The 70,828-nt window shown below is 51.1% G+C and overlaps 3 protein-coding genes across 6 annotated transcripts in view; 1 reads left to right on the top strand and 2 right to left on the bottom strand.

Annotated features, from left to right (window-relative positions):
• The window catches only part of zbtb1 (zinc finger and BTB domain containing 1), a 19,304-nt gene extending 17,765 nt beyond the window's left edge, over positions 1–1,539 (bottom strand). The window contains exon 1 of one of the 2 annotated variants that reach the window (XM_087989566.1): positions 1,400–1,539. The gene's annotated coding sequence lies outside the window, so the exon portion shown is untranslated. The remainder of the gene's footprint in view (positions 1–1,399) is intronic. The other variant, XM_043696893.2, reaches the window with a different exon arrangement.
• Positions 1,540–27,081: 25,542 nt separating this feature from the next.
• LOC122553331 (uncharacterized) lies at positions 27,082–53,832 on the top strand. Of its 3 annotated transcripts, XM_087989563.1 has the most exons (5): positions 36,043–36,334; positions 36,436–36,715; positions 40,172–40,353; positions 41,749–42,620; positions 50,570–53,832. In XM_087989563.1, exons 3-5 carry the CDS (start codon positions 40,181–40,183, stop codon positions 53,083–53,085), a joined length of 3,561 nt encoding a protein of 1,186 aa, XP_087845689.1. In that variant the 5' UTR covers positions 36,043–36,334; positions 36,436–36,715; positions 40,172–40,180; the 3' UTR covers positions 53,086–53,832. The 3 variants fall into 3 exon arrangements, with proteins under 3 accessions (XP_087845690.1, XP_087845689.1, XP_043552827.1); XM_087989564.1 differs by lacking the exons at positions 36,043–36,334; positions 36,436–36,715 and adding an exon at positions 27,082–27,121; XM_043696892.2 differs by having other exon boundaries at positions 36,043–36,715.
• Positions 53,833–62,275: 8,443 nt separating this feature from the next.
• LOC122553942 (uncharacterized) overlaps positions 62,276–70,828 on the bottom strand; it is a 16,829-nt gene continuing 8,276 nt past the window's right edge. The window contains exon 2 of the mRNA XM_087989562.1: positions 62,276–70,679. Within this exon, the coding sequence (XP_087845688.1) occupies positions 68,410–70,524 (2,115 nt within the window). The 5' untranslated portion in view covers positions 70,525–70,679 and the 3' untranslated portion in view covers positions 62,276–68,409. The remainder of the gene's footprint in view (positions 70,680–70,828) is intronic.

The following is a 70,828-nucleotide window of genomic DNA, read 5'->3' as shown; positions in this document are numbered from 1 at the left end:
GGACCCTGCAGCCTTTAGGACTCAGCATCAAGTTCATTAACTTTAGAACCTGAATCCAGCGTTCCATTTTTTAAAAAAATCCATCCCCACACCCAGTTCTGTAATGACGTTGTGCTAAAAGCAACCAGTCACTTGTTCTATCCTATTCTTAACTCCTATCTTTTATTCAGATTTTCTTCTCTCCTGGAACGCTACCCATTATCTCCATGATTAACAACCCTTCCATATACCCCCCGCCTTCGTCTTCAGCATAAATGCCACTTTTTCCTAGTTGCTAACAGTCATGATGAGGTACGCTGGACTGGAGGCATTATCTCTTCCCACAGATGTTGCCAGATCTGCAGAGTTTCGCCAACAATTTCTGTTTTTGTATAAATGGTGTTTTCCTTGAATTGGAGTTGGTATTAGCAAATTGTCCCGAGGAGTCAAGATGAAATGCATTGACAACAACATTCTTATTTTATCAGCCAATAAAGTCATAAATTGTGTTTGTGACCATGCACCATAAATATTTCATGCTGAGTTTATGTTCCCGGACTAGGACCCCTCCCAGTTGCAATGCTCCTGCCCAGGGCTATAACGTACAACTCTCTCCTGCTCTCATTTCCCTTGACTCAGGCTCAGTTACAACTCTCCCTTCCTGGTTGCAATGCCATAGACTCTGGGCTCGGTTACAGCTCTGCCTCCGGTTGTATTACTACGGGCTCGGTTAAAGCTCTCTCCCCAGTTGCAGTGCTGTAGTCCCCGGGCTCGGTTGCAATTCCCCAGACCCTGGGCTTAGCTGCAGCTCTGTCCTCGGTTTGCAATGCCCCGGGCTCGGTTACAGCTCTCTCCCCGGTTGCAATGCCCTAGACCCCGGGCTCGGTTACAGCTCTCTCCCCGGTTGCAATGCCCTAGACCCCGGGCTCGGTTACAGCTCTCTCCCCGGTTGCAATGCCCTAGACCCCGGGCTCGGTTACAGCTCTCTCCCCGGTTGCAATGCCCTAGACCCCGGGCTCGGTTACAGCTCTCTCCCCGGTTGCAATGCCCTAGACCCCGGGCTCGGTTACAGCTCTCTCCCCGGTTGCAATGCCCTAGACCCCGGGCTCGGTTACAGCTCTCTCCCCGGTTGCAATGCCCTAGACCCCGGGCTCGGTTACAGCTCTCTCCCCGGTTGCAATGCCCTAGACCCCGGGCTCGGTTACAGCTCTCTCCCCGGTTGCAATGCCCTAGACCCCGGGCTCGGTTACAGCTCTCTCCCCGGTTGCAATGCCCTAGACCCCGGGCTCGGTTACAGCTCTCTCCCCGGTTGCAATGCCCTAGACCCCGGACTCGGTTACAGCGCTCTCCCCGGTTGCAATGCCCTAGACCCCGGGCTCGGTTACAGCGCTCTCCCCGGTTTGCAATGTCCCTTTCTTACCCTGTCCTGCTGTGGACGCCCTAGCTGCTGCTGCTGCTGCTGGAAGCCGGCCTCGATGCCGCTTTGGCTCGGGACAGGGCCTCAATCAAATTCACAGGAAATGAGCAGCTTAATCTCCTCCTCAAAATGGAAATGTCCTGTCCCAACCCTGCAGTGCTGCTACCACCTCCCTCCAATCTCAGAGATATCCAGGACATGAAAAAGCCATTCAGCCCATTGCCCTATGTGCTAGCTCCTCATTGGTGCTATCCATTAAACACACACCCCTGATCGCTACTACTTCGGACCCCTGTCGTTTTTCAAATATTCACCCAATTGTCAATTGATTTTCAGCTCCCAACTGTCTTTATTCCTTTTGCTTTTGCATTTGACACATTGACGCAGTTCCTTCTTGAGGGACAGTGTTGGAACAACAATTGTTTACAATTTACACAGATGATTTAGAGCTGGGGACCAAGTGTAGTGCGTCAAAGTTCGCAGATGACACTAAAATGAAGAGCAGAGCAATGTGTACAGAGGACACTGAAAATCTGCAGAGGGGTATAAACAAATTAAGTGAGTGGGCAAGGGTCTGGCATGTGGACTACAATGTTGCTAAATGAGAGGTCATCCATTTTGGTAGGAAATAATTTATTATCTAAATGGTGGAACATTGCAGCATGCTGCTGTGTAGAGGGACCTGGGTGTCCTTGCGCATGAATCACAAAACATTGGTTTGCAGGTGCAGCAGGTAATTAAGGAGGCAAATGGAATATTGTTCTTCATTGCTAGAGGGATGGCATTTAAAAACAGGGAGGTTATGCTGCAGCTGTACAGGGTGTTGGTGAGGCCATTTGTGGAGTACTGTGTACAGTTTTGGTCTCCTTGAGAAAAGATGTAGTGGACACTGGAGAAGGTGCAGAGGAGGTTTACTAGGTTTATTCCAAAGTTGAGACGGTTGGCTTATGAGGAGAGATTGAGTAGACTGGGATTATATTCATTGTATCCAACCTGCTAGACATACAGAACAGACAACAGGACATTGAACCTATCAACAAAGACGGCATACTCAAATACTGGACCTGTGCCTCACAACACACTTCACATTCAACAACCAAATATATGAACAAATCAACGGCACACCCATGGGCTCACCCATCTCTGGACTCATAGCAGAAGCTGTAATGCAAACATTAGAACAAACAGTCTTACCGTAAATTCAACCCAAACTCTGGGTCAGATATGTGGATGACATCTTTGTCATCATTAGAAACACAGAAATAGAGAACACACACCGGATCATCAACGCCACACTCACAGGAATCCAATTCACTAGAGAGGAAGAAAAGGACAACCAACTCCCATTCCTAGACGTGATGGTACAGAGAACACCGAACGGAGAATTCACCACAAAGGTATACAGGAAAGCCACACACACAGACCAAGTCCTAAACTACGAAAGCAACCACCCCAACACACAAAAAGAAGTTGCATCAAGACACTATTCAAAAGGGCCACAACACACTGCAGTACACCAGAACTGCAAAAAGAGGAAGAAGAACACCTCTACAATGTATTCGCCAAAAACGGATACCCGCGCAATTTCATCAACAGATGCCTAAGGGAAAGACATTGGAATGAGGACATGCCACAACCCAAAGGACTAGCCACACTACCATACATCAAGAGCATTTCCGAACTGACAGCCAGACTACTGCGACCACTAGGACTCATAACAGCACACAAACCAACAGCCACTCTCAGACAACAACTCACCAGGACGAAGGACCCGATACCCAGCATGAGCAAAACCAATGTAATGTACAAAATCCCATGCAAGGACTGCACAAAACACTACATAGGACAAACAGGAAGACAGCTAACCATCCGCATTCATGAACACCAACTAGCCACGAAACGACACGACCAGCTATCCTTAGTAGCCACACACGCAGATGACAAGCAACATGAGTTCGACTGGGACAACACTACTTTTATAGGACAAGCCAAACAGAGAACAGCCAGGGAATTGGTTGTAATTGCCGGATTAAACACTGGGTAAGTTTAGAAGAATGTGAGGTTATCTTATCCCAGAGTGGAAATGTCAAATATTAGGGGGCATAGGGTTAAAGTGAGAGTAGGAACATTTAAAGAAGTCTGAGACAAGTTGTTTTAAGTAATAAGTACCTGGAACAAACGGCCAGGGGAGATGGTGGAAGCAAATATGTTAGCAAAGTTTACAAGGTATTTAGACAAATGAACAGGCAGGGAATAGGGGATATGGAGCATGTGCAAGCTGATGGAATTCTTTTGGAATAGACATGGTGGGCTGTATTTTTCCTGTGCTGTATTTTTCCGTGTTCTACTGAAATATATCTGACCCTAAGGGGACCCGTTAGAGTGGATACTGAGAAGAGGTTGTTTCTTGTTGGGTAGCCTAGTTGGAGGGACATGGTTTAAGAATGAGAGGTCAGCCTGTTAAGACAGAGGTGAGGAGAACACTCTTATCTCAAGGGGTCATTTGTGTGTGGAATTCTCTCCTTCAGAAGATGAGGGAAGCTGGCTCATTGAATTTATTCAAGGCTGAGAGTCATAGAGTCCTGCAGCACTGAGACAGGCCCTTTGGCCAAACTGGTCCATGCCGACCAAAATGACCATCCACACTAACCCCATTTCCCTGCACTTGGCCCATATCCTTCTAATCCTTTCCTATCCATGTATTTGTCCAAATGCCTTTTAAATGTTGTTAATGTACCTGCCTCAACCACTTCCACTGGCAGCTCGTTCCATGTGCGTACCACCCTCTGTGTAAAAAGGTTGCCCCTCAGGTTCCCTTTTATTCTTTCCCCTCTAACCTTAAACTCCAACCCTGGGAAAAACACTGAGTGCATTCAGCCTATCCATGCCTGTCATGATCCTCTGCACCTCTATAAGGTCTCCCCTCAGTTTCCTGTGCTCGAAAGAAAAAAAGTCCGAGCTTGTCCAATCTCTGCTTAAAACTCAGACCAATGAGTCCAGCACCATCCTTGTAAATTTCTTCTGCACCCTTTCTAGTTTAATAACATTCTTCCTCTAACAAGATGAGCAAAACTGAAAACAATACTCCATATGCGGCCTCACCAACGTCCTGTATAACTGGAACATAACTTTCTAACTTCTGCACTCAATGCCCTGACTGATGAAGGCCAGCATGTCAAAAGCCTTCTTCACTGCCCTGTCTACCCACTTTCAGAGAATTGTAAACCCGAACTCCAAAATCGCTCTGTTCCACTACACCTTTTGAGGCCCTACCATTCACCATGAAACTCCTACCTTGATTTGACTTTCCAGAGTACCTTGTACCTATCTATATTAAACGCTATTTGCCATTTCTTGGCCCGCTTTCCCAGCTGATCAAGGTCCTGCTGCAATTTCTGAAAACCTTCCTCACTGCCCACAATACCACCTATTTTCAGGTCATTTACAAACTTACTAATCATGCCTTGTACATTTTCATCCAAATCATTGATAAATATAACAAACAGTAATGGGCCTAGCACCGACCCCTGAAACACTCCCTTGAGTTTGATATATTCTTGATCAACAAGGTAGTTGAGGGTTGTGGAGGTGGGGAGGAAAGTGTGGAGACTGCAACAAGAGTGGCCCTGATCTTATTGAATAGTGTATCAGCCTAGAGGGGATGACTGTTCCAACCTCCCATGCGGGACACCATTCAGCCTGTTAAAATCATTTTGTCATTCATTGAGATAGGAACTGATATATACCATGACATTACTTAATATTCTGTGTATGAAATAGTACTTCCTGATTTCGCTGCAACTCCTGCCCCTTGTTCTGAATGTTTTCATCAGAGGAGATAGTTTCTCTGTGTTTACCAAATCAAATCCTATTGTCATTTTAAATAAATCCCCACTCAGCCTCCTAAAGTCACAGACACCAACCAAGTTAAACCATTCTCTTAGTTAATATTCAGCTTCCCTTTTAAAAACTGCTGTTACTTAAAGTCCACTTCATCCAGTGTGTAAAAGTATTTGTTTCAAAATCTACCATTTTCTTACTATTCGTTGCAGATTATTAGATCTGAGCGGTGGAGCAGACTTGATGGGCCAATGTGCCTACTTCTGATTCTATGTGTTATGGTTTGCATCTGCCCTGTAACAACTCTCCTTTTTCAATCTCTCAAAAACTTGGGTTATCCCATTTGGATAGAGGTGGCCTGATATATGAATCATGTGAAATTAGTACACAGGTACAACAAGTGATTAGGGAGGAAAGTGGAATGTTTTATGCAAGGTGGATGGAGAATAAGAGTAGTGAAGTTTTACTACAATTGTACAGGAATCCACTGCACCCAGCATCCACAGTGTTTTGCTTTACTGTCTAGTTCACTGCTGCTTCTCTTTCAGGAATGCGAACCTCAGATATGTTCACTTTCATTGTTTCCTGTTTCCCTTCTGGTTATTGTTTAGCTTTCACAGCCACATTTTCTTCCTTACTGACTGTCTCCTGCTTGGATTTACCCCATTTGGGTGTTCCAACCTTTGTGCTTTGAGTTACCCCAGAATCACAGTGGATATTTCCATGAAATTCAATGCTCCTTAGACTGCTGTTCTCGCTGCATTCTGAGATCTGTTACACTCTGCCACGCACTGCCATATGCATGCTGTCAACCTCTCTCTTTCTCTCTCTCTCTCTCTCTCCGCCCACCGCCCCCGTCCATCAGTACCACCTCACACTGCCTCAAAGCTGTTGCAGTCCCCAGTTCCAGTTTATTCTTCCCCTCATCCAATAATTTTTTCTTCCTTTAAGAAACTCTAAAACCACTGGGTACTCAAGCCCCTCTGAATTATTCTTCCCCACTCCTTTGCTTTGACTCCATCCCTTCATCTATTTCCATTCCTTGTTGTATAATTATTCTGACATTTTGTTCTCCAAATAATCTGTGCTCAGTAAAGTTTTATGCCTTCATGCCACATACTCAATAAATTTCGGGCACATCCTTTCGTCACCTTCACCGCAAAGCCCATTTTCTTTGGACAAGAATCTTCTCCCCACTCCATGGACCCTTTCACCCCATAATTCCCCCACAGTCCCTGACCTGGACCCTTCCCCTCTGGCCTTTTAGCTGCCTTTGATCTCTTCATGAAGAACTGCCAACATGACGTTGGCAGCCTTAATTTCTCTGCTCCCCTTGTCCACACTAACCTGGCTGCATCCAAACTTGCTGCACTCCATTCCCTCAGGTCCAACCCTGACCTTGTTCTCAAACCTGCCAACAAGGAGAGTGCTGACCTCTACCTGGCAGAAGCTGAGTGCTGAGTCTCAGACACTTCTTCCCATCTCTCCATGGATCATGACTTCACCTCAAGCTATAGTTTCTAAGTCTGTCACTGACTTAATCTTCTCGAGAAATCTCCCCTCCCCTGCTTCCCACTTTGTCATATCCTCGTCTCTGCACAGCCCACTTCTACCTCCTTCCCAAATGCACCAACAGGATTGCCTATCTAACCTGTTCCTGCTCCATCAAACGTTTTGCTTCCTTTCATTCTGTCTTTTTCTCCTGGTTCGCTATCTTTCCACTAACATTCTTTTGATGGTCTACGTCTGTTCAACAATTTCCAGTTTCCTTGCTTCACTCACATCCTCTTCACCATGGACTTTGTAAATCCTCTGCATCACTGCCCTCTCCCCCTGCAGATAATCTTTTTACACTTATTCCTTAACACAGAGGTCTCATCCATTAGCCCTCTCCTTTGCCTAGCGCTAAGCTCATTCTCCCTTTGAACATTTTTTTTCTCTGATTTGTTTTAGTTCCACCATTAACACTCCAAATATAAGATGTGGCCATGACTAAACAAAAGAAAACTGCAGATGCTGGAATCCAAAGTAGACAAACGCGAGGTTGGAAGAACACAGCAAGCCAGGCAGTGTCAGAAGGTGGAGAAGTGAACGTTTTACACATAACCCTTTTTCAGGATGTGAGAGTAGAGGGAGGCACAGATAAAGAAGTGGGGAGGGAATGATGGGCTGGGGAGAGTAACAGAATGCTGAGGTGGTGATAGGTGAACACCGGTGGTGGGTATGATCTGGTTGGCCTATGGGAATGATGAATCCGGTTGATAGCTGGAAGGAATGTTTGGTAGGTGGAATGGAAGGTAAGGGCGGGGCTGGAAAAGGATCAGGGAATGGGTGGGAAGACTAACCACATGGGCTGTAGTTGTATCTGTCATTTTGTGGGGTAGCTGGAACAATCCTTAATCCAGTTTTATATGTTCCCTCTTGATGGTGATACTTAAAGGGTGAGATTCAAGAGAGAAAAATAGCTTTAATAGATAATATATTTAATTTTTGCTGTTTAATATCATGTGGTTAGTCACTGAAATGTACTCTCACAAGGCTGCAGATGTTCTTTAACAGAGAACATATGTTTATTACACAAAAGAAGAAATAAACAAACAAAGCAACATATATATCTATAGAAAACAGTTAGAATTATCTAGCATAAACTTAAAAAAACAGTTTTAACCTGTTACCCAACAACTTCTGTTATAGAAAGTCGATGCCAGTGAAATATTACTCGTATCTCTGCTGTTTAAATCTTAACCTAACTGATAGTTTCCAGTGAGGCAGCAGTGCTAACCAATGGTGCCTTCTCTTGCTTGACTTCTCTGTCCCATTTCTCAATGAATATTCATTACAAAAATAAAAGCAAAATACTGCAGATGCTGGAAAATCTGAAATAAAAACAGAAGGTGCTCAGCAGGTCTAACAGTATCTGTGAGGAGAAAAAACAGAGTTATTGCTTCAAGTCTGAAATTGTTCCTCTTGAGAACTCTGTGGTTCCAAAGAACAGTCATATCAAATTAAAATAAAAACTCAAAATTTAGTTAGATTGAAAGGAGAGTCACATTGGGCTATTGAAAGGGTAAATCAAACGTTAACAGTGAGAAACAATGAGTTTCTAAGTTTAGAATGACAAGACACTTCTATCTCCAATAGCCCAGTTAGGAATTGTTGGCAGAAGTTTGTTTAAAGGCTGTGATAATTAGAGATAGCTGATTAGCATTATTACTTGCATGTAAGGCTAGTGCATTTCTTGTTAAAAATCACACAGCACCAGGTTATAGTCCAACAGGTTTAATTGGAAGCACACTGGCTTTTGGAACGCCGCTCCTTCATCACAACCACCTGATGAAGGAGCGTCGCTCCGAAAGCTAGTGTGCTTCCAATTAAACCTGTTGGAGTATAACCTGGTGCTGTGTGATTTTTAACTTTGTACACCCCAGTCCAACACTGGCATCTGCAAAGCATTTCTTGTTGCTATAGAGAAAACACCACTTTGAGATCAGATTACAGGCTTCCCCAGAAGCCCAATGATGTCACAAATAGTCAGTGTTTACATTCTGGTGTACTCTGCAGCTGATGTGAATTTGAAGCCAAGGTTATTGAATATCTTCAAGACTGAGATTATGAAGTTGAGGGTTACGGGAACATGCAGGAAGGCAGAGTTGAGGCCAAAATCAGATCAGCCATGAGGCGATCTCATGTAGTGTTAAAGCAGGTTCGAAAGGCTGAATAGCCTATTCCAGCTCTGATTTCTCCTGTTCTCTCTTTCCATTAATATTTTTATAAAAGTTATGCAAACTTGCTGCTTTTTTTATTCATTCCTGTGACTGGGAGTTGCTGGTTTGGCCAGCATTTATTGCCTCTCCCTAGTTGCCCCTTGAGAAGGTGGTGGTGAGCTGCCTTCTTGAACTGCTGCAATCCATGTGCTATGGGTAGACCCACAATGCCCTGAGAGAGGGAGTTCCAGGATTTTGACCCAGTGACACTAAAGGAACAGTGATATATTTCCAAGTCAGGATGGTGAGTAGCTCAGAGGGGAACATATAAAGTCTGTTTCTGTGCTGTATGACTCCATGACTCTGTGCGAAGTAATTGAGGAGAAGATTGTCATTAAGTCATGCAAGGCCAATAGGATGAAGGGCTTTTGCCCAAAACGTCGGATTTTCCTGCTCCTCGGATGCTGCCTGAACTGCTGTGCTTTTCCAGCACCACTCTACTCCAGAATCTGGTTTCCAGCATCTGCAGTCATTGTTTTTACCTCATTGTTTTTACCCAATAGGAAGAACAGCCAGGAACAGGTTAATGAACACGGCAGCACCAATAGTCTTCAGTGTATTTATTTCAATACAAGGAGTATCCTCTTCCGCGGTTACGTTAGAGCCCGGGTGTCCTTGGAGAAGGAGCACGCGGTGTCGACCAACACCCTGGAGTTGTTCAGGGAGAGGTGGGCGCCGCAGGGAGTGGAGTGCATCATTTCTCCCTCCAACTCTATTTTGATTTAGTCCCTACCCTCCCCTTCACTGTTTTGATCACACAGCACTGCCCTTTGATGTGAAGGGCAGTGTTTGTCACTGGCCACCCGGGTGTTTTCCTATCTTCCTGGTGGTGGAAATTGAATAAAGATTCGTGCACTTTGTGTCTTTCACTGTGTCTCACACCTGCACACACACACCATGGGTTCTGGGGATAAAATAAGCACTACCGCACTTAGGTGGTAGTGTGGGGGTTAAAATAAAATAAAAAATAAAATAAAATAAAAAAAAAGAAAAAGAAAAAAAATAAACAGGAGATTAAGGGCAGTAAACGAAAAAAAAAATAAAAAATACAAGGAGTATCCTCTTCCGCGGTTACGTTAGAGCCCGGGTGTCCTTGGAGAAGGAGCACGCGGTGTCGACCAACACCCTGGAGTTGTTCAGGGAGAGGTGGGCGCCGCAGGGAGTGGAGTGCATCATTTCTCCCTCCAACTCTATTTTGATTTAGTCCCTACCCTCCCCTTCACTGTTTTGATCACACAGCATTGCCCTTTGATGTGAAGGGCAGTGTTTGTCACTGGCCACCCGGGTGTTTTCCTATCTTCCTGGTGGTGGAAATTGAATAAAGATTTGTGCACATTGTGTCTTTCACTGTGTCTCACACCTGCACACACACACCATGGGTGCTGGGGGTAAAATAAGCACTACCGCACTTAGGTGGTAGTGTGGGGGTTTTAAAAAATAAAAAAAAACAGGTGTAAAAGAAAAAAAAAAGAAAAAAAAACAGGGGATTTCACTGTTTAAAAAAAAATACAAGGAGTATCCTCTTCCGCGGTTACGTTAGAGCCCGGGTGTCCTTGGAGAAGGAGCACGCGGTGTCGACCAACACCCTGGAGTTGTTCAGGGAGAGGTGGGCACCGCAGGGAGTGGAGTGCATCATTTCTCCCTCCAACTCTATTTTGATTTAGTCCCTACCCTCCCCTTCATTGTTTTGATCACACAGCACTGCCCTTTGATGTGAAGGGCAGTGTTTGTCACTGGCCACCCGGGTGTTTTCCTATCTTCCTGGTGGTGGAAATTGAATAAAGATTCGTGCACTTTGTGTCTTTCACTGTGTCTCACACCTGCACACACACACCATAGGTGCTGGGGAAAAAAATAAGCACTACCGCACTTAGGTGGTAGTGTGGGGGTTTTAAAAAAAAAGAAAAAAATACCCAAAAAAAAATACAAGGAGTATAACAGGTAAGGCAGATGAGCTTAGGGTCTGGATTAGTACATGAGGCTACGATGTGGTCGCCATTACAGAAACTTAGTAGAGAGAAGGGCAGGACCAGCAGCTCAATGTTCCAGGGTTTAGATGTTTCAGGAGTGATAGAGAGGGATGTAAAACGGTTGGAGGAGTTGCATTACTTATTAAGAAGAATGTCACAGCTGTACTGTTAGAGGACAGCTTGGAAAGCTCATCCAGCGAGACCACATGGATGGAACTTTGGAAATAAAAAAGGTGCAATCACGATGATGGGGTTTACATTAAAAACCTTCAAACAGCCAACGACATATAATAACAGATATCTAGGCGGATAATAGAAAGATGTGAAAACAATAGTGTTGTTGTAATGGGTGATTTTAACTTCCAAATGTTGACTGGGACTCTATTTGTGTTAGGGGCTTATTTGGGGCAGAGTTTGTTGGTGCAAAAGTGTCAATAGACCAACTAGGGAAGGGGCTACTCTAGGCCTTGTATTGGTGAAAGAGCCTGATCAAGTGATTGAGGTCTGTGTGAGAGGGCATTTAGGAAAAGGAATAATAATTTGTTGTTACATGTATTTTCACAAAAGATAGCAAAAAGTTTTATAATTCACCATACCACAGCACCTAAATTAATCACAGAAATCATAAATAAGAAAAGAAAGTAAAAATTCATCACAGCTCAAGTAAAAGTTCTAGGTTCAGGGTATACTGGAAAACCAGGCTGAAACTGCCATGCAGAGCCAGGTCAAGACGTCCACACTGGGTTGGGACAGTCCCACCATGCCGAGATGAGACCTCCACAGTGAGCCATTGGAAAACCCAGAAATCACCGGCAAAGCAAGAATGAGACCATCACGCTAGTAATAGACCTTCACATCAAGCTGCTGGAATACCCAGAAGCTGCCAAAGAAGACCTCCATGGTGGGGCATGACTGTCACTCCAGGCTGAGACCACCCCTCCTGGACAAGACCACCACACCAGGAGACAACCACACTGGGAGTCCATCACACTGGGAGGCCGCCACACTGGGAGTCCATCACACTGGGAGACCGCCACACCGGGAGTCCATCACACTGGGAGGCCGCCACACTGGGAGACCGCCACACTGGGAGACCGCCACACTGGGAGACCGCCACACTGGGAGACCGCCACACTGGGAGTCCATCACACTGGGAGACCGCCACACTGGGAGTCCATCACACTGGGAGACCGCCACACTGGGAGACCATCACACTGGGAGACAGCCTCACTGGGAGACCATCACACTGGGAGACCGCCACACTGGGAGACCATCACACTGGGAGACCGCCACACTAGGAGACCGCCACACTGGGAGACCGCCACACTGGGAGTCCATCACACTGGGAGACCACCACACTGGGAAACCATCACACTGGGAGACCTTCACACTGGGAGACCTTCACACTGGGAGACCATCACACTGGGAGACTGCCACACTGGGAGACCGCCACACTGGGAGACCATCTCACTGGGAGATCATCACACTGGGAGACCATCACACTGGGAGACCATCACACTGGGAGACTGCCACACTGGGAGACCATCACACTGGGAGACTGCCACACTGGGAGACAATCACACTGGGAGACCGCCTCACTGGGACACCGCCTCACTGGGAGACGGCCACACTGGGAGACCATCACACTGGGAGACCACTACACTGGGAGACCGCCACACTGGGAGACCATCACACTGGGAGACCACCTCACTGGGAGACCATCACACTGGGAGACCACCTCACTGGGAGACAATCACACTGGGAGATCACCACACTGGGGGACCATCACACTGGGAGACCATCACACTGGGAGACCGCCACACTGGGAGACCGCCAAACTGGGAGACCGCCTCACTGGGAGACCGCCACACTGGGAGACTGCCTCACTGGGAGACCACCACACTGGGGGACCATCACACTGGGAGACCGCCACACTGGGAGACCATCACACTGGGAGACCGCCACACTGGGAGACCATCACACTGGGAGACCGCCACACTGGGAGACCGCCACACTGGGAGACAATCACACTGGGAGACCATCACACTGGGTGACCGCCACACTGGGAGACTGCCACACTGGTAGACCATCACACTGGGAGACCGCCACACTGGGAGACCATCACACTGGGAGACCGCCACACTGGGAGACCATCACACTGGGAGACCATCACACTGGGAGACCGCCACACTGGGAGACCGCCACACTGGGAGACAATCACACTGGGAGACCATCACACTGGGTGACCGCCACACTGGGAGACTGCCACACTGGGAGACTGCCACACTGGTAGACCATCACACTGGGAGGCCGCCACACTGGGAGTCCATCACACTGGGAGACGGCCTCACTGGGAGACCGCCACACTGGGAGACCGCCACACTGGGAGACCGCCACACTGGGAGACCGCCACACTGGGAGACCATCACACTGGGAGACCGCCACACTGGGAGACCGCCACACTGGGAGACCGCCACACTGGGAGACCGCCACACTGGGAGACAGCCTCACTGGGAGACCATCACACTGGGAGACCGCCACACTGGGAGACCGCCACACTGGGAGACTGCCACACTGGGAGACCATCACACTGGGAGACCGCCACACTGGGAGACTGCCACACTGTGAGACCGCCACCCTGGGAGACTGCCACACTGGGAGACTGCCACACTGGGAGACTGCCACACTGGCAGACCATCACACTGAGAGACCACCACACTGGGAGACCGCCACAGTGGGAGACCACCACACTGGGAGACTGCCACACTGGGAGACCATCACACTGAGAGACCACCACACTGGGAGACCGCCACACTGGGAGACTGCCACACTGGGAGATCGCCACACCTGGTACCAAGGTCTATACCGCTATTCTGGGCCATTGCAAGCCACGTCATTGCTGGGCCTGGGCTGGTAGAAGACACTTGCTGCCCAGTTCATTAAAAGATAAGGGATAACAATAAATCGAAACATTAAAAAGAATATAAAGAAAAGAAACGGAAAGCTGACGGTGTGGATATCTCAGAGCTGTTGGACACAAGTTGCGCTGCTACTCAACCGCCATCTTGAAAACAAAAGCTATGCATAAGGATAAGTCTGGTCCTTAACTGAAAATGCTCAATTGGAGGAAAGCTAATTACAACAGTATTAAAGATTCATACAGCGCAAAAGAAACCCTTTAGCCCATCAAGTGTGCATTGACAATAACTAATACTAGAGGTGTGCTAATCCCAATTCCCTGCGTTTGTCCCATATCCTTGAATGTTAAGATATTTGAAATGCTCATTCGATTTTTTTTAAAGTTTGTAAGATTTCCAGCTTCCAACACCTTCCCAGGCAATGCATTCCAGATTCTCAAAACCCGCTGAGTGAAAAGGTCTTTTCCCAAATCCTAATTTGAATGTAAAGTTGGTAAGTATTGTTGCAGCAATAATGACCCTAATTAGGCAACGTTTGGAGTATTGTGCAGTTCTGGTCACTGCACTATAGGGAGGATGTGGATACTTTGGAGAGGGTGCAAAAGACGTTTACCAGGATGTTGCCTGGATTGGAATGTGTTAGCTACAAGAAGAAGTTGGAGACAAAAATAGTGCACACGTTGGAATCCAAGGTAGACAAGCAGGAGGTTGGAAGAACACAGCAAGCCAGGCAGCATCTGGAGGTGGAGAAGTCGTTGGACAAACTTGGATTGTTTTTGCGAGAGCATTGGAGGCTGATTGGAGACCTGATAGAAGTGTATAATATTATGAGACACATGGATAGGGTGCATAGTTGATGGTTTCTTCCTAAGGTGCAAATGTAAAATACCAGGGGATACAGTTTCAAGATGGAAGGGAGAAAGTTTAAAGGAGATGTGTGAGGAATGTATTTTTTACACAGGGGGTGGTAGGTGTTCTGGAAAGCGCTGCCAGGGGAGGTGGCATCTAGACAGACACATGAACAGGGTAAAAACAGTGACTGCAGATGCTGGAGACCGGATTCTGGATTAGTGGCGCTGGAAAAGCACAGCAGTTCAGGCAGCGCCCGAGGAGCAGGAAAATCGGCATTTCGGGCAAAAGCCCTTCATCAGGAATACAGGCAGAGAGCCTGAAGGGTGGAGAGATAAGTGAGAGGAGGGTAGGGGTGGGGAGAAATTGGCATAGAGTACAATAGGTGAGTGGGGGAGGGGATGAAGGTGATAGGTCAGGGAGGAGGGTGGGGAAAGGTAGCACCCCCCACCCTCCTCTCATTTATCTCTCCACCCTGCAGGCACTCTGCCTGTATTCCTGATTAAGGGTTTTTGCCTGAAACGTCGATTTTCCTGCTCCTCGGATGCTGCCTGAACTGCTGTGCTTTTCCAGCACCACTAATCCAGCCACATGAACAGGCAAGGCATAGAGGGGTATGGACTATGTACAAGCAGATGGGATTAGTTTAGAATAGTATCATGGTCAGCACAGGCATGGTGGGCCAATGGGCGGTTCCAGTGCTGTAATGTTCTATATGATGAGGTCTTGGGTGGGGTGGGGGGGCGGGGGTAAGGAAGCAATGTAATGGGATGAAGGGGGCTGCAGGGTGAACAGAGATGTGATAAGAACGAGGGGGGTCAAGGTGAGATGGAGATGGGGGATATGAGGTGGAGAGAGAGGAAGTGAATAAGGTGGAATATGGGGGAGGAGGGGGGTTGAGCATGAAGGTAAGGGTTCTGAGGGATGAATGAGGGAGGGATGGTGGGGTTGGTGTGAGGAGGGGGTTGGAATATGGGGGGAATATGATGGGGAATGGGGGAGATGGGGCAGGAGGAGGGGGAGGTGAGGACATGGGGTGGAGGTGAGGAATGGGTTGGAGGGATGGGGAGATGAGGAGGGGATGGGGAGATGAGGAGGGGGATGGATTGAGGGGGAATGGGGAGATGAGGAGGGGATGTGTTGAGGGGGGATGGGGAGATGAAGAGGGGATGGGTTCAGGGGGAATGGGGAGATGAGGAGGGGGTGGAGATGAGGAGTGGGTGGGGAGATGAGGAGGGGGATGGGTTGAGGGGGAATGGGGAGATGAGGAGGGGATGTGTTGAGGGGGAATGGGAAGATGAAGAGGGGGATGGGTTGAGGGGGAATGGGGAGATGAGGAGGGGGATGGGTTGAGGGGAAATGGGGAGATGAGGTGGGGATGTGTTGAGGGGGAACGGGGTGATGAGGGGGATGCTTTAAGGGGAATGGGGAAATGTGGAGGGGGATGGGTTGAGGGGGAACGGGGAGCTGAGGAGGGGGATGAGTCGAGGGGAATGGGGATATGAGGAGGGGGATGGGTTGAGGGGGATGGGGAGATGAGGACGGGATGGGTTGAGGGGGATGGGGAGATGAGGAGGGGGATGGGGAAATGAGGAGAGGGATGGGTTGAGGGGGATGGGGAGTTGAGGAGGGGAGTGGGTTGAGGGGGATGGGGAGTTGAGGAGGGGAGTGGGTTGAGGGGGATGGGGAATTGAGGAGGGGATGGGTTGAGGGGGATGGGGAGATGAGGGGATGGGTTGAGGGGGTTGTGGAGATGAGGAGGGGGATGGGGAGTTGAGGGGATGGGTTGAGGGGGATGGGGAATTGAGGAGGGGATGGGGTTGAGGGGGGTGGGGAGATGAGGAGGGGGATGGGTTGAGGGGGAATGGGGAGATGAGGAGGGGATGGGTTGAGGGGGTTGGGGAGATGAGGAGGGGGATTGGTTGAGGGGGGTGGGGAGATGAGGAGGGGGATGGGTTGCGGGGGCTGGGGAGATGTTGAGGGGGATGGGGAGATGAGGAGGGGGATGGGGAGTTGAGGAGGGGGATGTGTAATTGAGGAGCGGGATGAGTTGGGGAGAATGGGGAGATGAGGAGGGGGTGGGTTGAGGGGGATGGGGAGTTGAGGAGGGGGATGGGTTGAGGGGGATGGGGAGATGAGGAGGTGGATGGGTTGAGGGGGATGGGGAGTTGAGGAGGGGGATGGGTTGGGGAGATGGGGAGTTGAGGAGGGGGATGGGTTGATGGGGATGGGGAGATGAGGAAGGTGATGGGGAGCTGAGGAGGGGGATGGGTTGATAGGGATGGGTTGAGGGGGATGGGGAGTTGAGGAGGGGGATGGGTAGAGGGGGATGGGGAGTTGAGGAGGGGGATGGGTTGAGGGGGATGGGGAGTTGAGTAGGGGGATGGGTTGAGGGGGATGGGGAGATGAGGAGGGGGATGGGTTGAGGGGGATGGGGAGTTGAGGGGGATGAGTTGAGGGGGATGGGGAGATGAGGAGGGGGAGATGAAGAGGGGGATGGGTTGAGGGGGATGGGGAGTTGAGGAGGGGGATGGGTTGAGGGGGGTGGGGAGATGAGGAGGGGGATGGGTTGAGGAGGAATGGGGAGATGAGGAGGGGGATGCGTTAAGGGGGATGGGGAGTTGAGGAGGGGGATGAGTTGATGGGGAAGGGGAGATGAGGAGGGGGATGGGTTGAGGAGGGATGTGGAGATGAGGAGGGGGGTGGGTTGATGGGGGATGGGGAGATGAGGAGGGGGGTGGGTTGAGGGGGATGGGGAGATGAGGAGGGGGATGGGGAGATGAGGAGGGGGATGGGTTGAGCGGGAATGGGGAGCTGAGGAGGGGGATGAGTTGAGGGGAATGGGGATATGAGGAGGGGGATGGGTTGAGGGGAATGGGGAATTGAGGAGGGGGATGGGTTGGGGAGAATGGGGAGATGAGGAGGGGCGTGGGTTGAGGGGGATGGGGAGACGAGGAGGGGGATGGGGAGATGAGGAGGGGGATGGGTTGAGGGGGATGGGGAGATGAGGAGGGGGATGGGTTGAGGGGGATGGGGAGTTGAGGAGGGGGATGGGTTGAGGGGGATGGGGAATTGAGGAGAGGATGGGTTGAGGGGGATGGGGAGATGAGGAGAGGGGTGGGGAGATGTGGAGGGGTGTGGAGGGTTGAGGAGGGGCTGGGTTGAGGGGGATGGGGAGATGAGGATGGGGATAGGTTGAGGGGGATGGGGAGTTGAGGAGGGGGATGCGTTGAGGGGGATGGGGAATTGAGGAGGGGATGGGTTGAGGGGGATGGGGAGATGAGGAGGGGGGTGGGGAGATGAGGGCGATGGGGAGTTGAGGAGGGGGCTGGGTTGAGGGGGATGGGGAATTGAGGAGGGGATGGGTTGAAGGGGATGGGGAATTGAGGAGAGGATGTGTTGAGGGGGATGGGGAGATGAGGAGAGGGTTGGGGAGATGAGGAGGGGGATGGGGAGTTGAGGAGGGGTCTGGGTTGAGGGGGTTGGGGAGGTGAGGAGGGGGGTGGGAAGATGAGGAGGGGGATGGGTTGAGGGGGATGGGGAGTTGAGGATGGGGAATTGAGGAGGGGATGGGTAAAGGGGGATGGGGAGATGAGGAGGGGGGTGGGGAGATGAGGAGGGCGATGGGGAGTTGAGGAGGGGGATGAGTTGAGGGGGATGGGGAATTGAGGAGGGGATGGGTTGATGGGGGTGGGGAGATGAGGAGGGGGTGCCTTGAGGGGGAATGGGGAGATGAGGAGGGGATGGGTTGAGGGGGGTGGGGAGATGGGGAGGGGGATTGGTTGAGGGGGATGGGGTGATGAGGAGGGGAATGGGTTGCGGGGGCTGGGGAGATGTTGAGGGGGATGGGGTGATGAGGAGGGGGATGGGTTGAGGGGGACGGGGAGGTGAGGAGGGGGACGGGGAGATGAGGAGGGGGATGGGTTGAGGGGGATGGGGAGTTGAGGAGGTGGATGGGTTGAGGGGGATGGGGAGATGAGGAGGGGGATGAGTTGAGGGGGATGCGGAGTTGAGGAGGGCGATGGGATGGGGGGATGGGGAGATGAGGAGGGGGATGGGTTGTGGGGGATGGGGAGATGTGGAGGGGGGTGGGTGGAGGGGGATGGGGAGTTGAGGAGGGGGATGGGTTGAGGGGGATGGGGAGATGAGGAGGGGGATGGGTTGAGAGGAGGGATGGGGAGATGAGGGTGATGGGGAGATGAGGAGGGGGATAAGTTGAGGGGGATGGGGAGTTGAGGAGGGGATTGGGTTGAGGAGGGATGGGGAGATGAGGAGGGGATTGGGTTGAGGGGGATGGGGAGATGAGGAGGGGATGTCGAGATGAGGAGGGGGATGGGGAGATGAGGAGGGGATTGGGTTGAGGGGGTGGGGAGATGAGGAGGGGGTTGGGGAGATGAGGAAGGGGATGGGTTGAGGGGGATGGGGAGATGAGGAGGGGGATGGGTTGAGGAGGGATGGGGAGATGAGGAGGGGGATGGGTTGAGGAGGGATGGGGAGATGAGGAGGGGGATGGGTTGAGGAGGGATGGGGAGATGAGGAGTGGGATGGGGAGTTGAGGAGGGGTTGGGTTGAGGGGGATGGGGAGATGAGGGGGATGGGAGATGAGGAGGGGATTGGGTTGAGGGGGATGGGGAGATGAGGAGGGGGTGGGTTGAGGGAGATGGGGAGATGAGGAGGGGGATGGGTTGAGGGGGATGGGGAGATGCGGAGGGGGATGGGTTGAGGAGGGATGGGGAGATGAGGAGGGGGATGGGTTGAGGAGGGATGGGGAGATGAGGAGTGGGATGGGGAGTTGAGGAGGGGTTGGGTTGAGGGGGATGGGGAGATGAGGAGGGGGATGGGAGATGAGGAGGGGATTGGGTTGAGGGGGATGGGGAGATGAGGAGGGGGTGGGTTGAGGGAGATGGGGAGATGAGGAGGGGGATGGGTTGAGGGGGATGGGGAGATGAGGAGGGGGATGGTTTGAGGAGGGATGGGGAGATGAGGAGGGGATTGGGTTGAGGGGGATGGGGAGATGAGGAGGGGGATGGGAAGATGAGGAGGGGATTGGGTTGAGGGGGATGGGGAGATGAGGAGGGGGATGGGGAGATGAGGAGGGGGATGGGTTGAGCGGGAAAGGGGAGCTGAGGAGGGGGATGAGTTGAGGGGAATGGGGATATGAGGAGGGGGATGGGATGAGGGGAATGGGGAATTGAGGAGGGGGATGGGTTGGGGAGAATGGGGAGATGAGGAGGGGCGTGGGTTGAGGGGGATGGGGAGACGAGGAGGGGGGTGGGGAGATGAGGAGGGGGATGGGTTGAGGGGGATGGGGAGATGAGGAGGGGGATGGGTTGAGGGGGATGGGGCGTTGAGGAGGGGGATGGGTTGAGGGGGATGGGGAATTGAGGAGAGGATGGGTTGAGGGGGATGGGGAGATGAGGATGGGGATAGGTTGAGGGGGATGGGGAGTTGAGGAGGGGGATGGGTTGAGGGGAATGGGGAGTTGAGGAGGGGGCTGGGTTGAGGGGGATGGGGAATTGAGGAGGGGATGGGTTGAGGGGGATGGGGAATTGAGGAGAGGATGTGTTGAGGGGGATGGGGAGATGAGGAGAGGGGTGGGGAGATGAGGAGGGGGATGGGGAGTTGAGGAGGGGGCTGGGTTGATGGGGTTGGGGAGATGAGGAGGGGGGTGGGGAGATGAGGATGGGGGATGGGTTGAGGGGGATGGGGAGTTGAGGATGGGGAATTGAGGAGGGGATGGGTAAAGGGGGATGGGGAGATGAGGAGGGGGGTGGGGAGATGAGGAGGGCGATGGGGAGTTGAGGAGGGGGATGAGTTGAGGGGGATGGGGAATTGAGGAGGGGATGGGTTGATGGGGGTGGGGAGATGAGGAGGGGGATGCCTTGAGGGGGAATGGGGAGATGAGGAGGGGATGGGTTGAGGGGGGAGGGGAGATGAGGAGGGGGATTGGTTGAGGGGGATGGGGTGATGAGGAGGGGAATGGGTTGCGGGGGCTGGGGTGATGTTGAGGGGGATGGGGAGATGAGGAGGGGGGTGGGGAGTTGAGGAAGATGTGTAATTGAGGAGCGGCATGGGTTGGGGAGAATGGGGAGATGAGGAGGGGGATTGGTTGAGGGGGGTGGGGAGTTGAGGAGGGGGATGGGTTGAGGGGGATGGGGAGATGTTGTGGGGGATGGGGTGATGAGGAGGGGGAAGGGTTGAGGGGGATGGGGAGTTGAGGAGGTGGATGGGTTGAGGGGGATGGGGAGATGAGGAGGGGGATGAGTTGAGGGAGATGCGGAGTTGAGGAGGGCGATGGGATGAGGGGGATGGGGAGATGAGGAGGGGGATGGGTTGTGGGGGATGGGGAGATGAGGAGGGGGATGGGTTGAGGAGGGATGGGGAGATGAGGGGGATGGGTTGCGGGGGATGGGGAGTTGAGGATGGGGATGGGTTGAGGGGGATGGGGAGATGAGGAGGGGATGGGTTGAGGGGGATGGGGAGATGAGGAGGGTGATGGGGAGATGAGGAGGGGGATAGGTTGAGGGGGATGGGGAGTTGAGGAGGGGATTGGGTTGAGGAGGGATGGGGAGATGAGGATGGGATTGGGTTGAGGGAGATGGGGAGATGAGGAGGGGGATGGGGAGATGAGGAGGGGGATGGGGAGATGAGGAGGGGATTGGGTTGAGGGGAGTGAGGAGATGAGGAGGGGGTTGGGGAGATGAGGAAGGGGATGGGTTGAGGGGGATGGGGAGATGAGGAGGGGGATGGGTTGAGGAGGGATGGGTAGATGAGGAGGGGGATGGGTTGAGGAGGTATGGAGAGATGAGGAGGGTGATGGGTTGAGGGGGATGGGGAGTTGAGGAGGGGGATGGGTTGAGGGGGATGGGGAGATGAGGAGGGGCGTGGGTTGAGGGGGATGGGGAGACGAGGAGGGGGATGTGTTGAGGGGGATGGGGAGATGAGGAGGGGGATGGTTTGAGGAGGGATGGGAAGATGAGGAGGGGATTGGGTTGAGGGGGATGGGGAGATGAGGAGGGGGATGGGGAGATGAGGAGGGTGATGGGTTGAGCGGGAAAGGGGAGCTGAGGAGGGGGATGAGTTGAGGGGATGGCGAGATGAGGAGGGGGATGGGGAGATGAGGAGGGGATTGGGTTGAGGGGGTGGGGAGATGAGGAGGGGGTTGGGGAGATGAGGAAGGGGATGGGTTGAGGGGGATGGGGAGATGAGGAAGGGGATGGGTTGAGGGGGATGGGGATATGAGGAGGGGGATGGGATGAGGGGAATGGGGAATTGAGGAGGGGAATGGGTTGGGGAGAATGGGGAGATGAGGAGGGGCGTGGGTTGAGGGGGATGGGGAGACGAGGAGGGGGGTGGGGAGATGAGGAGGGGGATGGGTTGAGGGGGATGGGGAGATGAGGAGTGGGATGGGTTGAGGGGGATTGGGCGTTGAGGAGGGGGATGGGGAATTGAGGAGAGGATGGGTTGAGGGGGATGGGGAGATGAGGATGGGGATAGGTTGAGGGGGATGGGGAGTTGAGGAGGGGGATGGGTTGAGGGGGGTGGGGAGATGAGGAGGGGGATGCCTTGAGGGGGAATGGGGAGATGAGGAGAGGATGGGTTGAGGGGGGTGGGGAGATGAGGAGGGGGATTGGTTGAGGGGGATGGGGTGATGAGGAGGGGAATGGGTTGCGGGGGCTGGGGAGATGTTGAGGGGGATGGGGAGATGAGGAGGGGGGTGGGGAGTTGAGGAGGATGTGTAATTGAGGAGCGGGATGGGTTGGGGAGAATGGGGAGATGAGGAGGGGGATTGGTTGAGGGGGATGGGGAGTTGAGGAGGGGGATGGGTTGAGGGGGATGGGGAGATGTTGAGGGGGATGGGGTGATGAGGAGGGGGATGGGTTGAGGGGGACGGGGAGGTGAGGAGGGGGACGGGGAGATGAGGAGGGGAATGGGTTGAGGGGGATGGGGAGTTGAGGAGGTGGATGGGTTGAGGGGGATGGGGAGATGAGGAGGGGGATGAGTTGAGGGGGATGCGGAGTTGAGGAGGGCGATGGGTTGAGGGGGATGGGGAGATGAGGAGGGTGATGGGGAGATGAGGAGGGGGATACGTTGAGGGGGATGGGGAGTTGAGGAGGGGATTGGGTTGAGGAGGGATGGGGAGATGAGGAGGGGATTGGGTTGAGGGGGATGGGGAGATGAGGAGGGGGATGGCGAGATGAGGAGGGGGATGGGGAGATGAGGAGGGGATTGGGTTGAGGGGGTGGGGAGATGAGGAGGGGGTTGGGGAGATGAGGAAGGGGATGGGTTGAGGGGGATGGGGAGATGAGGAGGGGGATGGGTTGAGGAGGGATGGGGAGATGAGGAGGGGGATGGGTTGAGGAGGGATGGGGAGATGAGGAGGGGGATGGGTTGAGGAGGGATGGGGAGATGAGGAGGGGGATGGGGAGTTGAGGAGGGGGATGGGGAGATGAGGAGGGTGATGGGTTGAGGGGATGGGGAGTTGAGGAGGGGATTGGGTTGAGGGGGATGGGGAGATGAGGAGGGGGATGGGAGATGAGGAGGGGGATGGGTTGAGGGGGTTGGGGAGATGCGGAGGGGGATGGGTTGAGGGGGATGGGGAGATGAGGAGGGGGATGGTTTGAGGAGGGATGGGGAGATGAGGAGGGGATTGGGTTGAGGGGGATGGGGAGATGAGGAGGGGATTGGGTTGAGGGGGATGGGGAGATGAGGAGGGGAATGGGGAGATGAGGAGGGGGATGGGTTGAGCGGGAAAGGGGTGCTGAGGAGGGGGATGAGTTGAGGGGAATGGGGAATTGAGGAGGGGGATGGGTTGGGGAGAATGGGGAGATGAGGAGGGGCGTGAGTTGAGGGGGATGGGGAGACGAGGAGGGGGATGGGGAGATGAGGAGGGGGATGGGTTGAGGGGGATGGGGAGATGAGGAGGGGGATGGGTTGAGGGGGTTGCGGAGTTGAGGAGGGGGATGGGTTGAGGGGGATGGGGCGTTGAGGAGGGGGATGGGTTGAGGGGGATGGGGAGATGAGGATGGGGATAGGTTGAGGGGGATGGGGAGTTGAGGAGGGGGATGGGTTGAGGGGGATGGGAGATGAGGACGGGGGTGGGGAGATGGGGAGGGCGATGGGGAGTTGAGGAGGGGGCTGGGTTGAGGGGGATGGGGAACTGAGGAGGGGATGGGTTGAGGGGGATGGGGAATTGAGGAGAGGATGTGTTGAGGGGGATGGGGAGATGAGGAGAGGGGTGGGGAGATGAGGAGGGGGATGGGGAGTTGAGGAGGGGGCTGGGTTGAGGGGGTTGGGGAGATGAGGAGGGGGGTGGGGAGATGAGGATGGGGGATGGGTTGAGGGGGATGGGGAGTTGAGGATGGGGAATTGAGGAGGGGATGGGTAAAGGGGGATGGGGAGATGAGGAGGGGGGTGGGGAGATGAGGAGGGCGATGGGGAGTTGAGGAGGGGGATGAGTTGAGGGGGATGGGGAATTGAGGAGGGGATGGGTTGATGGGGGTGGGGAGATGAGTTGGGGGATGCCTTGAGGGGGAATGGGGAGATGATGAGGGGATGGGTTGAGGGGGGTGGGGAGATGAGGAGGGGGATTGGTTGAGGGGGATGGGGTGATGAGGAGGGGAATGGGTTGCGGGGGCTGGGGTGATGTTGAGGGGGATGGGGAGATGAGGAGGGGGGTGGGGAGTTGAGGAGGATGTGTAATTGAGGAGCGGGATGGGTTGGGGAGAATGGGGAGATGAGGAGGGGGATTGGTTGAGGGGGATGGGGAGTTGAGGAGGGGGATGGGTTGAGGGGGATGGGGAGATGTTGAGGGGGATGGGGTGATGAGGAGGGGGATGGGTTGAGGGGGATGGGGAGATGAGGAGGGGGACGGGGAGATGAGGACGGGAATGGGTTGAGGGGGATGGGGAGTTGAGGAGGTGGATGGGTTGAGGGGAATGGGGTGATGAGGAGGGGGATGAGTTGAGGGGGATGCGGAGTTGAGGAGGGCGATGGGATGAGGGGGATGGGGAGATGAGGAGGGGGATGGGTTGTGGGGGAAGGGGAGATGAGGAGGGGGATGGGGAGATGAGGAGGGGGATGGGTTGAGGGGGATGGGGAGTTGAGGAGGTGGATGGGTTGAGGGGAATGGGGTGATGAGGAGGGGGATGAGTTGAGGGGGATGCGGAGTTGAGGAGGGCGATGGGATGAGGGGGATGGGGAGATGAGGAGGGGGATGGGTTGTGGGGGATGGGGAGATGAGGAGGGGGTGGGTTGAGGGGGATGGGGAGATGAGGAGGCTGATGGGGAGATGAGGAGGGGGATAGGTTGAGGGGGATGGGGAGTTGAGGAGGGGATTGGGTTGAGGAGGGATGGGGAGATGAGGATGGGATTGGGTTGAGGGGGATGGGGAGATGAGGTGGGGGATGGGGAGATGAGGAGGGGGATGGGGAGATGAGGAGGGGATTGGGTTGAGGGGAGTGGGGAGATGAGGAGGGGGTTGGGGAGATGAGGAAGGGGATGGGTTGAGGGGGATGGGGAGATGAGGAGGGGGATGGGTTGAGGAGGGATGGGGAGATGAGGAGGGCAATGGTTTGAGGAGGGATGGGGAGATGAGGAGGGTGATGTGTTGAGGGGGATGGGGATTTGAGGAGGGGGATGGGTTGAGGGGGATGGGGAGATGAGGAGGGTGATGGGTTGAGGGGGATGGGGAGTTGAGGAGGGGATTGGGTTGAGGGGGATTGGGAGATGAGGAGGGGGATGGGAGATGAGGAGGGGATTGGGTTGAGGGGGATGGGGAGATGAGGAGATGGTGGGTTGAGGGAGATGGGGAGATGAGGAGGGGGATGGGTTGAGGGGGATGGGGTGATGAGGAGGGGGATGGGTTGAGGAGGGATGGGGAGATGAGGGGGATGGGTTGAGGGGGATGGGGGGTTGAGGAGGGGGATGGGTTGAGGGGAATGGGGAGATGAGGAGGGGGTGGGTTGAGGGGGATGGGGAGATGAGGAGGGTGATGGGGAGGGGGATAGGTTGAGGGGGATGGGGAGTTGAGGGGATTGGGTTGAGGAGGGATGGGGAGATGAGGAGGGGATTGGGTTGAGGGGGATGGGGAGATGAGGAGGGGGATGGGTTGAAGAGGGATGGGGAGATGAGGAGGGGGATGGGTTGAGGAGGGATGGGGAGATGAGGAGGGGGATGGGTTGAGGAGGGATGGGGAGATGAGTAGGGGGATGGGGAGTTGAGGAGGGGGATGGGTTGAGGGGGATGGGGAGATGAGGAGGGTGATGGGTTGAGGGGGATGGGGAGTTGAGGAGGGGATTGGGTTGAGGGGGATGGGGAGATGAGGAGGGGGATGGGAGATGAGGAGGGGATTGGGTTGAGGGGGATGGGGAGATGAGGAGGGGGTGGGTTGAGGGAGATGGGGAGATGAGGAGGGGGGTGGGTTGAGGGGGATGGGGAGATGAGGAGAGGATTGGGTTGAGGGGGATGGGGAGATGAGGAGGGGGTGGGTTGAGGGAGATGGGGAGATGAAGAGGGGGATGGGTTGAGGGGGATGGGGAGATGAGGAGGGGGATGGGTTGAGGGGGATGGGGAGATGAGGAGGGGGATGGGAGATGAGGAGGGGATTGGGTTGAGGGGGATGGGGAGATGAGGAGGGGGTGTGTTGAGGGAGATGGGGAGATGAGGAGGGGGATGGGTTGAGGGGGATGGGGAGATGAGGAGGGGGATGGGTTGAGGGGGATGGGGAGATGAGGAGGGGGATGGGTTGAGGGGGATGGGGAGATGAGGAGGGGGATGGGTTGAGGGGGATGGGGAGATGAGGAGGGGGATGGGTTGAGGGGGATGGGGAGATGAGGAGGGGGATGGGAGATGAGGAGGGGATTGGGTTGAGGGGGATGGGGAGATGAGGAGGGGGTGGGTTGAGGGAGATGGGGAGATGAGGAGGGGGATGGGTTGAGGGGGATGGGGAGATGAGGAGGGGGATGGGTTGAGGGGGATGGGGAGATGAGGAGGGGGATGGGTTGAGGGGGATGGGGAGATGAGGAGGGGGATGGGTTGAGGGGGATGGGGAGATGAGGAGGGGGATGGGTTGAGGGGGATGGGGAGATGAGGAGGGGGATGGGAGATGAGGAGGGGGATGGGTTGAGGGGGATGGGGAGATGAGGAGGGGGATGGGTTGAGGGGGATGGGGAGATGAGGAGGGGGATGGGTTGAGGGGGATGGGGAGATGAGGAGGGGGATGGGTTGAGGGGGATGGGGAGATGAGGAGGGGGATGGGTTGAGGGGATGGGGCGGTGTTTATCCGGGGCCGCATGTGACGTCATCCCGCGTGGCGTCAACGCGCAACGAGGGGCGGGGCGTATCCCTGACGTCACTGACCTACGCACCGCCGCCAGGTCACAGGTAAGAGAGGGACAGAGAGATCCCCACCCCCCCGGGGGAGAGACAGAGATACCCCCACACCCTGGGGGAGAGAGACAAAGATACCCCCCTCCCCCGGGGGAGAGACAGAGATACCCCCCCACCCCTGGGGGAGAGAGACAGAGAGATCCCCACCCCCGGGGGAGGGAGACAGAGAGATCCCCACCCCCGGGGGAGAGACAGAGATACCCCCCCACCCCTGGGGGAGAGAGACAAAGATAACCCCCTCCCCGGGGGAGAGACAGAGATACCCCCCCACCCCTGGGGGAGAGAGACAGAGATACCCCCACCCCCGGGGGAGAGAGACAGAGAGATCCCCACCCCCGGGGGAGAGACAGAGATACCCCCCCTCCCCCGGGGGAGAGACAGAGATACCCCCCCACCCCTGGGGGAGAGAGACAAAGATAACCCCCTCCCCGGGGGAGAGACAGAGATACCCCCCCACCCCTGGGGGAGAGAGACAGAGATACCCCCACCCCCGGGGGAGAGAGACAGAGAGATCCCCACCCCCGGGGGAGAGACAGAGATACCCCCCCTCCCCCGGGGGAGAGACAGAGATACCCCCCCACCCCTGGGGGAGAGAGACAGAGATACCCCCACCCCCGGGGAGAGAGACAGAGAGATCCCCACCCCCGGGGGAGAGACAGAGATACCCCCCCTCCCCCGGGGGAGAGACAGACATATCCCCACCCCCACCCCCGAGGGAGAGAGACAAAGATACCCCCCACCCCCGGGGGTGAGACAGAGATACCCCCACCCCTGGGGGAGAGAGACAGAGATACCCCTCACCCCTGGGGGAGGGAGACAGAGATACCCCCCACCCCTGGAGGAGAGAGACAGTGATACCCCCACCCCCGGGGGAGAGACAGAGATACCCCCCCACCCCTGGAGGAGAGAGACAGAGATACCCCCCCCACCCCCGGGGGAGAGAGACAGAGATACCCCCCCCACCCCTGGAGGAGAGAGACAGAGATATACCCCATCCTCCTGGAGGAGATAGACTGAGGTAACCCTCACTCCCTGGGAGAGAGCGAGGCAGAGACTCCCCATCCTCTGTAGGGGGGGAGGGAGAGAGACAGAGAAACCCCCAACCCCTGGGGGAAAGAGGCAGGAGGGAGAGAGAGACACACCCCCACACAGACCAGGGTCTGTGCCAGGCACCCTCCATGCCACCCCCAGGGAGAAAATGTAACCCCACTTTCAGGCCCATGTGGCCTGATGGGGTTAGGGGGTGGAGAGACGGAGACGGGTGGGCAAGGTCTCTGTCCCCCTCAGATGTGGCATGAGCTGAAGGGGGGTGGGGGGGAAGGGGTCTGTGAGTCTCTGATTGAGGTGGGAATTGTGTGTGTATATCCCAGAGGTTTGGTGGGGGGTCTTTTTCTGAAGGTGAGGTTGGGTGGTCTCCACATCCCCAAGAGTAATGGAAGGGGCCGCGTTGTCTGGATAGCCATTGGGGCTGTGGAAAGAGTGTTTGTGACTGTGTAGTGTGGGCAATGATATCTATGAACCACGTGCTAGTGAGCACCATGTTGTCGATGTGACTGTAATTTTCTCACTTTCTGATCAAACTGCACTGCCAGCAATGCAATGCGAGATACATTTCTTCCCACTAATCCGAATTAGAGAGGAGAGATCGCAAAGGATACTGTGGGAGAACGAGATTCCAAAGAGAATGAGATAGGGAAGAGTGAGGCCATGGAAGGATTTGAAAGGATGTTGAAGATAGTGCAGAATAGGCATGTCCCTTTGAAAACAAGGGATAGGAAAGGCAAGATTTGTGAACCATGAATGACAGCTTGTGCAACTAGCCAAGGGGAAAAGGGAAGCGTACATAAGGTCCAGGCAGCTGCGAACTGAATGGGCCTTGGAGGAATATCAGGAGAGTAGGACCAATCTTAAACAAGGAATCAAGTGGGCTAAAAGCGGTAATGAAATAACTTTAGCGAGCAGAATTAAGCAAAGTCCCAAGGCCTTTTATTCTTGTCTAAGATGCAAGAGGGTAACTAGAGAAAGGGTTGAACCACTAAAGGTTAAGGAAGGAACTTTGTGTGCCGAACCTGCGAAAATGGGTGAGATTCTCAATGATTACTTTGCATCAGTGCTCACTGAGAGATGGACGTGATGAGGTTTGTTTACTCTGGGTCATGTTGACATAAGGAGGGGAGATGTTTTGGGCTAAAGGATATTAAGGTGGACATATCCCCAGGACCAGATGGGATCTATCCCAGGTTGCTGAGGGAAGTGAGAGACAAAATAACTGGGGCCCTGACAGAAATCTTTGTAGCATCTTTAAACACATGTGAGGTAACGGAGGACTGGAGAGTTGCTAATGTTGTCCCCCTGTATGAGAAGGGTAGTAGGGATATTCCAGATAACTACAGACCAGTGAGCCTGACTTCAGTGGTGGGAAAGTTGCTGGAGAAGGTGCCAAGGGATGAAATCTATTTATATTTGGAAAAGAATGGACTTATCAGTGAGCGGCAAAATGGTTTTGTGTGGGGTAGATCGTGCCATACCAATGTAAAAGAGTTCTTTGAGGAAGTAACCAAGTCGATAGATGAAGGAAGGGCAGTAGATATCTATACAGAGGAACCTCGATTATCTGAACAAGATGGGCGGGCACTAGTTCATTCGGATAATTGATTATTTGGTTAATTAATTCAATGTCCTCTCTAGGGCTCGGAGTTTTCTGTTACGTCTGCTCCCTGTTCAGGAGATGAGACAGCAGCAGCACACTACATGTGAGCCCCCACCTCCGTCCATCCCCCAAACCGATCCAACACCACCCCCAGCCCTCCCCCAATCCCTTCCAACAGTGCCCCCCAAATCTGTCGAACACTGCCCATCCCATCTGCCCCCAAACCCCGCCCAACACCGCCCTCTGCCCCCCCGCCCCATCCAACGCCACTCTCTGCACGAGCACCCCAAACCTGTCGAACACCGTCCCCCTCACCTGTTGCCCCCCCCCCAACTCCCTCCAACACCGCTCCCTGGCCACAGCCCCCAACCCTGTCCAACACCGCCCCCTGGCCACAGCCCCCAACCCTCTCCAACACCGCCCCCTGGCCACAGCCCCCAACCCCGTCCAACACCGCCCCCTAGCCACAGCCTCCAACACCGCCCCCTGGCCACATTCCCAACCCCGTCCAACACCGCCCCCTGGCCACAGCCCCCAAACGTGTCCAACACCACCCCCCACCGTCCGCGCCCTCTTTCCAAACCCCGTCCAATACCACCCCTGCCCCCCCCAAACCCCATCCAAAAGTGCCTCCTCCGTCCAACACTCAAGCTCCATCCAACACCACCCCCGCGCCCCCAACCCCGTCCAACACCTCCCCTGGCCCCCCCACCTCCTCTCCAGGGCAGCCAGACTTGACATCAACAACAAGACTGCTGACGCTGGTGGCTTTTGGGGCTGAGAGTCTCCAAATAGTGCGCGCACACAAACTTTTTACTGTAACTTTTTGACATGTTCCACCTTTGCCCTGTACGGTATCTGGGGAAGAGGGGGGGTTTAGGGTACACGTCTGTGTAGAACTCCAGGGAAAGTTGGTGGGGGGGATGACCTCGAGGGCGTGACGCCATTCATTTGGAGAGAGTGACTGGACTGTTCAGGACTGTTCTCGGCAGCGTTTCAATAAGGCCGAGTTTGTTTTTAATCATTGTACCTGTCAACAAAAGACATGATCAGGGTTGAAATATGTTGAGATGTAACATTTCCATCGGGAGCTCAAGATCTCCTTCGGATAATCCAATATTCGGATAATCGCGGTTTCTCTGTACATGGACTTTAGTAAGGCATTTGATAAGGTTCCCCATGTTAACTAATGGAGAAAGTGAAGTCACATGGTGTGCAGGATGTTATAGCTAGGTGGATAAAGAACTGGTTGAGAATTGAATTGAATTGAATTTGAATTGTATTGAATTTATTGTCACATATACCAAGCAACAGGAGACAGAGAGTAGTAGTTGAAGGGAGTTTCTCGAAATGGAGAAAAGTGACCAGTGGTGTTCCACAGGGATAAGCGCTGGGGGCCACTGTTGTTTTTGATATACATAAATGATCTGGAAGAGAGCATTGTTAGTCTGATCAGCAAGTTTGCAGATGACACGAAGATTAGTGGAGTAGCAGAAAGCATAGGGGTCTGTCAAAGAATACAGGAAAATTATAGATAGACTGGAGAGTTGGCCGGAGAATTGGCAGAAGGAGTTCAATCCAGGCAAATGTGAGATGATGTATTTTGGGAAGTCTAATTCTAGAGCAAACTATACTGTAAATGGAAGAGCCTTGGGAAAAGTTGATGAGCAGAGAGATCTGGGAGTTCAGGTCCATTGTATCCTGAAGGCTGCTGCACAGGTGGATAGAGTGGTCAAGAAAGCATATAGTATGCTTGCCTCCATCGGACGGGATATTGAGTATAAGAGCTGGCAGGTCTTGTTAAAATTGTACAAGACATTGGTTCGGCCGCATTTAGAATACTGGTCACCACATTACCAAAAGGATGTGGACGCTTCGGAGAGGGTGCAGAGAAGGTTTACGAGGATATTGCCTGGTATGGAAGGTGCTAGCTATGAAGAGGGGTTGAGTAGGTTAGGATTGTTTTCATTAGACAAAAGAAAATTGAGGGGGGATCTGATTGAGATTTACAAAATAATGAATGGTGTACTCAGGGTAGATAGAGATAAGCTTTTTCCTAGGAGGGTGAGGGATTCAATAACGAGAGGTCACGCATTCAAGATGAGAGATGGAAAGTTTAAGGGGGAAACATGTGGAAAGTACTTCACACAGAGGGTGGTAGGTGCCTGGGATGCGTTGCCAGCAGAGGTGGGTACAGGAAGGCACAGTAGATTCATTTAAAGTGCATCTGGACAGATGCGTGAGTAGGTGGGGAGCAGAGGGATACAGATGCTTAGGAATTGGGCGACAGGTTTAGCCAGTGGATTTAGATCAGCTCAGGCTTGGAGAGCCAAAGGGCCTGTTCCTGGGCTGTAAACCTTTCTTTGTTTCTTTCTTTGATGTGAATATAGGAAGTATATTTAATAGGTTTGAAGATGACACCAAAATTGGAGGTGTGGTGGATAGTGAAGAAGGTTAAGCGCAGCAGGTCAGGCAGCATCCAGGGAACAGGAGAATCGACGTTTCGGGCATAAGCCATGAAGAAGGGCTTATGCCCGAAACGTCGATTCTCCTGTTCCCTGGATGCTGCCTGACCTGCTGCGCTTTTCCAGCGACACATTTCCAGCTCTGATCTCCAGCATCTGCAGACCTCACTTTCTCCAGTGAAGAAGGTTACCACAGAGTACAATGGGATCTTCATCAGATGGACCAATGGGCTGAGGAGTGGCAGAGGGAATTTAATTCAGATAAATGTGAGGTGCTGCATTTTGGAAAATCAAATCTGAGCAGGACTTATACACTTAATGGGAAGTGTTGCTGAACAGAGAGACCTTGGAGTACAGGTTCATAGGTCCTTGTAAGTGGAGTCGCAGGTAGATAGGATAGTGAAGAAGGCATTTAGTATGCTTTCCTTTGTAGGAATTTGGAGGTCATGTTGCAGCTGTACAGGACACTGGTTAGGCCACTTTTGGAATATTGTGTGCAATTCTATCGGAAGGATGTTGTGAAACTTGAAAGCGTTCAGAAAAGATTTACAAGGATGTTGCCAGGGTTGGAGGATTTGAGCTACAGGGAGAGGCTGAACAGGCTGGGGCTGTTTTCCCTGGAGCGTCAGAGGCTGAGGGGTGACCTTATACAGGTTTATAAAATCCTGAGGGGCATGTTTAGGGTAAATAAACAAAGTCTTTTCCCTGGGGTGGGGGAGTCCAGAACTAGAGAGCAAAGATTTAGGGTGAGAGGGGAAAAATTTAAAATGCACCTAAGGGCCAATTTATTCACCCAGAGGATGGTGCAAATATGGAATGAGCTGCCAGAGGAAGTGGTGGAAGGTGGTACAATGACAGCATTTGAAAGGCATCTGGTTAGGTATATAATAGGAAGAGTTTAGAGGGATATGGGCAAAGTGCTGGCAAATGGGAGCTAGATTAGTTTAGGCTATCTGGTTGGCATGGATGAGTTTGACCGAAGGGTCTGTTTCTGTGCTGTATATCTCTATGACTTGATGAAAATGGATAACAGTTTAAAAATTTAATTAGGAGCCCAGTATTGATCAGGGAGCACCAGGGCACTTAGTTATTAGTGGTTATGAGGCTAAAGGGGTTGAGGAATATCAAGAGAGAGAGAACAGTAGTGTGTTGCTGAGATAGAGGATCAGCCATGATCATTTAGGATGAGGGAACAGATTCATTGGGCAACCCCTGCCTTCTAGGAGAAAGTGATGATTGCAGATGAGGCTCATTCCTGATGAGGGCTTATGCCCGAAACATCGATTCTCCTTCTCCTCAAATGCTGCCTGACCTGCCGTGCTTTTCCAACTCGTGCCTTCAGTGGTGTTTTATTCATTCAGGGGATGTGGGTGTCATTGAGTTTTTCAGTTCCTAGTTGCCCCTTGAGAAGGTGGGGGTGAGCTGTCTTCTTGAACCGCTGGAGTCCACGTGCTGTGGGTTGACCCACAATGCCCTTAGGGAGGGGATTCCAGGATTCTGACCCAGCGACTGTGAAGGAACGGCGATACATTTCCAAGTCAGGATGGTGAATGGCTCGGAGGGGAACTTGCAGGGGGTGGTGTTCCCATTTATCTGCTGCTATTGTCCTTCTAGATGGAAGCAGTTGTGGGTTTAGAAGGCGCTGTTTGAGGATCATCAGTGAGTTTCTGCAGTGCATCTTGCAGATGGTACACACTGTGTCGGTGATAGAGGGAGTGGATGCTTGTCGATGTGGTGCTAATCAAGTGGCTGCTTTGTCCTGGATGATTTCAAGCATCTCGACAGGGAGTTACCGTGGACCTGAACCTGCGCTGAACTCGTCGTACAAATAGTGTGGCCACAGGAGCAGGTCAGAAGCTAGAAATACTGCAATGAGTAACTTACCTTCTGACTCCCCAAAACCTGTCCAGCATCTACAAGGCACAAGTCAGGAGTGGGATGAAATATATTTCCCACTTCCCTGGATGGGTGCAGCTCCAACAACACTCAAGAAGCTGAACAGCATTCAGGACAAAGCAGACCACTTGACTGGCACCACATCCACAAATTTATTAGCTTCACCCCATGCAAGGATTGCTGCGGTATGTTTGATGAGAGTTTGGAGTTGGGCATTGGAGAGCAGCTGGGGAAGCGCTGGAGTAATATGGAGCTAAAGGAGACAGGAATGAGGGTTTCAGCAACAGCTGAGCTGAGACAGGGGCTGAGTCCTACCATGTCGCAGAAGTGAAAACTGCTTGTGTCTGCAATGGAGAACAGTGTATGGGGTCGGAAGTCAACTTGGAGTTCAGAGAGCCCTGAGGCGATGAAGGGTAAAGACTTAACAATTGTTGTGGCCTTACCGAGGAGCACAGGCATTCAGCAGCTCTAGTTGCCCTGTGATTCAGTATGATTGTAATCTCAAACCTGCATTCTGGCTGACCCCAGTAAGCTGCCACCCCCTCCCTTAACTAGAGCAAACTTTACAGCAGTCAAGTTTTAGGTGGGTTTTAGTCTGGCCATTATTGGGGGGGGGAGGAAGAGATTCTGGGTTGAGTTTAACATTGTGTGGTATAATTACATGCACAGCTCCCTGAACCAATATGTACTAGCTGCAAGCACTCAAAATGTGGTTTCTCAGCCCCTTCGAAATGGGGCTTATTGAATCTCACCACACAGCCAGAGGTAACCACAGCAGCAACTGATAGAAATTGATGCGTGAGTTGCTGGGGGCGTGGGTGCAGTTGCTTTTATTTGCAGGATTGCAACCCTTTGCTTGTTTTACCTCTGATTGTTTTAGACAATGGGACTAGTTTAATTGTGAAAACTGGGCAGCATGGGCAAGTTGGGCTGAAGGGCCTGTTTCCATGCTGTAAGCCTCTTTAGCTCTAAATGTGAGGTTACAGGGATGCTTGGCGAGGGGCGAGGGGGGGGGGGGGGCGGAGGCTGAGTCTGGATGGAATGCTCTTCAGAGAGATGGTGCAGACTTGATGGGCCAAATGGTTTCTTTCCTTGCTGTAGGGATTCTATGAAAACTGTTGAATTGTTATTAAAAACCCACCTGATTCATTAGGAAGGGAATCTGCAGCCCTGAACTGGTCTGACCTACATGTGACTTTTGTGCAATGCGGCTGACTAGTAACTGCCCACTGACCTGACTGAGCAAGCTGCTCAGTCTGATAAAACCAAGGAATGAGCAGTGAAACCTGGTGTCATGTGTATATCTGTAAGAATGATTTTTAACAGAAGTTGAGTTGAATAACCAATTTCTCATGGCAATCTGCCCAACCCCCGCACTGTAGTTCACAGATGCTGGTGCCCTCGTATACATCTGACACACTGCTTCCGACTCTAGCTTGTCACCCAGCTACTGGTTCACTCAGTACACAGGAGCATTTCTCTAGTTTAGTGACTACAGGCTTGTAAGGTAATAGTTTGATGCACAAGTTTCTAATAAAACAAGGTCACTCTGTAGTGAACTGTGTTGAAATGTGTGTTGCTGGAAAAGCACAGCAGGTCAGGCAGCATCCGACGAGCAGGAGAGTTGACATTTCAGGCATAAGTTCTTCATCAGGAATGTTGGGGCGGAGAAGGGGGTTGAGTGATAAATGGGAGATTGGAGGTGGGGCTGGTGGGGCAGGTAGCTGGGAAGGCAGTAGTAGATGAAGGTGGGGATTAATTGTGATAGGTCGGGCAGGAGGGTGCAGAGGAAAGGTGGAAAGGAAGATGGGTAGGTGGTACAATTCAAGAGGGCGGTGCCGAGTTGGAGGGTTGGATCTGGGATGAGGTGGGGGGAGGAGAGATGAGGAAACCAACTACCTTCCCCCCCCCCAGCCCCAGCCTCACCCTCCTATTTATGTCTCAGCCCCCTTCCCAAACCCCCAACATTCCTGATGAAGGGCTTACGCCCGAAATGTCGACTGTCCTGCTCCTCAGATGCTGCCTGACCTGGTGTGTTTTTCCAGCACCACTCTTTTTTTGACTCTGATTTCCAGCATCTGCAGTACTCACTTTCTTGTGTAGTGAACTGTGTGGTGGCTCTATCAACCCTTGAGCAATGGCACCATTGGGTGGGGGGGTGGCAGACAGCAGAGTGGAATAAAAATCACAAACCAGGTAAGCAGTGATTTTACTGAATGTTGGAGTGGGCTGCTGATTCCTATATCTGTATAACCAATGGTATACTCCTAACTTCCTTTCCTTTACTGTAAACAAAGACAGCATTGCATCTTTGTAGCACCTAGCACAATCTCCCAAACAGTTTTCAGAAGTCATTTTGAAGTGCAGTCAACCGATTTTGATGAAGGGGTCCCAGCACAAGGGGAGAATACCCTGCTCCTCTTCAAAGGAGTAACCCTGGGGTACTCGCACCAGGAACAGCACGTTTGCGGATGACACCAAAACTGGAGGTGCAGTGGACAGCGAAGAAGGTTACTGCCGAGCACAACAGGACCTTGATCCGATGGGCCAAAGAGTGGCAGTTAGAGTTTAATCTAGGTAAATGAGAGATGCTGCATTTTGGAAAGGCAAATCAGGGCAGGACTTATACACTTAATCTGAAGGTCCTGGGGATTGTTGCTGAACAAAGAGACTTTGAATGCAGGGTCATGGTCCCTTGAAAGTGGAGTCACAGGTAGATAGGATAGTGAAGAAGGCGTTTGGTACACTTTCCTTTATTGGTCAGTGCATTGAGTATAGGAGTTGGGAAGTCACTTTGCAACTGTACAGGAAATTGGTTAGGCCACTTTTGGAATATTGTGTGTAATTCTGGTCTCCCTGCTATAAGAAGGATGCTGCTAAACTTGAGGGGGGTCAAAAAAGATTTATACGGATGTTGCCAGGGTTAGAGTGTAAATTTAAAAATTCTCGGACCTCTTGAAGGTTGCAAAATAGCACTCTTTTATTGTTATCAGGCCGGCTGGCAGATCAATTAGCAAAACTCAGGGTATCAAAGAGATGACCCTGAATAAGCTCAAAACATTTCTAAATCTTAAAGTGGCAGCATAATTTGTACCCTTATTTTGCGTAATCATATCATTTTGCTCTGATTCCCACCATATAATGCTTCTAGTCTTAATTAGGTTCTCTTGAGGTAATTCATACATTAGTGTTGTTTCTCACACAAAATAAACAATACTGTTAATGTGGTGTTATTTGCATCACTGAGATAATACCTAGGTTACAATCAATATTCCGTTATAGCGCCTGTTTGGGAAACAGACAGATACTTGATTATGCCAGGATTCATATATTCCTTGGTCCATTCTCATGGTCACTGTGCTTAGCCATTTTAAAAGGCAAGTTATTATTGCAAAAAGGAGACTTACAAAATTGAGAATTTTAGCTGTTATTTCCCCAATACTTTATCATTCCCTCCTTTTGATCATTTCATGATCAACTGGGCCATTCCTAAAGTTTACGACAAAAGCAATCAAGATATCAGTGACCATAAGCATTTGAATGCAAGAATGCAGACAATTACATTAAGTAATAAAGTCCCAAAATGAAAAAGAAATGCCACCAATACTCCCAAAGAGACCTTTAAATGGTCACCATCCAGTAAAACTACTGATCTTATCATGATCCATTACATTAAGTTTCTGGACCTCCTGGCTAATGTGCCTGGGGAGAATCTGTCAGAAATGTAGGTGCAGCATTCCTTTCCTACAATGCACAAGGGCCACCCTCCTCAGCTAGTAGAAAGTCCAAGACCAAATGATTCTGAAGGGTCACTGTCCTGATCGCGACCATATCAGCATGATATTAGTCATGGTATCTGCAGTATTATTGGCGACAATTTCCAGTATTATTCTTAATCTACCTAATTTGGTTCCCTGTCAATGAAAGCCAGTGGGGGGGATCCATCCCAATAAACATGAGAAGATCAGGGAGGTACCTCTTCATCCTCGGAGGTGAAGGCAACCTGTCTAAAACCCGAATAAGGGGAACCGCATACCCGATATGACATGATCCCCATTCGTTTGAGGGGAGCCATGGGTAGGCCTTGAACCCGCAAACAAAATAGGTGCCGTTATAGGCGGTTAGGCCAGAATATCCATCTTTCCATGCCCTGGAATTAGGGCCCTTCTAAAGGGACCGTGATGTTCTGTTAAGAACAGAGGACCAATCAAACAGAAAATAACCAAATTTAGTTAAATTTTGGTTTGGTTCAATCCATGGGATAGTTAAACAGCATCGACTAGTCCCCATATATAAGCCACTAGAGATGCTCCCATTTTTACTAAAACAAATAATGTCATTAATAGTATTATTAAGGACTACCAGGAAAGGGGGTATATGGGATCTGTTGTAGCCAGATTGCTACCAATCCCAGACCAGGGTCATTTCATACCTACTGACTGCCATTGCTCAATTTTATCCCAGGAGGTCCAGCGTATTAGTTGTTTGGCCACCTCAGGCCAGCTAAAAGAGAGAGGCTAAAGAGGGATAACCCCCTGTGAATCGGGTGGCAAAAGTTGAGCACATACCCAACTTTTCCCATCATTTGGGCACTTTGATAAGCCAAATACAAAAAGGCATTGAGATGTTTAGATCGTCTTGGTCGCTTTCCCAGAGACAAAACAGTGTCAGCATGAAAACCTTCTGCTCCCAAAGTAAATTCCTTCATTCCTGAAGAAGGGCTCATGCCCGAAAAGTTGATTCTCCTGCTCCTTGGATGTTGCCTGACTTGCTGCGCTTTTCCAGCAACACATTTTCACCCCCCAATGTCATCAAAGTCACCAGAATCTAATGCATTTTTTCTCTGTCCTTGTCTGTTCCTTCACTGACTGGTTTATGCCAGGATTCATGCAGTCCTTGTTCCATTCTCATGGTCACTGTGCTTAGCCATTTTAAAAGGCAAGTTATTATCACAAAAAGGAGACTTACAAAATGGAGGATTTAGCTATTATTTCCCCAATACTTTATCAGGAGGATTTGAGTTATAGGGAGAGGCTGAATAGACTGGGCTATTTTCTCTGGAGAAAGTGAGGTCTGCAGATGCTGGAGATCAAAGTTGAAACTTTATTGCTGGAACAGCACAGCAGGTCAGGCAGCATCCAGGGAACAGGAGATTCGACGTTTCGGGCACAGGCCCTTCTTCAGGAATTCCTGAAGAAGGGCCTGTGCCCGAAACGTCGAATCTCCTGTTCCCTGGATGCTGCCTGACCTGCTGTGCTGTTCCAGCAATAAAGTTTCAACTATTTTCTCTGGAACATTGGAGTGATGATCTTATAGAGCTTCATAAAATCATGAGGGGCATGGATAGGGTGGATAGTAAAGGCGTTTTTCCCAGGTTAGGGAGACCCAAAACCAGAGGGCATAGGTTTAAAGTGAGAGGGGAAGGATTTAAAAGGGACCGAAAGGGAAACTTCTTCATGGTGCGTGTATGGAATGAGCTGCTAGAGGAAGTGGTGGAGGCTGGTACAATTACAGTATTTAAAATGCATCTGAATGGGTACATGAATAGGAAGGGTTTAGAGGGATATGGGCCAAGTGCTGGCAAATGGGACTAGATTAATTTAGGATATCTGGTCGCCATGGATGAATTGGACCAAAGGGTCTGCTTCCATGCTGTACAATTCTGTGACTGTGGTGCTGTGGGCAGTGCCAGGATTTATTTGCCTGTTCCAGAGGGAAGTTGAGGGTTAACTGGGTACTACTAAGGAATGGAGGTCAGAGTTTGGATGGTTGGATAAGGACAGGAGGTTCTGGAATCTGAAGGATTCTGGTGAAGCTGTTGTACTCTGTCGCAGTCGGGCTGCATCTTGATTGTACTGACTTCTTGAAGATGATATTGTAGAAATCAGTTTTACAAATTGTATTGTTGTGGTGAGATTTAACCTTCTACCCCCCAGTCCTTGCCCCAGTACCAGAGTTGCTGTGTTCCAGGGTATGCTGCAGCCTCTAGCCAACAGAAGTGGATTGTTAATCAACCTTTGTTGTATCCTACAGAGCTGCATCATGGATGTAGCTAATCATGGACTGGTGCTGCTGCAACAGTTGAATATCCAGAGGGAGTTTGGTTTCCTGTGTGACTGCACCGTTGCAGTTGGGGACATTCACTTCAAAGCTCATCGATCAGTGCTGGCTGCATTTTCCAATTACTTCAAAATGATTTTTATTCATCAGTCAAGGTAAGAGACATCTATCTCTTCCTCTGTCTGTCTGTCTCTCTCCCTCTCTCTCTCCCCCCCCTCTCTCTCTCTCTCTCTCTCTCTCTCTGCCTGTCCGTCTCTCTCCCTCTCTCTCTCTGCTTGCCTGTCTGTCTCTCTCTGCCTGTCTCTCTCTCTCTCTCTGCCTCTCTCTCTCTCTCTGTGTCTCTCTGTCTCTCTCTCTCTGCCTCTCTCTCTCTCTGCCTGTCTCTCTCTCTCGCTCTCTCTGCCTGTCTCTCTCTCTCTCTCTCGCTCTCTCTGCCTGTCTCTCTCTGCCTGTCTCTCTCCCTCCCTTCATCTCCCTCACCTTTGATCTCTTCCTCATTCTGTTATTGGTTAGTTTGGGGTTGGAGGCTACCCTTACATCCCCAGCTTCTAAATCCTGAGTTTATTTGTCTAATACCTGACTAAGTGCTGCCCTATCCTCTTGCCCTATTTGGCAGGACAATGACTGCTGCTTTGAACTGTTCCAGTATGGGAGCAGTTAGCTGCATGGCTGGCTTTCGATGCAGCCCCATGGTATAGGTTCAATTTCTGAGCTGATACAAGTCACCACCCGGGCGCCCTCTTACTCCACATGGTCTGATACGCAGCAGTGGCTCTAGATTGGCCCACCTCCAATTTTTATTCATTCACGGGATGAGGCTGGCCAGGCCAGTATTTATTGTCCATCCCTAATTGCCAAGAGGGCAGTTAGGAGTCAACAATATTGTTGTGGGTGTGGAGTCACATGCAGGCAAGACCGTAGAAGATTGAGATTTTCTTCCCCTAAAGGACATCAGGGAGCCAGATGAGTTTTTCTGACAATCGACAATGAACATAGTCATCATTAGATTCTTAATTCCAGATTTTTATTGAATTTGAATTCCACCATCTGGCGGAATTGAACCAGTGTCCCCAGAACATTAGCTGGGTCTCTGGGTTAACAATAAAGCAATAATACCACTAGACCATGCCCTCCCCTAGTTGTGTCGCTTTAATGAGGGATCAAGCTATGTCCACTGAGACAAAGACGACTATCACTTTGCAAAGCCTGCATTTCCAAAGCAGTTTCACGATTCCACGCCATCCCAATGTGCGTCACAGGAAGAAAATGTAGTCAACAGCTTAGTGCACAGCAACCTCCCATCCAGCGATATGACAGGGGCCTGATTATCCTGGTTGATGGTAAGACTGAGGCTAGGACACCAGAGAGAACGCTGCTCTGCATTGAAATCACAGCGGTCTGTTCTCTTACACCCACTTGAGGCGTTTGGTTTGACCTCTCTCTCTGTTTGGTGTCTCCGGTGTGATGGTGTGGGTTGACGCTTTTGGAGTAAGTTTTGAAGAGAGCGCGCAGCGGGAGTTTAACTCTTTGGCTTCTGTTTTGCCCGACAGCGACTATATCAAGGTCCAGCCAGTGGACATACAGCCAGACATCTTCAGCTACCTGCTGCACCTGATGTACACAGGCAAAGGTCCGAAACAGCCCGTGGATCCAAACCGCCTGGAGGAGGGCATCCGCTTCCTGCATGCCTACAACCTGGTCCATGAGGCGGGCCACGCTGGGCAGGTCTTCGTCCAGCATCCTGACGTGCTGCCTCTGCAGTCGCCCAACCTGTACGGCATCCAGATCTCTGGCTCCCAGAAGCTGACCGTGAGGGACCTCCAGCCTTCCAGCAGTCGGAGTGGCGCGTCGAGCCAGGGCGCAGACCCACTCTGCCAAGTATCAGTTGGTGTGCCGTCCAACATCCCCGAGCATCGGTACGCCCGCGCCCCGGTGATCACGGCTAGCAGCCAGGACTCTGCTGGACAGCTAGTGTCGGACGATCACAGCCAGAACCTGTCGGCGGGTTCCCGGGGCGGACCCTCAGCTGGGCTGCAGGTCCCCGGCCTCAACTTCAAGCGGGGCAAACACCACAAACTCTACTCGTGCCACTACTGTGGAGAGCGGTTCAGCGTGCGAAGCAGTCTGCGCGATCACTTGTACTCCCACGCCAGTGGAGCGCTCCCCCATGGGATCACCTCACAGAGCCGGACCTTCGCTGACCCTTCGGAGCCCGGCGAGGAGGCAGAGAAACCCGAGGGGGTCCAGAGTTCGGGGACTGAGCCCCTCCTCTCACCACTCGACCAACAGGACAGTACCAGCCTGGATGAGCAGCCTCCAGTTGCCTTGACGCTGACCATTGATGCCAGCGGGGATACGGTCGAGACCTCCAGCAGCTTTGGCATTGCCAAGCGAAGGAAGTTTGCCTGCAGTGTCTGTGGCCGTGAGTGTCTGAAAAGCCTGGGGCTTGAGCAATGGGGAGGGGCTGCGGCTGTAGGGGAGCTAAGAAGAGCCTGAGGGGCAACGAATGGTTTTAGTGTTTGGGGCTGGGGTAAGGGTCACTTGATAGTGAGATGGGGGATGGGTGTGGGGGGGAGCTGGCTGTGAACTGCACTGGTTGAAACTCCACATCCGCCAGGACCTCAGCTAATCCTGAGCTTTGGGTCCCATACCTGAAGACAGCCGGTTGTTCTCCAGGTAGAACCTGCATTCCTTCGCTCTCTGACCTCTCCAAGTTCACATCCCTCCTGATCTCTGTGATCGTCTCCAGCCTCTCAACTCGCCGAAATGTATGTGCAGTCTTCTAATGACAGCATCCCATAATTCTATTCACTGCACCATTGGCAGCTGTGCCTTTGGTTACTTGTGTCACAAATCCTAGAATTTTCTCTTAACATGGAAACAAAAACAGAAATAGCTGGGAAAGCTCAGCAGGTCTGGCAGCATCTATAGAGAGAACTGAGTTCCAAGGAAGGGTCACCGGGCCTCAAACAATAACTCTGATTTCTCTTCACAGGTGCTGTCAGTCCTGCTGAGCTTTTCCAGCCACTTCTGTTTTTGTTTCTGATTACAGTATCCACAGTTCCTTTGTTTTTTTATCGAGAATTCTCTCTTCCTCTGCCTCTTGGAATGCTTCTTTAACACATTCTTTAAAACTTACCTTTAACTATGTTTTTGGTTATCTGATTGTGGATTTATTTAGATAAACTCACTGCAATGTTTGACTCCGAATGCATTGATTGTTCTTGCTGCTGGCAGCTTCTGCGTAGTTCCTAACATTTCCCTATCGTTTAAGGCCTGCCTTAAGTCAGCGATAACCAATGGCCTGCTCTCCCACACAGGCAGCCTGGGCATCTGGTTGTTTTCTGAGCCCTGTATCCCTCCACTTCAAGCTGAGGACTTAAGTTAGTACGAGCTGAAAAATGTGTTGCTGGAAAAGCGCAGCAGGTCAGGCAGCATCCAAGGAGCAGGAGAATCGACGTTTCGGGCATAAGCCCCTCTTTCATTCCTGAAGAAGGGCTTATGCCGGAAATGTCAATTCTCCTGCTCCTTGGATGCTGCCTGACCTGCTGCCCTTATCCAGCAACACATTTTCAGCTCTGATCTCCAGCATCTGCAGTCCTCACTTTCTCCTATTTAAGTTAGTACGGCCTGAGAGCTGGCTAATTCATAGAAGTTAAAAATCACATAACACTAGGTTATAGTCCAACAGGTTTATTTGAAAGTACAAGCTTTTGGAGCGCTGCTCCTTCATCAGGTAGCTAGTGGAGCAGGATCGTAGGACACAGAGATTATAGTAAAAGATCAAAGTGTCATACAACTGATATGATATATTGAACAAACCTAGATTGCTGTTACATCTTTAATCACTTAGAATGGGGATTGACATTTCAATCAATTATTATGTAAATTCCAGAACATCTTTCAATTCACAGTCCCGAGATAACTTAAGGTTTTATGAGTATATAAAAAAAGTGACATCTCAACTCGGACAATGAGTTAAAGATGTGAGGTAAGAGTCTGTCTGTATTCCAACTTTGAGCTTGCAGTTGCAGATTTGCAGGTACATTCTATTTTGTTCAAAAAGCACACAATCTGTAGGCGGTCAGTCTGTGTGACATTTTATAAATTCCTACTTTGCAAATTGAACATACTCTAACCTCACATCTTTAATGCATTGTCTGAGCTGAAGTATTTTTTATTTATATACTGATAAAACCTTAAGTTATCTCGGGACTGTGAATTGAAAGATGTTCTGAAATTTACATAAGAATTGATTGAAATCTGCATCCCCATTATAAGTGATTAAAGACGTAACAGCAATCTAGGTTAATTCTATACATCACATCAGTTGTATGACACTTTAATCGTTTACTAAAATTCCGTGTCCTGTGATCCTGCCCCACTAGTTACCTGACGAAGGAGCAGCACTCTGAAAGCTTGCACTTCCAATTAAACCTGTTGGACTATAACCTGGTGTTGTGTGATTTTTAATTGTGCCCACCTCGGTCCAACACAGGCACCTCCACATCATAATTAATAGAAGACATAGTTGGGATAAAGAGGATGTTTTCAGGACAGAATCCATAAAAATCAGTGTTGGGGCCACAGTTGTTTCTAAAATGTTTTAATGGCTCGGATGGTAAAATATGCGATCACCAGATTTGCAGATGACACAACAGCAGGTGGGAAGGTGAAGATGACTCACAGTTAATAGAGGGAGAAAGGCAGGGTAAGTAAGCAGGTGGATGGAATATAGTGTGGGATATGTGATGTTTTGTACTTCGACAGGAAGAATAGAGGAGCAGAATACAATTGAACTGGGGGGTGATTTGCAGAAAGCTACAGCACAAATTAATTAGGGAGTCTTTGCACATGAGTCTCAGACGGTTAATGTCCAAGCTCAGCAGGTTACGGGTAAGACAAATGGAATGTTGGCTTTTCATTAAAAGGGAGTGAAGTATAAAAACAGAGAGGTCTTGTTAAAGCTATATAAGGCGTCAGTTAGACTTCAACTGGAATATTGTGGACAGTTTTGGACCCATTATTTGTGAAAGATACATTGGCATTGGAGGCAGACCAGAGAAGGGTCACGCAGCTGTTCCCAGGGATGGAGGAACTCTCATGTGGAGGGATTGAGTGGGTTGGCCTGTACTCATTGGAGTTTAGAAAAAGAGAGGTCATTTTATTGAAATATACAAAATTCTTAACAACAAAACCAGAAATTGCTGGAAAGTGTGGCAGCATCTGTGGAGAGAAATTTCTTAGAATCCCTACAGTGTGGAAGAAGGTCATTAGGGCCCTAGTCCATACCAACCCTCTGAAGAGCATCTACCCATTCCCATTCCCCTACCTATCAACGCATTTCCTATGGCTAAAGCACCTAACCTACACATCTTTGAACACTATGGGGTAATTTATCATAGCCAATCCACATGACCTGCACATCTTTAGACTGCGGGAGGAAATTGGAGCACCCGGAGGAAACCCATGCAGATACGGGAGAACGTGCAGAGTTAACATTTCGGGTGTAATGACTCTTTACAAGGAGCTTGACAAGGTAGATGCAGAAAGGTTTTTCTGCTTGTGGGAGTTTCTAGGACCAGAAGGCATAATCTCACAGTAAGACCGAGTTGAGGAATTTCTTCTCTGAGGGGATTGAATGTGTGGAATTCTTGGCTGCTGAGGAGTGCCAAGGCCGGGTCATTAACTATGGTCAAGGTTGTGATAGACAGATTTTTCAGGGAACCAAGAGAGGGAAAGGCAGAAACGTGAAGTTAAAGGATATCAGATCAGTCATGATATTATTGATTGGTGGAGCAGACTTGATGGGCTGAATGGCCTACTGCTGCTCCTGTGCCTTCAGCAGCTGGTGAAATTTAAATTCACTGAGTAATCTAGAATTGAATGCTTGTCTCAGTGGTGGTAAGAATGACGAGTGTGTTTGATTATCGTTACTTGGTCACTTAGTTGCATCAAAGCGCTACAAAATCTAAACAGAGAAATGAAACTGGACTGGCCATTGGCATTAAGCTTGGGCACGCCAACAGCAACCTCAGCCCTGTCACTCTGTAAACCCTCCTGACCATTATCTAGGGGCTAAGGTCAAAACTGGGAGAGCTGTATCTCGGACTAGTCGAGCAATAGTGTGCAATGGTCCAACACACGGAGCCAAACCTTACAGACAGTGTTACTGTCAGAGTCTTCAGCATTGACTTGCCATAAAAATACCGATGGTACAAGGTTAGCTGAGGGAAATGCAGCGTTACGGGGTTAGGATAGGGGGTTTGGGTCTGGGCAGGATGGTCTTCGGAGTGTCAGTGTGGTCTCTATGGGCTGAATGGTCTCTTTCCACACTGTAAGGATTTTATGCTTCTAAGAGCAGGTCAAAGACGAGGAGTCCTGTAGTAAGTAACTCACCTCCTGACTCCAAACCCTGACCACCATCTACAAGGCACAAGTCAGGAGTGTGATGGATCCTCCCCACTTGCCTTGGATGGGGCCATGTCCAACAACACTCAAGAAGTTTTTCACCATCCAGGACAAAGCAGCCGCTTGATTGGCACCGCATTCACAAACACCCACTCCCTCCACCACCGACACTCAGTAGCAGCAGTGAGTACCATCTACAAGATGCACTGCAGAAACTCACCAAAGACCCTCAGACAGCACCTTCCAAACCCATGACTGCTTCCACCTAGAAGGACAAGGGCAGCAGATATATGGGAACACCAGCCCCTGCAAGTTCCCCTCCGAGCCATTCACCATCCTGACTTGGAAGTATTTCGCCGTTCCTTCAGTATTGCTGAGTCAAAACCCTAGAATTCCCTCCCAAAGGGCTTGTGGATGCTCCTACCTACAGCAACAGTTCACAAAGTTAGCTCAATCTAGAGAAATTGAGGCTTTGGTTAAGAAAAAGAAGGAAGCATATGTCAGTTTTGGACAGCAGAGATCGGGTGAATCCTTAGAGTATAAAGGCAGTAGTGGGAGTATACTTAAGAGGGAAATCAGGAGGGCAAAAAGGGGACATGAGATAGCTTTGGCAAACAGCATTAAGGAGAATCCAAAGGGATTTTATAAATATATTAAGGACAAAAGGGTAACTAGGGAGAGAATAGGGCCCCAGAAAGATCTGCAAGGCAGCCTATGTATGGAACAACAGGAGACGGGGGAGATACTAAACAAGTATTTTGCATCAGTGTTTACTGTGGACAAGGACATGGAAGTTACAGAATGTGGGGAAATAGATGGTGACATCATAAAAAATGTACATATTATAGAGGAAGAAGTGCTGGATTTCTTAAAACGTGTTAAAGTGGATAAATCCCCAGGAACTGATCAAGTGGACCCTAGAACTCTAGGAAGCTAGGGAAGTGATTGTTGGGCCTCTTGCTGAGATATTTGTCGACAGTCACAGCTGAGGTGCCAGAAGACTGGAGGTTGGCTAACGTGGTGCCACTATATAAGAAAGGTGGTAAGGACCAGCCAGAGAAGTATAGACCAGTGAGCCTGACATCGGTGGGGGGCAAGTTGTTGGAGGGAATCCTGAGGGACAGGATTTACATGTACTCCACCAACTTCAACTAGACCCCATCACCAAGAACCTCTTCCCCTCCCCACCCCTCTCTGCCTTCCGCAAGGACTGTTCCCTTTGCCAGTCCTTGGTTTGTGCCACCCTCCCCACTAACCAACCCCCTCCCCCCACCGACCCCCTGGGTACCTTCCCTGCAACCAGAAAAGATGCAAAACCTGTCAGCACACCAAACGCCCTCACCTCCATCCAGGGCCCCAAACAGCCCTTCCAGGTCAGACAGAGGTTCACCTGTCTCTCCTCCAACCTAGTTTACTGCATCAGGTGCTCCCGCTGTGGTCTTCTCTACATCGAGGAGACTGAACGTAAACTTAGGGGACGGTTGGCCGAGCATCTCGGCCGAGCCCACAGAGGCCGACCGGACCTCCCAGTCACCGCCCATTTCAATTCCCCGTCCCACTCCCTTTCTGATGTGACCATCTTTGACCTCGTCGGTTGCTACAATGAACCACAGTGTAAATTGGAGGAACAACACCTCATCTTCCGCCTGGGCAGCCTACAGTCTTGAGACTCAACATTGAATTCTCTAATTCCAAATAACCTCCCTTCCCATCCCCCAACTCCCTTCCCAGCCCCTCCCCCTCCCTTCCACTCCTCCCTGCCACCAACCGGATTCATCCCTCCCGTTGACCAACCAGGTCGTACCCTCTACCTGTCTTCACCTATCCCCACTTCACCACCCGCCCCCAGCACCCCCTTTATCTGCAGCTCCCCCCACATCCACCCCCAGCCCTAAAGAAGGGTTATACCCAAAAGCCTGACTTCACCTCCTGTTGCTGCCTGGCTTGCTGTGTTCCCCCAGCCTCCTGCCTGTCCCTCCTGATGCTGCCTGGCTTGCTGTGTTCCCCCAGCCTCCTGCCTGTCCCTCCTGATGCTGCCCGGCTTGCTGTGTTCCCCCAGCCTCCTGCCTGTCCCTCCTGATGCTGCCTGGCTTGCTGTGTTCCCCCAGCCTCCTGCCTGTCCCTCCTGATGCTGCTTGGCTTGCTGTGTTCCTCCAACCTCCTGCCTGTCCCTCCTGATGCTGCCTGGCTTGCTGTGTTCCCCCAGCCTCCTGCCTGTCCCTCCTGATGCTGCCTGGCTTGCTGTGTTCCTCCAACCTCCTGCCTGTCCCTCCTGATGCTGCCTGGCTTGCTGTGTTCCCCCAGCCTCCTGCCTATCCCTCCTGATGCTGCCTGGCTTGCTGTGTTCCTCCAACCTCCTGCCTGTCCCTCCTGATGCTGCCTGGCTTGCTGTGTTCCTCCAACCTCCTGCCTGTCCCTCCTGATGCTGCTTGGCTTGCTGTGTTCCTCCAACCTCCTGCCTGTCCCTCCTGATGCTGCCTGGCTTGCTGTGTTCCTCCAACCTCCTGCCTGTCCCTCCTGATGCTGCCTGGCTTGCTGTGTTCCCCCAGCCTCCTGCCTGTCCCTCCTGATGCTGCCTGGCTTGCTGTGTTCCTCCAACCTCCTGCCTGTCCCTCCTGATGCTGCCTGGCTTGCTGTGTACCTCCAGCCTCCTGCCTGTCCCTCCTGATGCTGCCTGGCTTGCTGTGTTCCCCCAGCCTCCTGCCTGTCCCTCCTGATGCTGCCTGGCTTGCTGTGTTCCCCCAGCCTCCTGCCTGTCCCTCCTGATGCTGCTTGGCTTGCTGTGTTCCTCCAACCTCCTGCCTGTCCCTCCTGATGCTGCCTGGCTTGCTGTGTTCCTCCAACCTCCTGCCTGTCCCTCCTGATGCTGCCTGGCTTGCTGTGTTCCCCCAGCCTCCTGCCTGTCCCTCCTGATGCTGCCTGGCTTGCTGTGTTCCCCCAGCCTCCTGCCTGTCCCTCCTGATGCTGCCTGGCTTGCTGTGTTTCTCCAGCCTCCTGCCTGTCTACTGTGGAATCCACTATCTGCAGAGTTTTTTTTGTCTCTAATAGGATTGTTCTTGGCCTGTTTGGTAATCAACTTGCTGACCGTTCAAAAATCGCCAGGGGGAGAGGTTCGATTCCAACTTTGGGTGGCTCTCTGTGTGGAATTTGGATGTGCTCCCCTTGTCTGAGCAGGTTTGGATGTGCGAGCAGGTTTGGATGTGCTCCCCTTGTCTGGATAGTCTGGTTCTCCCACAGCCCAAAGACCTGCAGGTTAGGGTGGATTGATTAAGCTAGTGTACATAGTGTACATAGTGCCCCATAGTGTACAGGGGCATGCAGGCTAGGTGGTTTAGCTATGGGAAATGCAGGGTTACAGGGATAGGGTAGGGGAGGTGGGTAGAATGCTCTTCGTAGAGTCAGTATGGACTCGATAGGCTGAGTGGCCTCTACCTGCACTGTAGGGATTCTATAAAATACGAACAGGTGAGGCCCTTCAGCCCTTTGAGTGCACTCAGCCGTTCAATGCGATAATTGCCGCGATTCCATTTCAACACTGTTTACGTGCACTGTCACTTTGTTGCTTTTTGTTTTTAAAAAGGAGAAACATATCCATTTCTGTCTTGAACTTCTTCAGTGACTGAGCTTCCATAACCTTTTGGGGTAGAGAATTTCTGAAGTTCACCACTCTCTGAGTGAAGAGGTTTCTCATCATTTTACTCCAAGATGGTCTGACCCTTAATTCTGAAACTTTGTCCCGTGATTTTCTACCCATTTTGGGGGTAGCATCCTCCCTCCGTATACCCTGTCGCGCCCTGTAACCCTGTGATAAGACAATTCTTCCATTATTCCTTGAGGTAAGATGTGACAGGGAATACAATCCAAACATCGTTGGTGGAAGAGCAGGCAACTCCTTCCTGCTGTTCCCGGATATTTTCCGGTGATACTCACGGTGTTGCCTTTGTGTGTCTTGTCCTGTAGATTCTCCTGACGCTGACTGCATCAGCCCGTCGCCATCGTCATTGTTTCAGCCAGCAGGAGGGGAGGACTTGCCTTCTGGTAAACACCAGCAGGAGGCGAGCGAGAGCCAGGACGGGCAGGTCGCGGAGCTGGAGGCTGCATTCCGTGAGGTCTTTGCGCAGTATGACTCAGCACAGGTTCACGCCCACTACAAATGCCAGCGGCTGGCCTGTGAGCGGGTGCAGCCTGACTACAGGAGGGGAGACAAGTTTGTTCACAAGTGGCTGTCGGACAGGGACCTGACGTATTGCGAGCGGACGGGTATTTACTGGTTGCTGTACGAAGAGGGCCAGGGTATGTACTGTTACCTGTGCCGCCGGCACGACACCCAGAACAAGCAGAACAAGACCAAGGTGTTCAACGGCACTCCTGCCGTCCGCTACAAGAAGTCAGCGCTGCAGGTCCATGCCGAATCTCAGCAGCACGCGGCTGCAGTGCACGCAGAGCTGACTGGCCGTATGTCCGAGAGGGAGATGGCGGAGAAGGAGAAAGAGGAGGGCGCGGCTCTCCACGCGCTCTTCCTGGCTGCCTACTGGTTAGCCCGCGAGGAGCTGCCCACTGCCAAGCTGCTGTCAGTGCTGAGGCTGTTAGCCGAGGCCGGCCTGAAAGGGGCCACCCACTTCCGCCGACCGGACACCCTGCGTGAGGTGTTTGTCTCGCTGGGGCAGGTGATCCGTAACCGCCTGGTGGCTCGGGTCAGGCAGGCCGGCTGCTATGGCCTGCTGTGCGACCGGGTGACTGGCTGCCCAGGCGCTGAGGCTGAGGACTCAGCCGCCCTGATGGCTTTTGTCCAGTACGTCGACCCCAAGACGGCCGAGGTGTCGACCAGCTTCCTCTTCGTGCAGGCCGCCCGCTTCAGCCCAGAGACTGACCCGTCTGAGGAGCTGGCTGGACTGATCAGCCGCACCATGGCCCGGCTGGAGCTGCCTGTCCAGCGTATGGCCTCACTGGTGACTGACGGTGGCGAGGTCATGACCTCGGAGCGTGTTGGGGTGGCCACCAGGCTGCAGGAACTCAACCCGTCCCTCATCGCCTTCCACTGCCTGTGTCACCGCCTGATGCTGGCGGGAGCCTCGTCTTGCCCGGACTGTCGCTACCTCCTCAGGGTGGAATCCTACCTGGAGCAGCTGTGGGAGCTGCTGGAGAAGTGCCCAGTCCTGGCTGAGGCCTACCTCAGTGTCAGGCTGGAGAAGGCCCTGCCCAGCGGGCGGCTGAAGGCGGCTCTGCTGCGTAGGCTGAAGAGGGCTTGCCGGAGGAGACGGCTTTCCTTGCAGGCCTCAGTGGAAGGGGCTTACAACGACTACGCAGCCCTACTGCAGGCCCTGAGCCAGCTGGAGCAGGCCGACGCTACAGCCTGTGGCCTAGTGACCCAGCTGAGGAGCGTGCGCTTTGCTGGGGCCCTCTACATCCTGCAGGAAGTCTCTCCCATCCTGGCTGGCCTCAGCAAGGTCTTTCGCAAGGGCACGGTGAATTACTTCACCCTGGAGCCTTCCATCAAGTACACCGTCTACAAGCTGAACGAGGCGGCAGGTTCCAGGGAGGCCCTGAGCAGGCTCCAGGCCGACCTCCTGCCCTCTGGGCGCCTGGCCTCAGCTGGTCTGCCGCCACCCAGCCCAGAGCAAGAGGCCGAGCTGTGCTCCCTGCTCGACGCCTACGTGACGGCTATCAAGGCCGACTTGCAGCGCAGGTTTGGAGCGTCCTTGCCACTGGTCTCCGCTTTCTCCATCTTCAACCCACTGCTGGTGCCGTCACCGGAGTCGGCGGACTTTGCTGAGTACGGTCAGCCCGAGATGCGGGCACTGGCCGCCCACTTCTACCGGGAAGCGGAGGGTGGAGAGACTAAGCTAACCCGGCTCCTCGGAGAGTGGGCCAAGCTCAAGTTCGACCTGCACACCTGGAAGAACAATGTGCCGGACTCGGTGCTGACCGATACCCGGGTGACTGTGACTGAGTGGTGCCTCCGCCGACTCTTCACCCTCAAGAGTGAGCTGCACCGATCGTGTGCTGCCCTCCTGCCCCTGGCAGAGGTCTCCCTCTCCATGCCCATCACCAACAGCTGGTCCGAGCGCGGCCTAGGGGCTCTCCGGAGGATCACTGCCCGGCTCCGAGGCAGCCGCTTCTTCCTCACCGAGCCCAGCACTCAGCTCCTCAACAGCCTCATGCACATCAGTGTCAACGGGCCCGAGTTTGGCACCGCCGACTGTTCTCAGGTTGTCCAGGAGGCGGCGCTCCTGTTCCTGCAGCAGAGGCGTCGCCGGTTCGCTGGGGGAGTGGGGTCCTCGGTGCAGGAGAAGCCCCCTCTGCCCTCCGGCAAGTGGGAGGAAGCAGCCGAGTCATGTTCCTCAGAGACGCCGGATGTGTGCCTCCCGAGTGAGCAGGACCTGGAGCAGCTACAACAGGAGCTGGACGAGGCTGTGAGCGTTCTGCAGCTTCCCCTGGACGGGGACAGTGACTCGGACGACAGCCTCTGCGATTGAGAGTCTGGAGCCTCGGAACCCCGGGTGTATATAACCTCCAGGGCAGAGGGAGTTCCTGCTGAGGCCTTCCCCAGTCCTTTCCCTGTCTCGCAATGTGTTCAGCAGCTCACTGTAGTTCGACAAAGAACTTTTCAGACACACCCTACTCCTGGCTGCCAGCAAAGTACCTGAAATCGCTACAGATCTCAAACAAAAACAGAAAATGCTGGAGAAACTCAGCAGCTAGCGGCATCAGTGGACAGAGGGGGAAAAGAGTTAACACTTCAGGTCCCACACAACTGATGTTCAGAATCCTCCTCCCTCAGTTCGAGTGATATCAGACTCTGAACGTTACCAAATGATCTGTGTCACAGGGAGACACTGCCCAGATCTCACTTGGTGCGGTTGGATAGACACTCTCTCGTGTTGGCTACACAGCCATATCCGGGGAACTTTACTCACGGTGCTCTCTGTAACCTGTACCCAGCTGGCCGCCCATGGATATGGACACCTGGAAGTGATTGAGGGATGGAAGGTGTGTGGAGGAGGCGATGACAGCTGGACAGAGCTTTGAACCAGCAGACAACAGCTCTGAGCCCCCATGCACTGTGTTGGTCAAACTGAAAGCTGAATTCAGCAGTGCTTCTGAGAACTGTAGTAGAAATAAGACATTGAATTCATCAATTTGTAACTTTCTTTTAGTATGTGTTTTTTTTTTGAAACGGTAGATGGATTTTAAAAGTGAAAATAAATTAAACATAATTTTCATTGTTTTTGACTTATTTATTGCAGTAAGCAAGTTTCTCAATAACAGATTCATTACACATCTAGGGCTTTCAGACAAATCCATTCATTGAGTTATACAGCTTTATTTGTCTCAAATCTCCTGAAGGGGCTGACTGTCACTGGGGTACAGGGTCCACCTATCTCTCCTTAAGGGGCTGACTCTCACTGGGGTACGGGGTCCACCTCCCTCTCCTGAAGGGGCTGATTCTCACTGGGGTACGGGGTCCCCCTCCCTCTCCTGAAGGGACTGACTCTCACTGGGGTACGGGGTCTCCCTCCCTCTCCTGAAGGGGCTGACTCTCACTGGGGTACGGGGTCCCCCTCCCTTTCCTGAAAGGGCTGACCCTCACTGGGGTACGGGGTTCCCCCTCCCTCTCCTGAAGGGACTGACTCTCACTGGGGTACGGGGTCTCCCTCCTGAAGGGGCTGACTCTCACTGGGGTACAGGGTCCACCTCCCTCTCCTGAAGGGGCTGACTCTCACTGGGGTACGGGGTCCACCTCCCTCTCCTGAAGGGGCTGACTCTCACTGGGGTATGGGTCCCCCTCCCTCTCCTGAAGGGGCTGACCCTCACTGGAGTATGGGGTCCCTCTCCTGAAGGGGCTGACTCTCACTGGGGTACGGGGTCTCCCTCCCTCTCCTGAAGGGGCTGACTCTCACTGGGGTATGGGGTCCCCCTCCCTCTCCTGAAAGGGCTGACTCTCACTGGGGTATGGGGTCCCCCTCCCTCTCCTGAAAGGGCTGACTCTCACTGGGGTACGGGGTCCCCCTCCCTCTCCCGAAGGGGCTGACCGTCACTGGGGTACGGGGTCCCCCTCCCTCTCCCGAAGGGGCTGACTCTCACTGGGGTACAGGGTCCCCCTCCCTCTCCTGAAGGGGCTGACTCTCACTGGGGTACGGGGTCCCCCTCCCTCTCCTGAAGGGGCTGACTCTCACTGGGGTACGGGGTCCCCCTCCCTCTCCTGAAGGGACTGACGCTCACTGGGGTCGGGGTCTTCCTCGCTATCCTGAAGGGGCTGACCCTCACTGGGGTACGGGGTCCCCCTCCCTCTCCTGAAGGGGCTGACCCTCACTGGGGTACGGGGTCCCCCTCCCTCTCCTGAAGGGGCTGACTCTCACTGGGGTACGGGGTCTCCCTCCCTCTCCCGAAGGGGCTGACCCTCACTGGGGTACGGGGTCCCTCTCCTGAAGGGACTGACCCTCACTGGGGTACGGGGTCTCCCTCCCTCTCCTGAAGGGGCTGACCCTCACTGGGGTACGGGGTCCCCCTCCCTCTCCTGAAGGGGCTGACTCTCACTGGGGTACGGGGTCTCCCTCCCTCTCCTGAAGGGGCTGACTCTCAATGGGGTACGGGGTCCTCCTCGCTCTTCTGAAGGGGCTGACCCTCACAGGGGTACGGGGTCTCCCTCCCTTTCCTGAAGGGGCTGACTCTCAATGGGGTACCGGGTCCCCCTCCCTCTCCTGAAGGGGCTGACTCTCACTGGGGTACGGGGTCCCCCTCCCTCTCCTGAAGGGGCTGACCCTCAATGGGGTACCGGGTCCCCCTCCCTCTCCTGAAGGGGCTGACTCTCACTGGGGTATGGGGTCCCCCTCCCTCTCCTGAAGGGGCTGCTCTCACTGGGGTACGGGGTCCCCCTCCCTCTCCTGAAGGGGCTGACCCTCACTGGGGTACGGGGTCCCTCTCCTGAAGGGGCTGACTCTCACTGGGGTACGGGGTTCCCCCTCCCTCTCCGGAAGGGGCTGACTCTCACTGGGGTACGGGGTCTCCCTCCCTCTCCTGAAGGGGCTGACTCTCAATGGGGTACGGGGTCCTCCTCCCTCTCCTGAAGGGGCTGACCCTCACAGGGGTACGGGGTCTCCCTCCCTTTCCTGAAGGGGCTGACTCTCAATGGGGTACGGGGTCTCCCTCTCTTTCCTGAAGGGGCTGACCCTCACTGGGGTACGGGGTCCCTCTCCTGAAGGGGCTGAGCCTCACTGGGGTACGGGGTCCCCCTCCTGAAGGGGCTGACTCACTTGGGTACAGGTCATTGTTGTGGTGTGATTTCTCTTTTCCCAGTGTTGATGCAGTGCCAGGCCAGGGTTGATGAGCATGGTGATGTCAGTAAACAGGTAAGTGACAAATCACACAGGAAGTTAGTTACCTCACTGCTTCAGTTTATCTTTCCGACAGGGAAATAACTGATTTATATTCAATTAAAATAGATACTGATTTTCGTTTTCCTAAAGAGTGTTTAAATCTGGGAATTTTATCCTATGTCCAAGCGAAAGTGATGACTTAGTGGTATTATTGCTGGACTGTTAATCCAGAGACCCCCAGGTAATGTTCTGGGGATGTGGGTTCAAATCCCACCACGGCAGCTGGTGGAATTTGAATTCAATGGGAAAAAACGTCTGATGATGACCATAAATCCATTGCTGATTGTCAGGGATGAAATACCCAACTGGTTCACTAATATCCTTTAGGAAATGAAATTGCAGACCTTACCTGGTCTGGTCTACATGTGACTCCAGGCCCACAGCAATCTGATTGACTCCTTACTGCCCTCTGAGCAATCAGGGATGGGCAATAAATGCTAGTTTAGCTGGCTGCGCCCTTATCCGTGAATGAATAAAGAAAAAGAATATTCAAAATTTGTGAGATTTGTAGCTCGGGTGCTCGTTGTTGTGGTTCTGTCGGCCTAGCTGGGAATTTGTGTTGCAGACGTTTCGTCCCCTGTCTAGGTGACATTCTCAGTGCTTGGAAGCCTCCTGTGAAGCGCTTCTGTGATGTGAAAAAGAATATTGAAATGCCACAGAATAAAAGTAGTTTTTTTCCAGGCTGAAGATTCGGCTGGGAAGTAATTCTGAAGTTTGAAGGAGGTGAATGTTGTTCCTCTTTTCAAATAGGGTAATAGGGAAATCCCTGGAAATTACACACCAGTCAGTCTTATGTCTGTGGTCAGCAAAGTTTTGGAAAGAATTCCGAGGGATAGGATTTATGACTATTTGGAAAAGCATAGTGTGATTAAAGGCAGTCAGCATGGCTTTGTGAGGGGCAGGTCATGCCTCACTAATCTTATTGAGTTCTTTGAGGAGGTGTCAAGACAGGTCGACGATGGTCGAGCAGTGGATGTGGTGTCTGTGGACTTCATCAAGACATTTGATACGGTTCCCCATGGTAGGATCATTCATGAAGTCAGGAAGTATGGGATATAGGGAGAGTTGGCTGTCTGGATTCAGAATTGGATGGCTGACAGAAGGCAGAGGGTGGTTGTAGATGGAAAGTATTCTGTCTGGAGGTCAGTGTTGAGTGGGGTCCCACAGGGCTCTGTTCTTGGGCCTCTGCTCTTTGTAGTTTTTGTAAATGACTTGGATGAGGAGTTTGAGGAGTGAGTTAGTAAATTTGCAGATGACACAAAGGTTAGAGGTGCCGTTGATAGTATCAAGGGCTATTGCAGGCTGCTGCGCGACATAGACAGGATGCAGAGCTGGGCTGAGAAATGGCAGATGGAGTTCAACCCGGATAAATGCGAAGTGATGTATTTTGGAAGGTCCAACTCGAATGTGAATATAGGATTAAATACAGGATTCTTGGCAGTGTGGAGAAACAGAGGGATCTTGATGTGGATCCCTAAAGTTGCCCCAAGTGGATAGGATTGTTAAGAAAGCACATGGTGTTTTGGCTTTCATTAACAGGGGGATCGAGTTTAAGAGCCGCGAGGTTTTGCTGCAGCTCTACAAGACCCTGGTAAGACCACACTTGGAATATTGTGTCCAGTTCTGGTCACCCTACTATAGGAAAGATACAGAGGCTTTGGAGAGGGTGCAAAGGAGGTTTACCAGGATGCTGCCTGGACTGGAGGACTTGCCTTATGATGAGAGGTTGACTAAGCTCGGACTTTTCTCTCTGGAGAGCAGGAAGAGAGAAGACTTGATCGAGGTATACGAGGTAATGAAAGGCATGGATAGAGTCAATAGAGACATTTCCCCAGGGCATGATTGACTGGTATGAGGGATCATAGTTTGAAGATATTAGGAGGAAGGTATAAAGGAGACATCAGAGGTAGGTTCTTTATGCAGAGAGTTGTGAATGCATGGAATGCGTTGCTAGCCATGGTGGTGGGAGCAGAGTCATTTAAGCAACTGCTGGACATGCAAATAGATAGCAGTGAGTTGAGGGGTGTGTAGGTTAAGTTATTTTATTTTACGTTAAGATTAATCCTCGGCACAACATAGTGGGCCAAAGGGCCTGTTCTGTGCTGTACTTTTCTATGTTCTATATGTTCTATTATGTAATGAGGGTAATTTATTGAGCATTTCCAACGAGACTAGAAGAGTTAATGACTCCATGGGAGGTTGAAATTTGTGGAAATCAGTACTGTGTACCCTACAGAGGAGCACAGTCATTGACTCTAATTTTTCAATGTTTCTGTTAGCTCTGCATGTGCAGTCTCCTCTCATTGATAACGCAAATGGAGTCACTCTTGTTAAACTTGGGAATGTGGATCCAAACATACGCTCAGTAATCCATGTGCATTTAGAACTGCTGGTGCTGTGGTTATGTTCCTGCTGCAGTAATCCTGATGCCTGAACTTGTTGAGTCCTGAGCTGCTTCTGTGCTAATGCAACATGAGCAGTTCGCAAATTTGATGTCACCTTGAAAGAAAATCTGCACTGAAAGTCTGAGGGATCAGGAGCAGTGACCAGAAAGATCCTACCTAAAAACCGCTCATTCAAGTGCGGTTTGATTGTTCTCACTTGAGACTGTGGGTATTGCTGGCTGGGCTAACCTTACTCCTGTCCCAAGTTGCCCTGGAATAGGTGGTAGTGAGCTGCCTTCTTGATCCACTGTAGTCTTTGGGTGTCAATACAACCACAACACTGTTAGAGAGAAGATTCAAGATTTCAAACTAGTGACAGCGAAGGTTCACCAATATATTTCCACCTCAGGATTCTATATCTCCTGGAGGGGAGCTTTCAGGGAATTGTGTTGCCATTGCAACTCTGCCTTCCAGAAGGGCATCAGCAAGTTGGTGGAGTTGGCAGGTTAGGGTGATCGCAGAGTAGTGTGAATGATGCACTTTGGTCAGAAGAGCATTGAAAGACAATATAAAATAGGGCATATAATTCTAAAGGGTGTGCAGGAGCAGAGGGAGGTGGGTGTATATATGCACAGATCATTGAAGGAGGCAGGATAGGGGGAGCGAGCAGTAATAGGGGCATAGCATACAAGAGCGAGGAGGTGATGTGGAACTTGTACAAGACACTTGTTTAACCTCAGTCGGAGTGTGTACAGCTGTAGACACCACACTATAGGAAGGTTTGGAAAGAGTTGAGGAAAGGTTTATGAGGAAAGGTTCCAGGAATGAACAAATTCAGTAATGTGGGACGGCTCTCCTTGGAGCGAAGAAGGCTGAGAGGCGATCTGATTGAGGCTTTCAGAATCATGAGTGGGCTGGACAGTGTAGATAGTGTGAAGCTGTTTCTGCTTGTGAAAGTCACAAGAACAAGAGGATATAGGTTTAAAGTGATGTGCAAACAAAGTAAGGGTGATGTGAGAAATAAAATTAATCCAGTGAGTAGTTTGGGTGTGGGGAACCCACTGCCTGGAAATGTGGTGGAGGCAGGTTCAGATGAGGGCATTCAAGAGGGGCATTGGATGGTTATTTGGATAGAAATGGTGTGCAGGGATGGGGGAAAGCAGGAGATTGGCACTAGGGAATAGAACTGCACACAATGGGCTGAGTGGCTTTATTCTGCACTATAACACTTGTGATTTGTAAATATTTGTGACTATATATGTGAGATATTGTTGATACAATACCAATTCTACAGTACCCTCAGTTCCAGCAGTTGTAGTATTTTGCTATTATAAGATGTCTGATTGGCTGGACACTAGATATCTGGATATTACCAAGGAGCAATAGATGCGTGGAGGCTGACACAAAGGAGTGAGGACATAGAAAACTTGAATTTATAAAGCACTTCCAAATATGTCAAAATGTCTCAAGGTGCTTTACAAGTGTGTTATCCAGTAGGATTTGACACTGATCTCACAAGGAAGTGGTGGACGTGGGTACGTTGACATTTCCCGAGGAAGTGGTGGATGTGGGTACATTTCCTGAGGGAGTGGTGGATGTGGGAAGATTTCCCGAGGAAGTGGGAGATGTGGGTACGTTGACATTTCCCGAGGAAGTGGTGGATGTGGGTACATTTCCTGAGGGAGTGGTGGATGTGGGAAGATTTCCCGAGGACGTGGGAGATGTGGGTACGTTGACATTTCCCGAGGAAGTGGTGGATGTGGGTACATTTCCCAAGAAAGTGGTGGAGGTGAGTACGTTGACATTTCCCAAGGAAGTGGTGGATATGGATATGTTGACATGTCCTGAGGAAGTGGTGGATGTGGGTACATTGACATTTCTCGAGGATGTGGGTATGTTGACATTTCCCGAGGAAATGGTGAATGTGGGTACACTTCCTGAGGGAGTGGTGGTTGTGGGTATGTTGACGTTTCCCGAGAAAGTGGTGGATGTGGGTACATTTCCTGAGGAAGTGGTGGATGTGGGTACATTTCCCGAGAAAATGACTACATTTACAATGTGAAAGACCTTTGAATAAGATGATTGGGGAAGGTTTAGGGGGATATGGGCCAGGAGCAGGCAGGTGGGTCTAGTTTAGTTTGGGATTATTAAAACCAGAAGAACTGTGGATATTGTAAATCAGGAACAAAAACAGAAGTTACTGGAAAAGGGCAGCAGGTCTGGATGCCTCTGCTAAGTGAAATCCTCCATTCCTGATGAAGGGCTTTTGCTCGAAACATCGGTTTTCCTGCTTCTCGGATGCTGCCTGACCTGCTGTGCTTTTCCAGCCCCACTCTAATCTAGACTAAAGTGAAATCTGTTAATTGCCAACAATCAGTTTGGCAATTAACAGATTGCCATGTCTCTTATTAACACGCAGCTAGTAAATGTGATGCCCATCATCTGATTTTACATATCCATGCCTACTAACCAGAAAGTGGTCATGAAACTTTTAATGTGTGAAAATCCATAATATCTGCTGTAACGAGCCTCAAAGAATATCTGAAGAATACCTTGCAGAAGAGAGAAGGTGGAGTGAGAGCCACCAGCCTGTGCTGATGCTGGAAAAGCAAAGCAGGATTATTTCATTGGAGAAAAGAAGGTTTAGGGGTGACTTGATAGAGGTGTACAAGATGATTAGGGGTTTAGATAGGGTTGACCATGAGAACCTTTTTCCACGTATGGAGTCAGCTATTACGAGGGGGCATGGCTTTAAATTAAGGGGGGGTAGGTATAGGACAGATGTTAGGGGTAGGTTCTTTACTCAGCGAGTCGTGAGTTCATGGAATGCCCTGCCAGTAGCAGTGGTGGACTCTCCCTCTTTATGGGCATTTAAGCGGGCATTGGATAGGCATATGGAGGATAGTGGGCTAGTGTAGGTTAGGTGGGCTTGGATCTGTGCAACATCGTGGGCCAAAGGGCCTGTACTGCGCTGTATTCTTCTATGTTCTATGTTCTAAATCAGCGTTAACATTTTGGGTCCAGTGACCCTTACTCAGAACTGTTAATTCTGATATCTCTTCACAAATGCTGAGTTTTTCCAGCACCTGTTTTTGCTTGTAGTTTGGGATTATGCTTGGCATGGACTGGTTGGACTGAAGAGTCTGTTTCCATGCTGTATAACCTCAGGAAATATTAGGACAGGTTGGGGAAAGAGATTGGTTTTTTAAGGAGCAGCTGTCAGAGAAAAATGAGCTGGAGAGGTTTGGGAATTTAATTCCAGAACCTCTGGCCCCGGGAGCTGGAAGACTGAGATTAATGGTCAATGCAGAATAATCAGGAATGCTCGTAAGATCGGAGTTTGAGGAGTCCTGTGATAGGGGGAAAGCAAGGCCATTGAGGGATTGGAAAACTAGAGTGTGAAATTAAAATCCTCATTTCACTGTGGTAGGTCAGCAAGCGCAGGCCGAGGTGGGAAGATGATGTACTCTGAGGGAGGACATGGACAGCAGAGGTGAGCACGCGCTCAACTTTATAGAGGATAGAATATGGGACCTTCACTCTTTCTGCAAAGACAGTGGGTGTAAAAGGGTTTTCTTTAGGCAAGAGCTGACTACAGAAGATTTGAAAAAGAGAAGGATGTTTGCAAGATTAAAAAGTTATTGATGACTTAATGTAAATCATTGATCATCAGGTCTGGAGTCAACTATTGTGGGCAGAAGAATATTAAATTGTGTGTGTGGTGTTTCATTTGTCAGTCACGTTGAGTGTGGGTAGAAACCTAAACTATTAAACACAATAGAGACAGCTCTGAACTCCTGGCCCTGGCTTCATGTGTTCTGGTAAATACTGGGAATTATTTTGTTTTTCTCCTTGTCCTAAAATAAAACCATCAATTCCAACAAATTTGATGAATCAGAATTTATTACGTTAAAAGTGCAGCAACAAGAATAGCTTGTGTTTTATTCTGTTAGACAATCAGCCCAGGACCTTGTGTCAACCACACTGCTGAACAAACAACTCAGCATTGCAAACCTTTCCCCTCAAACTTGTTTCGGGTCTCGATTCGGGAATGAAATGAAATTCTCTTGGTGGTGGATGATTTTAAGAGCAAGAAATAACTGCAGCAGTGGGAGAGATAGTCTGCTCTGCTAACAGTAACATAGACTCCAACTTCATCCTTCCAATTCATTCCTAAATTCCATCATTCCCAAAATTCTCTTGTTTTCTTCTTGAATATATTCACAGTTCTCTGGAGTAAAGAATTCGAAAGATTCTCAACCCTTCGAAGAAATTTCTCCTTATTTCAGTTCTAAATGACCGACTCCTTATCCTGATCCCATCTTTTAAATCTTGACTAATGTAAAACAACCTTTCCTATCTACCCCACTTGGTTTTGTATCATTTTCACTGAGATTACTGCTCACCCCTCTGGAGAGAATCTGGCCCCTGTTTATTTGATCCTTCATGGGCCAATTCCCTCATCTCTGGGATCAACCTTGTGAGCCTTTGCCATCTGTGAGTATTTGTGTACCCTTCTATCTGGATGCATCATGGCTTAGTACGGAAACTGCTCTGCCCAGGACCGTAAGAAAGCACAGAAGGTTGTGAACACAGCTCAGTCCATCCCATTGACTCCATCTACACTTCTCTTTGCCTTGGAAAGGCAGCCCAGCCAACATCATCAAAGACCTCTTCCAACCTCTTCCATCAGGCAAAAGCTTAAAAGATGCACATGCCAACAGGTTCAAGAACAGCTTCTTCCCGCTGTTATTAGATTTCTGAATGGACCTCTCAAATTTCAAATCTAATGTTGACCCTGCTCTTTGTGCACTTTCTCTGGCCGAACATTGTATTCCTCGCCGCGTTCAATCACTCCATGATCTTTGTATGTTATGATCTGCTTGTACTGCACGCAAAACAAAGCTTTTCACTGTACTCTGATAAGTAACATTAATAAATCTAATTAAAAAGAAAAAAAAACCCTTCCTTTAATGTAGGAACAGGGGTAGGCCATTCAGTCCATTGAACCTATCCCACCACTCACCGTAATCACGGCTGATTGAACACTTCATGCTTTTTCCCCACCCCATTCCCATTACTCAGTGCATCACTGGTAATCAGAAATCTATCATGCTTTATCTTATACAGACTCAAAGACTGAGCTCCGCAGCCCCCTGTGGTAAAGAATTCCAAAGACACACAACCCTTTGAGTAAAAGAAATTCTCTTCATCTCAGACCAAAGTGACATCCCCTTTATTAATAAATTGTTCCCCCTGGTTCTAGACTCCCCATCCAGCGTCAACAGTTGCAACTTCCCTGTCTATCCCTTGAAGTAATTTGTAGGTTTCAATGAGATCACCTCGCATTCTTTTGGAATTTTAAGTGAATCCAGGCTCAGTTTGTCCAATCTCTCCATAGGACAGTCCTGGCACTATTCCAGGAGTCACCTCAACAAAATCTGAAATAATTACAGTAAGACTTTGTCTAAAACCCCATCCCTTTATAATAAAGGCTCATGCTCCATTTGCCTTCCTCATTGCTTGCTGTCTCTGTGAGAGATTCCTTCAATGACAACTGTTGTTTATTTCTAACCATTAAAAAAAATAATTTGTTTCTCGGTTCTACTGAGGATTGTTAGACATTCCCTGACAATTGGCTGATGTTTCTCTGTCATTTGAGATAAAGATGTAATTGTACCGATGACTGACACCTCCTGGGTGGAGTTGGACATAGGAATATGAAAGAATCAAACCTCAAGCCACAGCTGCCATCTTTGTAAACACATTGAAGTGTCACTTTCACCATCACACACCGGAGAAGTCAAATCACCAGGAGGTCACACAAGGTCAAGGCAATGTCCTGCTGCTGTTAGAATGGTGGCTCAGTGGTTAGCACTGCTGCCTCACAGTACCAGGGTCCCAGGTTCAGGTGACTGTCTGTGTGGAGTTTGCACATTCTCCCCGTGTCTGCGTGGGTTTCCTCCGGGTGCTCCGGTTTCCTCCCACAATCCAACGATGTGCAGGTCAGGTGAGTTGGCCATGCTAAATTGCCCATAGCGTTAGTGTTAGGAGGGAAATGGTTCTGGATGGGTTACTCTTCGGAGGGTTGGTGTGGACTGGTTGGGCCAAAGGGCCTGTTTCCACACTGTAAGGAATCTAATCTCTCCTTATCACTTGCCTATTCATCCAGAAAACCAGGGTCTGGGGACCTGGGTTTGAATCCTGCCATGACAGATAGTGACATTTGAATTTAATAAAAATCTGGCATTAACATTCTAATGATGACCAATGCTAATTGTCATACATCCCCATCTGGTTCACTAACGTCTTTTAGGGAAAGAAATCTTCTGTCCTTGCCGAGGCTGGTCTACACGTGACTCCAGACCCACAGCAATGTGGTTGACTCTCCACTGTCATCTGAGTAATTAGGGATCTGCAATAAATGCTGGCCTGGTCAGTGACGTTCTCATCCTGTGAATGAATTTTTAAAAAGTCAAGAGATGTGTTGAGGCTGTGAATTGATCTCCATGGGACTGAAGAAGCAATTGCAGTAATGTCCCTGTGACGGTTTCTCTGGAGAGGAATGTGTGACAATACTCTGTAAAGGTCATCCAGGGATTTAAGATCGGAAAGATCAGATCTTAATCCTGTTGGAGCATTCAGGTCACGGCTGAGATGTACCTTAACTCCATTTCCCTACCGTTGTTCCTTATCCAATGAAGACCGCACTCTCAGATTGGATATCAGACCCTGGCTGATCGATAACATGATCTCAGAGCCTCCGTTAGTATCAATACCAAAACACACTTGCACTAAGGTTGGTCAGGCTTAGTTTTGAGGTTTCCAATGAACTCCTGGTTTCTCCAGATGTTTGAGGGAAGAGTATTCCAAATTTTCACTGCCCCTTGAAAGACTTCCTGACCTCACCTCTAAGCCATTACACTCCAACGTCCACACCCAAACCCCTTCCTCCCCCTGACCAAAGAAAACAGTCTCCCTCTATCTACATCTCATCCTCTCAATCACCATCTAACTTAGACCTTCTGGCTTGAGTTAAGCTTCAGAGCTTGAAGGAATACCAAATCCGACTTTTCAAATGAATGTGAGCCCATGGTATCTGATGAGTTTATGAATTTGCACAAGAGACAATGATTTGGAAGGTTCTGGAATAACTGAGATTATAGACTGAGAGGACAATAACCTAGAAGTCAGAGAAGTCAATCCTGGAAGGTCAGGAGTCGTGATCTATTGAAGACTTGATTCCAGGCTTATATCAGCAGCAGGCAAGTGGACAACTACCTGGGACTGGTGTAAATTCTGAGCATTAATGTTATTTTGTTTCGGGACTGAAGGCCTAAAGTCACCATGAAGCAACAGATAATTATCCCAGGCATTACAGAGTTTCTGCCTCAGGGTTAGTGATCACCAAGTCTAGCTCCCCATCCTCCCTAGATCAGGCCATCATTAAAAAATCCCCATAGAAGGAGGAGGAGGCCACTCAGCCCTTCAAGCCAGTTCGACATTCACTGAGACATAAACTACTGCCAACAGTTTAGGAAACAGACCCGTCACTGGCTAAATTCTCAGAGCAGTTCATACCGACAACAATAGGCCACTCGGCCCTTCGAGCTTGCTCCGCCATTTGATCTGATTTTAATCCCAGCTCTATATTCCTCCACACAATCTTCCATTCCCCTCGGTAATCAGGATTCTATTTCCCTCTGCCTTCAAAATACATACAGATTCTGTACTCACTGCCTCCTGGGGAAGGAAATTCTGAAGAAAATAATGTTTTCTCCTCTCTGGTTTAAACCTCCTCATTTTTAAGTAATGACCCTCTAGTTCTGGCTTCTCCCACAAGGGGAAACATCATTTTTACATTCACCTAGTCAAGTCCCCTCAAGATCTGATGTGTTTCAATTAAAATCACCTCTGGATGCCACTCTGGGACAATCCTGTTTGAGATAGGGAGTGAGATCTGCAATTCATCTTTGCATGAACAACCATCAAGAGGGAGCTGTCCCTGGGTGAATGAAACCTGCCCGAGTCAGAGCACCAACAGCTCTCCCTGCCCCAGACACCACCAGAGCGAAGAGAGACAGAGGTACCTGGTCAGGAGGGGAGGTTGGTATAGGAGACATGGGTTTGAGATTTGTGTGTTCCAATCTCTCTTTTATAGAATTATGGAATCCTACAGTGTGAAAACAGGCCTTTTGGCCCAACAAGTCCACACTGACCCTCTGAAGAGTACTCCACCCAATCATTCCCCATTTTCTACATCTATCCCTGACTGACACACCCTGAACACTTTGGACAATTTAGCCTGGCCAATTCACCCTAACCTGCACATTTTTGGACTGTGGGAGGAAACCAAAAAACCCAGAAGAAACCCACGCAGACACAGGGAGAATGTGCAAACTCCACACAGACAGTGGCCTAGGCTGGAATTGAACTTGGATCCCTGGTGCTGTGAGGCAGCAGTGCTAACCACTGAGCCACTGTGCCTTCCCTTCATCTATCACAGGAGGATGTCTAGTCTAGCACTGAGTGACCAGGCATTTTCAAAGTTTATTCTTGGGATGTGGATATTGGTGAGAAGCCTGGGACTGGAGAGTCTTTTCCCCGAGCAAACCTGTTGTCAATGATTATTATAATGGGTGACATCTGCAGGCCACTGCAGTCACTGGTCACATGTAGTTGGTGCACAGAGGCTGGATTCAGAGGGAGGGATAGTTGGATGCATCCAGCTCCAGGAAATCTGCAACACCTTCCAAAACAAACAGAAGAAATGATCTTTCCCACAAGAATGACGCCAACCCCCTGCCCCCAGCATACCCCCACCACCGACGCTCAGTAGCAGCAGTGTGTACCATCTACAAGATGCACTGCAGAAACTCACCAAAGATCTTCAGGCAGCACCTTCCAAACCAATAACCACTTCCATCTAGAAGGGAAAGGGCAGCAGATACATGGGAACATCACCCCCTGCAAGTTCCCTCCGAGCCACTCACCATCCTGACTTGGAAATATATCGCCGTTCCTTCACAGTCGTTGGGTCAAAATCCTGGAATCCCCTCCCGAAGGGCATTGTGGGTCAACCCACAGCACATGGACTGCAGCGGGTCAAGAAGGCAGCTCACCCCCACCTTCTCAAGTGGTTTGGAAGGTGCTGTCTAAGGACCTTTAGCAAATGTTTCATCTTGTAGATAGTGCACACTGCTGCCACTGAGCGTCAGTGGTGGAGGGAGTAGATATTTGTGGAAGTGGTGTCAATCAAGCAACTGTTTTGACCCTGGATAGTATCGAGCTTCTTGAGTGTTGTTGGAGCTGCACCCATCCAGGCAACACTCAAGAAACTCAACACTACGTCTTCTCACTGAGGTGAAGTGATGTTTCAACGAGAGTTACTTTCACTTTCTCATGCAATATTCAGGTGGCCATTCAGTCTCCACCACAGCCAAGAGACAATCCTATCGGCTCGAGTGAAAACACCTCCCAGTATGTCACCTCATCCTGAGTGTCAGTCGGGTAACTGAGTGTGAGGGAGGATAATGTGTGGGGGAGGGTGATGGAGGAAACAAGGAGAGAGGCACCTCAGAGACTGTCTTACTCAGGCTGGACAGCGAGAGAGACAGAGTGGTCACGGCTCAGAGTGAGGGAGAGAATGGTCAAGGCAGAGGGATAGAGAGAGAGAGAGAAAGTGTGAGTGTGTGTGAGAAAGAGAGAGAGACAGTGTGGTCAGGGCAGAGAGAGAGAGGGGAAGAGAGTGGTCAAGGCATTGAGAGAGAGTCAGAGTGAGAGGGGAAGAGAGAGTGTGTGGTCAAGGCAGTGAGAGAGAGAGAGCGTGGTCAAGGCAAAGAGAAACAGAGAGTGGTCAAGGGAGTGAGAGAGAGGGTGCAGGTTTCCTGGCTGAATAGCTGTCATTTTGAGAGAGCATTGTCACGGAGAGAGAGGAGTGAAGATTTGCATTGGGAGGAGCGAAGATTTTGTTGTTAAACATGAAACCAGTTGAGGTTTGAACTCTGCCGTTGTCTGGCTCACACTCCTCATGCATCCACTATGAATCCCGAGGTTCCGACAGGGGACAGTTTTCTGGAAGGATTGTCATCGCAGTTTCTCCAGCCACTTGCTCCACTGCAGCCTGCATCGCTGACTGCACAATACAGGAGGCTGTGTGAAGTAAGGCTGCCTCCTGGCTCCCTGCTCCAGGAACAACATCACTCAGAGGGTCAGTGTCTCCTTGCCCATCTGCTGCCCAGCACCCCTCCTCTGACAAGCCATCCCAATTCACACGGTGATGACCTTGACATCCAGCAGTAACATCTTCCTCAGAGCAGCTGGGGGAACGGACAGAGCCACAGTCGGGGGGAGCAGTGGCTCTAACAATGTTTATTCCTTGTTCAATAAATCCCAGTGATGTCCCAGTCGCACCCACCTGCACATCTTGTACTTGCTTAGTGTTACCATTTGGAGAGAAGCAGCCAGGATTTGTGGTCTTCCTGATGCTTAACTCAGTGAGATTGCACCATTGCTGTTCAGCTGACTCCTGGATTGGATTCTGTGCAGCCTTCTCAATGGTCAATGGCTCTGGGGATGTTTCTTCCTTTGTCAATGGGAGTGATTGCAACAGAATGGTGCTTGGCCTTTGCAAATCAGCACGTTCTATTGGAGCGAGTCTGGAATGAGACCGCATTCCCCTCGCCAGCTCTTGTCTCTCTGTCTCGATAACAGGTCCTAAAGCATCTAGAGTCAACTTTTCCTGTAAATGACCTGGAAACCCATCAGTGCCCAGAGGGTAAGATGGGTTTACTTTGGCACTGCCAATCTCACATTGCATTCCCTGTGGTATCAATGGCACAAACTCAAAGTCACATGACCACTGGCTGCCATCTTGTCTGCTATCAACCAATGTCTCTTGCCCATTGTCATTGGAAAGCTCCACCTCATCCTGAGATGTTGCTGGGGGAGATCCTTTGATCATGACTCTCTCTTCCACCCTGTCCCAGTGGATCTCAGCCTGGGAATCCTTAGAGGCATCTGGTACTGAAGGATCTTGGTGCTTATTCAGTGACACGGCCACCGTTTGGGAATGAAGGGTTTCATTATCTGCATGTGGGGGACTTGAGCAATAGGCAGCTGCCTCGGAATTTTCACTTGGACTCCGGTCTCCCTCCTCTCCGATTTGCTTTCTGAGCGATGCCTTTGAGTCGGATGAGGCAGTTAGTTCAGATTCCTGGGAATCCGGTAGGATTCCGGTCTCCGACTGGTTCTGGCTGCCTGAGAGATCAGTGTTTCTCTCGGCGAAACTTCTCCAGTCCTTTCTCGACTTCATGAGGTACCTGAAGGAAGCCCAGCCGCTGGACCTTCTCCTCAGCTTGGAGCGACTGCCCGATCTCTGAAACTCCGGTTCCCCTTCCTGGAGGGCTGCTTTGGGTTCACTGGGATCTTCCTGGGCTTGAGCACTGAGGCCAGGCCCTCTTGGTGAGGAGAGGTTCGAGTCGCAGCCTGCAGTACTGTGCCAGGGGGGTCCAGGAACGTCTCCCTGACACTCAGCTATCTGTGCAGGAAGGCAGCTCCGGCCCTCCCTCTCAGCCTTGATCAGAGTCTGAGCCACTCGCTGACCATTCGGAGACCCTTCCTCCTCCTCCTCCTCCTCTTGGTGCTGTCTCGTTTTCTTCACACAGATCAGAGATCTCCAGGCAGTGCCTGACCCCCTCACTCCCTTGGTCCACCTCTTCCTTCTCACTCTCGCCCCCTTCCCCGATTTGATTCCGTGTTTGACAGGGGCCTGGATCAGGGGGCCTTCCTGTCCTCTGACCCCGGGCTTGCTCAGTGAGGAATGACACACCTTTCCTTCATCTTCCTCTCCTGGATATCCACTCGCCACACTCTCTTCAAAGACTGAATCATCAATCCCTGGGGTCATGGACCACGCTGAGACATTGGGAACCTCAGAACGGTTGCCCCTCGTCCAGGCTCCAGTTGCCTCATCCTCCTGGAGGTCAGAGGTGGTCACTCCAGCCTGATTCCTCCGAAACCTGCAATTGCCCTCCATCCCGCCTTGGCTTCCCTTTGGATGATCTCCTTTCTTGGTTTTCATGAGGAATAACTTGGGAGGGCCTCCTCTGGTTAGCTTCCTCACCAATCCAGTCTTTGCCTTGTACTTGTTCATGACAGCTGAGGATTATGGGATAGTCACCTCCATCTGGCTTGTACCTTCACCGCAATTTCAGGTTATGGTCACACCCTGAGGGGGGTTTTCTCATCTACCCCAGACACACGTTAACATCTCTCTGATCAGTGATCACTTTCCGTTTAATCTCAGACCTGGAAAAAGAATGGTCACTTAGTACAACATTAAGACCACGGCTTAGAACTGGAAACCTGAAATAAAAGGCAGATTGCTGGAGGAGCTCTGTGGAGAGAGAGACTAGGTTGATGTCTCAGCTTAATGACCTTTCAATGGAACATCCCAA

Source organism: Chiloscyllium plagiosum, unplaced genomic scaffold (assembly GCF_037043375.1).
Source record: "Chiloscyllium plagiosum isolate Xiang-an unplaced genomic scaffold, Cpla_swu_hap1 HiC_scaffold_8, whole genome shotgun sequence".
Taxonomy (NCBI): Eukaryota; Metazoa; Chordata; class Chondrichthyes; order Orectolobiformes; family Hemiscylliidae; genus Chiloscyllium; species Chiloscyllium plagiosum.
Note: the sequence above shows the minus strand (reverse complement) of the source record. Positions and strands in the feature narration are given on the sequence as shown.

Bases quoted from the DNA above. Each gene is read 5' to 3' on its own strand.
- LOC122553331 (XM_087989564.1), top strand. From the start codon at position 40,181: ATGGATGTAGCTAATCATGGACTGGTGCTGCTGCAACAGTTGAATATC. The intron at 40,354-41,748 runs GTAAGAGACATC...TTTGCCCGACAG, and splicing joins ATTTTTATTCATCAGTCAAG to CGACTATATCAAGGTCCAGC. The intron at 42,621-50,569 runs GTGAGTGTCTGA...CTTGTCCTGTAG, and splicing joins TGCCTGCAGTGTCTGTGGCC to ATTCTCCTGACGCTGACTGC.